Below are 64,608 nucleotides of genomic sequence, written 5' to 3'. Positions count from 1 at the left end.
AATAACTTTACAAAAGAAATAACTGTGTCCTGCAGTATCTTGTGCTATAACAATCCTGTGCTGCAGGGACCAGGGGTGTCATCTGGGTCTCAGAGCCAAGTGGGGCTTCGAGGGCACTTCCCGGCAGAAGAGCCAGTCCCACAGGGTGGATGGGGGTGCAGGAGGACGGGGCCCCCCAATGATGGCCGTGCCTCCTAGCGCATCCCCACAGGGACGTGGGGACACAATGGGGGGGCAGTCCTGTGTGGAACACGCAGCCTCGCCGTGGGGATGGGTGAGTGTGGGGCCAGCTCCCTTCTCTACAGCAGGCCTCCCTCTGGTCTTTCAAAACTCCGCAACGAGCTAGAAATGCAGAGAGAGGGAAACCAGCTGAAAAGTGTCCCCCAGCCCTTTGCTCTCCCCCAGGACAGCCTTGAGCGGCACCGAGGCCACGACCTTCCATCCCGGGGGCCATCCTGGTGGACCCTGACCCACCATTTCTTCTGAAGAGGACCTCACAGAGGACTTGCCCTCCTTCGGGGAGCCCCCCAGGGGGAGACGGGTCCCGGCCCATCCCCATCTCCATCCTAGGAGGCAGGTTTCCCAGCAGGTCCCTCACCATGCTGTAGGGACACATCTTTCAAATGCAAGCTTTGGTACATCCATGGATTGTGAAGTGGATTGAGTAGGTGGGCCAATAGCATTTTTTTTTTAATGAAATAGAACCCCATAGAAGAGAATACCTCAGATGCGATAGCAGATACTATTACAGGGGTGCTTAGTAAATAGACCGGACCAGATGCGCACACATGGCAGCAAGGGAAAATCTCTCCGAATCTTGGTAGCAAAAGCGCGAGGACACACAGGGCAGTGGGAAGGAGAAATGGATGGTTCTAACTACTGAAGTGGCTGGGTCCGCAGATTTAGGGAAGCAGAGAGGAGGAGGCCCAGTTGCCCAGCTGCCAAGACGCACACCAGGAGAGGAGCCCACCCTGAGGCAGGCTGGGGGCCCGGCGCAGAGTGGGGAGCCAAGTGGGGTTGGGGACCTGTTGGTTTGAGGCCAGGAGGCCCATTCAGAGTGGGGGGCTCAGCCGGGGCCACAAGGAGAGCCACGGCCTGGCTGATAGGGTGAGGGCCTGGAGCACGGCCTGGGCCCCAGGAGATGCCCTTTAAAGGAGGGCCTGGGGGGTGGGGGAGCTGCTGGCCGGGGCCCGGGAGTCAGTGGCAGGCAGAGGAGGTGACGTCCAATCGGGCAAGCCCGACCGAGCTGCCCGGCAAGGTCAGGCCCAAGCTGGGCGTGGGGTTCTGCTGTGTCACAGTTATTGTCCCAAGGGGCAGAAGGCAAAGCTGTGCTGGATCCGGCACCTTGGGGAGGTGGGAGGATGGAGAAAGCCAGTGTGGACAAGATGAGGAGGAGAGAAAACAGATACCTGCCGAGGTGGGGGAGAGGGGCTTTTCAGGGGAGAGCGACTTGGGGGCCTTTCGAGGCTGGTGGGATAGAGAAGGGGGATCTGAAGAGAGAGGGCCAGGGAGAGTGGGATCCTAGGGGGCAGGAAGCACCTGTCGTCTGTGTGTCCTTGGTGGGAGCCCATGGGTGAGAGAGGACGGACGGGTGGTGCAGGCAGCCGGCGGGTCAGTCTGGGGCAGCTCGGCCATCTCCCAAGGGGTCCAGAGAGCAGGGAGGTGGGGGTGCCGGGAGTTTGGGCTCAGTGGGAAAGGGGAAGGAAGGTGGAGGACTCCAGACGGCACTGAGGCAGGCACTCTGTACTCCCATCTTGGCTCTGACGCTGTTTTGGTAAATGCAACATATTAGAAATGGACTTTTACAGTTCTTAGTTCTAAGGCCATGAAAACATCCCAATTAAAGCATCAACAGAATGGTCCCTTCTCTGAAGACCGGTTACCAGCGAGCTTGGGCTCCTCTGTCGATAGCAAGGCAGACGGCCACGTCTGCTACTTCTTCTCTCCTGGTTTTGCTGCTTCAGCTTCTGACATCTCCTTCTGGGGCTTTTTCTCTCAACTTCTCTGGTGTTTCTTAGCTTCTCTATGGCTTTTATCCTCTTATAAAGGATTCTAGTAAGTGGATTAAGAACGACGGCAGACAGAGAAACAGGGAGGATGGAACCCAGCAGCCGTGCACCAGCCACGGAGACCTCATGGGGAGCAAGCCAGGAACGGGCGGCAACAACCAGGGCCCGGGCTGGGGAGTGTGTAAAAATGATCAAAGCAACCTTTCCTGGAAACCAGTTTTTAAGGCGGCCAGTATCAACACAGACCACCGAAATCAGGGCCAGCAGGAAATAGCTGGGATTTTGTGAGTTGCAAAGCACTTACCACAACCATTAAAGCACCCCAACCAGGGCTGTATCCGGCCTCGCTCCCCCTGCAGAATCAGATGCTCTCCACATCTCTGGGCAGACTTCACCTACAGGGGGCCAGGGTTCAGCCACGTTTTTGGAACCTCAGAGGTGCAATAACGACATTTTTCAGCCTAGACTCTGAGCAAAACTCTGGAACTTGCGAGAGGATTCCAAGGGGCCCCGGGCTGTCTGCAGAGAGGGGGGTCAGAAGCATCAGCGCTTCGCTTCTGGCTCTGCTTCGCGGTGCAGCTCCAAGTGACTTACACGTCACACCTCGGGACTCACTTTCATCTCTAAGACTCTTCCCAAACTACAAACTCTGACAGTTCTGGTGGGAGCAGTTTGGATCTGTGGAGGCCACTGGGGTTTTGGCCACAGCTGTCTACATCCACTACCCCCGAAACTCACCCTGCATTTGATGAAACATGCACAGGCTTCACAGAAACCTGCTCCGGTAATGCACTCAGGCACTGAAGTGACTCCCGAACAGCCCTTTGCTGTCGTCTTCAGCATGGCCAGGGGTTCCTTCCTCCCAGCTTCAGGGAACAGGGACAAGGCGCAGCCCCCCACGTGCACGGGCTCCCCACCAAAGCTCCCCTGCAGGCAGCACCCGGCATCGGGGACCACGATCGCACCCGTTCTTTCCTATGTGACCCACTGAAGCCCGGGTTTCTGGGCTTGCTGCAATTTGTAGTCACCAACAGTTCCTTCTCCAGGATCAAACACTGCTGTGAACGAACCTCAGCATGCTGACACCCAGGCTTGCCTGCAGTCCCCTCATGATCCATTGTGACCCCCGCCCTCCCCGGGAGTCATGGAAACCCAATAAATAAAACGCATTTTTGAATCATTCTTAAGTGATGAGAATTAGCCCTGAGTGGGGGGTGTTTGGGGCATGCGTTTGTATGCAGCCTCTAACCTTTATAAATTAGCTTCCCGTGGGTCACCTACACCATCTAAGGATTAGTGAGAAGGCTGCAAGTTGTAAAGCGGAAGGGTAAACAACATACTGTTGTAAATCCTAGATCATCAGGGATGTCCACCTGGAACAGGGGTGTTGGAGTCCGACCCCCGCCTGCCCCTGTGGGAACTGCTGCCCAGGTCCATCAGTGCCGGGCAAACAGTCCACAAATGCCACCGGGCATTTCCAATGGGGATACAGACAGCACAACTCACAGAGATTATGGAACTTTGAGCGCTCGTCTGGAATCAGGATTTAGGGCCCACAGGGTCCTGAGACAAGGCAACTGCACAAGCTGAGCGTGGCTGGGGCCATCAGCTGGCGTCACATCAGGGGGCAGCATGGGGGCAGACATGTGCCTTGGTGCCCACCAGTGAGTCACAGAGGCGGGCACCCCTGCCCGGGCAAGAGCACACAGCTGCTGCTCCCAGGACTTCTCGGACACTAGGCGAGCGGGACTCTCTCACGCTGAGCTCGGCAGGCTCGCCTCTCCTGGGGCTCCAGCCTCAGGTTTGTAACTCACCTGCTCACTGGCTCCTCTGCAAGTCTCAGTGGTCCCATAGGGCAGGGGACCCGCTTCTCACCAACACACAGCTCTTCAGGGGTCTCACCAGCTCTACCCTCAAATATAATCTCAAATTGTCCACTTCACCCACACCAGGGCCATGCAAGCAGCTGTCCTCTCACTGGACCACTGGGGTGACCCGCCTCTGCCCCTGCAGCCCACCCTGCTGAGAGCAGCCAGTGGCTGAGACAGGCGTGCCCGGACCCTTGGGGCTCTGGTGACCCAGCCCAATTAACCAGGTCACCTCCCCCGAGTTCTCTCTCCTGGTCTCCGCTTCTCCATGCCGCCACAGCACACAGGCCTCCAGGCTGCAGCTCCACTTGGGAGGGCCCCTGCCACCTCGGAGCACTGGCACTGGCGGCCCCCTGCCCGGCAGTTGCCCAGGGCTGCCCACGGCTCTGCCGCTCAGGCCACAGGGCCCCTGCTCCCGGGTTCCCGCATGCTCTCTGCCCCTTCTCCACGGCACTCACATCCTCTGGCACCCCTACGTCCTGTGAAGCCTTGTCAGAAGGAGGGTGCCGTGGGGAGAGGACCCCGCTGTGTTGTCAGCAGCAACCGCCAGCAGACTCAGGACTCGCGTGTTGTTTCCCTGCTGCACGCACCTGTGCCACGTGCAAGGCTCTACCTGAAACAGTTCCAGGGCACCCGCGAGGGGCCATTAGCCCCGAGACAAGTGGCTCAGTCACTGGTTCACACAGACCTTTATAAATTGCCTTATACATTCCAAACAAATGAAGCTATATTTACAGTTGCTTGGCGGTTTAAAATGTATTGTTTTGAAATGATATGATGTTGACCTAAAAAAGATGCAGAAAGAAACAAATGTTTCATTGGGAAGTCTACATAGTATCCTTGCATCCGCTTGTTGGAAACTGTGTACAAATAGTATCATTTAATGGCATAATTGAATTGCTAAGAGTATCAGAACGTGAGTTCCTGGAGAGCAAAGAATGCATTTTATTTATGTTTCTCATGTAGGGCTTTGTGCAAAGCCTGGACCCTTGTCCAGGCATCAATGATAAAACACAGAAACAGACATACGTGTATTTTTCCCCAAAAATGCTTATATAGAACTGGCACCTGCCATTTTTTTTTTGGGGGGGTGTGTCCTATTAGACAAGGTAATGGGCCAAAGCATTGCCCTGATTTAGAGAATTCAAAAATTTGACAATGTAGCAACCATCCTTTCCCTTGAAAGAAAAGCACATATTCAAACACGAACACAGAACTGGTTTCCAAAGTTTATTAAAAATCAAAGAATAGAAAAACTTTACATAAAAATATGTCAATTTTAGCTTCCACATTGTTGTCCACACAAAAAAAATCAAAACATGATCTCTTTTGTTAAGCCTGTAGCACGTGGCCGCAGTGGCAGCCGGGCCAATTCATTTGGTTCACGGTGACGGACGGACACGGGACAGTCCCCGCGTGAGGACTCGCGCCCTGAACTGTTTCCCGCAGGGGAAGCGCCCGCAGAGGTTTCCTTAAAGGAGGTTTACAGTCAATATTGCTAATGCGTGGAGATTAGTACAGGCCTACGTATCAGTTTTTATAAATATTTATTGATAGGTTCACAATTTAAATATTTTTAAATATTTCTGATAACTTTCGGTCATCAAGAACTGCAGACAAAATATGTGCTACTCTATCGTGGAATGCGTCCTGTAAACCCTGCAGTCGCGGCCGACGGCTCCCGAGGGCCCCGTGGACCAGTTCTGCTCCGCGGGCAGGGGCCTGGCGCATAGAGCTTCCCCTGAGCGGGCGCTCAGCCCATTCAGACACCAACTCTACAAGTCCCCACTTCTGCCCATCAGTTAGAAGTTGTGGGAATAAGCTTTCCATCTCAACCTTCTCCGCTAGTAAACTTCAAACACCAACCTACCTGTAGAGCTCAGAAGGCCCCAAACCCCTTGTTTTACAAACAGGGGGTTGGAGGACCCAGAGATGCAGCCAGCTCCCGGGAAAACCGTGGTGCGCCGAGCACTCAGGGCGAGGGAGGATGGATGTATTCTTGTTCAAAAAAAAAGGGTAACAGAGACAGTGGTTGTCACGGCAGAATACACTTGCATAGTATACCTGTGAGATCTGAAGGCAGCGCCGCGCGGGGCTGTGCTCTCCTGCGGGGAACTCCCCACCCTCCCGCCGCCCCACGTGCACGGAGCAGCTGGGCACTTTTCCTAAGTTTGCTCTTAACAGAACGAACGCACACTGCAATACAGATTCCTGAATGGAATCAACAGAATTCCTTTCTCCACCTTCCTAAAACTGGGCACCATTTTCCGGAATGATATTCACCAGATCCACCATTACAGGTTATGTTGCTAAAAATGACTGAAGCATTTCCAAGTTCACATTTTTTTGTGTTGTTTTAAGATTTTATAATGCGACAACCTTTTCTCCCCTTAGAAAGTTTTACTTCTGGCACTTTAAATGCTGGATTTGTTGTCTAGTTTAAAAGAACCAAAACCAAAAACATTAAAACTCTGTGGTCAGAGCAAGACAGCAGGGTAGGCCAGGGCAGTTTGTCCACAGGCTGTGGAGCAGAGACCCTTCGTAACACCGTAAGGCCAGCTCTGCTCCTTCACCTTGAGCTGAGAAGCCGCACGTCTGACCAAAAGAAAAGACATGGGGGGGAAAAAAACCTTATTATGATGTTTGTAACGATGCTCATCAGACGACCAGCCAACACAATGAACCCAACTTAGAAAATGCAACTTGGGAAAGGACCTAAGGTTGTTTAAAAAAATTCCCTCCTCCTTTAAATATAACTTATTGGAAAATATGAAATTAAATAAAAAATATCTGAGTTATTGCACAAATCATACATTCTCAATATTTACACAGAAAAAACAGTTCTGAAATTTGAAACAAAAATATGAGGGCAGTAAAATAATCATGACCTCCTAACCCTATCTGTCGCGGACAGAAACCACAAAGGGTTCAATCTCCTCTGCTGTGCTGACAAACACAGAACGAAAATACCCAAACCGCCAAGGAACAGACACGGTGACTGCAGCAGCGCACACGCACGCCACGTCCTCGCGGTGCCTGACCCAGAGCTGCTTCGGCACTGAACAGGCCATCCCGGAAGGAAGACGACGACGTCCGCGCTGAGTAAGGCTTCACAGATGAGCACGACGAGCTGTTCTTGAGCATGGACGTGACCACCACCACACACAGAGACATGCAGAGTGATCGTCGCGGGCGCCGGGGCCCCGCGGGCTGGCGGGCTGGGTGCTGGTCTCCGCTTCCTGCGGGGCCCCCGGCCGCTTGGCGTCCGTCAGTGCATGGCTGCAGCAGGCACCCTTATCTGCTGAGACTGACCGGCAGACTGTCCCTGGTGTGTGTGTGTTTTTTCCTCCGCCAGCCGGTGCGGTTGTACTGGTGGTGTCCCCTGTTGCCCGCGGGCGGCCGCACACCACCGCTGCCCACTGAGCTGTAGGTGCCGCCCTGGCTGTGGCCGTGTGAGCCTTTCACGGAGAGTTTCATGCCGTTGTGCTGCTGAAGACAGAAAGAGGGGTGTCAGACACCATTCCTGCCTGATATCTGCATCGCCAGGCTCAAGCAAAGCCCAGTTATAAAGGGAGGGAATTTAAGTGACCACTGGAGGCAAGTCAGAAACGAGAGTCAGAATGTGCAAATGCTGCACCAACCACCGACACACAGCCTTGCCGACACTGCTACGTGAAGTGTCTCAATTGAAGGCGGCCCTCTAATTTAATAGTAACGATTACATTTGAGACCAACACTATCCTTCCCATTCGGTGACTTACAGGTAAGAAATGGGAACCAGTATGCACCTATGGCAAGTCATATCCAAATGCACTTGGGATTTCACTTCTAACCGGCTTCATCTGTCCACTGAAATAAGAAGGCCCTCTTCCTCTGCAGTCAGCCCTGACATGTGCTCTGTCAGCAAAGCCCTGTGGGGGTCTCCAGCTAGCTCTCAGGTCTCAGCACCGGCCAACCTTCAAAAGAGGCTGCATGTGCCCAGGTTGTCCCTAAGGCACTTTCCCTGTCGTGCAAAGTCCTCAGGCAAAGGCAGACCAGGAGCACATGCAAAAAACAGGTTTCAGGAAGGTTCCCAGCAAAACAAACAGCAGAAGAGGGTTGAGAAAGGAAAGCAATGTGTGCTTACTGAAGGCCACTTTTCCCTCTTGCAAAAGGGATCATTTCTTCCTGAGTATTTCTAACTTAGGTCAGCAGGGAACACCTGGCCATGCAATGACAGCTCTTCCAGGGAAGAGGGATATATCCAAGAAGGAATGCTCTACTACTTCATTCTTAAAAAAATAACAGACAATCATTGGGAATTAATGACACAGGTCCCAAGAGCCAACCCTCAGGAAGCCAAGGTTCACTAATAAGAATGCTTAGATGAGCAAAAAGAAGAGCCAACTAGAGTAAGACGTGCACGCTGAGCAACAAGGCAGCAAATATCATCAGAGCCCCAGGGGGAAACCCCTGACCCTCAGGCCTTTCGTTCTGAGTCCTGCCGGAAGACTCTGCACACAATCCTTTCAGACATTCATTTTGAAACTTACTATGCACCTGCTTTCTTATCACACATTTCTAATTTGTTGGCTCTACACCTGGAGAAGCCACAAGGGAAACTGATCCAAGCATGTGCGAGAGCCTCCCTGGAAGCCAGAGAGCAAACCCAGCCAGGGCATTTGTCTGTCCAGGGATGTCCGAAGAATGTGGGGGAGGCAAGAAAACAAGGTGCAGCTACAATATTACACATGAGGTCATGTCAATATTCACTCTTGGTTCTATCTTCTTTTTAAAAATCAAAGAATTCAGCATATAAATTATTTTAATAAATAAATGAAAACAATAGTCTTCACTTTCTATCTTGCTTACTTCATAACTGAGTTTTATACTAACAGGATTAGCAGAAGAATTAAGAGAGATGTTTGTGGAAACAATGTTCTGAACTAATTATTTTTACAATTTCTTAACATTTTAAAGTTTTGTTTACAAGAGAAAGCAAAGAGAAAGCTACATGACCAGAAAACAAATACCTTTTAGGGTGGTGGGCAGAGTCACGGCCTGCGGGTACCCCACAGGCAGAGCCGTACCTTATGATACAGATGAGGACTGGGCAGCGGGTTGGGAGACGCCGAGGGTATGGCCGGGGAGGACATGTGGTGGACGGCTTTCAAAGACGGAGCTCCTTCAAGGCCCACTTGTCTGCAAGGAACAGGGGCAACCCCGAGGGTTGGGGGAGGTATAGTAAACCGGGTCTAGAAATGAAACAACCAGAAACAGCCGATAAGACAACATCAGACAAAATTACAACCACCCATGTTCTAAAGTGAAGTACAGTGAAATCACAAGAGGGGGCATTTCTTTTTTAATTGTCTGTTTGCATACAGGCTCATTAAAGTAGTTTTATTTTAATCTAAGAATATTTTATCTTGGATTAGAAATATATAGGCTCTGAAATAGCAACTACAATGTGAAGTACGCTCAGTGACTCAATTCATAATTTAAAATCCATCAAAGACCAAACAAAGGTTCAAACAAGTCACGGTCTCCGGAACGACCACTTCCCCCGGGGCCTCTGAGGAGAGCCGGGGGGTCAATCTCCCGCCCGAGCCCTGGAACCTGTCCTGTCCATGGCCTCAGGGCACAAGTCCAGAAAGGCCACGGCCTCCCTCCTCGTCTCCCAGCAACGCTGTCAGCAGCTGGGGGGACGGCACTAGCCCCTCTCCTCAGATGGGCACATCTCGAATAGCACCCGTTTACCCCAGTACCTCTGGGGAGGGAATGGGACCTCATGGTGGGGACGGAGCAGGAGCCAGGGTCTTAGCGGCTGGCTCTCACAGCCCAGCACGAGCAGCCAGAGGCCAAAACCCTAACCCAGAGATCCTCACCCAGAGCACGTGGGGGGCCCGGCCAGGCACCCCCGACAGGACATGGGCAGGACCATGCAGCCCAAGGCCCCGCCCCACACCCACCGCCTCAGGAGAGCCTCCCTTGGGGTGTCAGGTGGTCTCCCTGGGGCATGGGTCAGGGCTGGCCGTGAGCCTGGGAGCCATGTGTGGACTGTCCGGGGCCCAGGAAGTGCCCATCCTCACTCCTCGGGCCGTTTCCTTGCCCAGAGAAGGGCATCAAAAAAAACCCCAGCTCCAACCCACCCACTGCACCTCCTCCCCAACCCTGAAACATCACCCCGGGCACGGGCTTTTATCACCTTGTGGACTGCACAGGTGAGACTACACATAGCATGCTCTCAGGTGGGATTTTGCTAGATCTTTTCCATAGCATAGCAAGTGGTTGATTAAATCTGGAAATAAAATGAGAAGGTGGTCTTTGAGCCTTGCCTGCACATATTTAGCCTCCCTACCAGCACTCAGTGAACACTCAAAATTTAAGAGGCATGTTGGGACACAATGCTAACTTTCCCTCATGGATATCCTTGGCAAACCTAACTTGGGGGTGAAGGAAGCTGACAGCAGCCACGCACCATCCCGCTCACACTCGGCAGCCCACCGTGGTGCACGGGGTGGAGGTGGCAGCTGAGCACGCCGCACACTGCGAACACACCGAGCCAGGGGCACCCCCACACGTGGCCCCCCGAAGCCCAGCAGCAAGGGCGACCAGCGGTAGGACTGGTTCCCACAGCGCGAGCAACCGCATGAGTGTGACTTTCACACGCACCATTGGAGGCTGTAGGAGATGCTACGTTTCGGGGCTGTCGTGTTGAACGCCTCCCAGCTGCATGTGATGATAGTGCCTTGCTCTCCAAGACAAAGCCTTCCCCAGAGGAGAGCCACGCGACTCCCAGGATGCAAGTAGAGGACAAAATGTCTGTCTGTGTTTGTACCACTTCATGCTCAGATAATAACCCTTTTTTAGAAATTAGTTTTACTAAGTAAAGTAATGTGTTGGGTTTTATTCTCACACACATACATCCATTCAAGTAATGTATAGTTGGAATATATACACAATATTTAAATAATTATAAAATCTTTTAGACAGAAAACTTAGCAAACATATTCCAAGAGAAAAACCTCTAAAAATAATGACTAATAAATAAAATGGTGAGGGTCAAAGATTACATAAAAACTTTTATAAGTTGAACACTGAGATTAAGAGACGAAAGTGGACAGGAGCGTCCGCTTCTGCCCAGGGAAAGGGTGGGTGGACAGCAGCTGGCTCACCTCTGGCCCAGCCCCGGACAGTGGTCCCAGGTCAGGCACTGGGGTAACTCAGGGATCAAAAGAACCTCTTTTCTAAAAACTGTCCTGCATGGACCTCAAAGACAGTTTTAGAGACTGTCTTTTCTCGAAAAACAGGAATTCCAGTCAAGCGGCAAATAATGAGAGAACTTCCTGTTAACAAGACAGAAGAATCTTCCAAAAGACTTTACTAGATGTTCTTTTCCCAATTCAAAAATGCCAGCAACCTCCTCCAGTGCATTTAGAACCTCGGATGCCATACCTGATTGTTAGTTGTCATTATCAGTGTCCTAGAAGCCGTGGGCTGAGCCTTGCCACTCGGCACGGGCAGCGCAGTGGGCAGGCTGGCCATCAGTGGAGTCGAGGCTTGCAGGCTGAACTGGTAGACGCTGGGCGTTGTGCAGGGTGGCGTGTCCGAGTCCTTTTAGCAGGAAAAATAAACAGGAAGCTGCTCACAAGGGTGCACTGCCCCCCAAAGGCATAAAAGGAAAGGCATAAAAGGAAAGCCATGCCTGCGCCGAGGCTAGCTATGGAAAGTTACTGGAATGAGTCTACGGCTGCTGGGCAATCAACAGCCCAAAAGCTCTCCAAATACCTTCAAGTGATGTGAAAACTGAAAAAGCTTATTAAAGGAAATACAGAAGAGACATCTGAACCGGAACTTTTTATCTCCCAATGGGACTTAAAAAACAAAATTCCAGAAAGCCCACTGTGGTCTGCTACGGGGGGCCGTGTGTCCCTCCGAGGCCCCGGGACCGGGACGCAGTGCTCCGAGCCGACCCTGGGGCAAAGCAGAGCGGGGACCGCTGGGTGCAGGCCTCGGGTCTGCCTCACAAAACCTCTTTTTCTCTAATTTAAAAAGTGACTGAAACTCAGGAGACAGATCTTAGAGTCCACCAGGAAAACAGCCCACCCAACGGAGGCCCAGGGACACTCACGACGTCGCTTCCGGAGAGGGAAGACACGGAGGAAGTGGACGAGCCGGAGGACAGCAGCTGGGGGCTGGGGAGGGACAGCGTCAGGCGCTGGCTGTAGGAGGCCTCGGGGTCTCGGCTCGGGGTCTCCCCATTGCACACAGCAATCCGCTCTTTTATCTTAATCCTGTTGTCTGTGGGGAGAAGACACGCCTTGGTTTCTAACTCACAAGGAGGCGCAGCCGCCAGCCTTGTGTTCTGAGCCCTTGAAACGCTGCTGAGATGAAAAGCGGGACTGAGATTTTAGTTTAATTTTCAAAATATTCAATTCAGTTACTGGAAAACATTTACGTATGTTGGGACAACTTGGGCATATAAACCTCCTAACTATAAATTTTATGAACTCTAACTGCAGCTCAAGTATTTCTAACAAATGTTCAGCAGCCCTCATGAAGATGTACAAAGATCTGGTACCCCAAGGCCTGTAAAACAGCTCAGGGATCATTTCCTATGGGTTGAGATGTTAATGGCTTGCCTGCATTTGGTTGAATAGAACACGTAATTAAAGTTAACTTCACCAGTTTGCTTCTCACACTGTTAACACAGACCCTAGAAACACTACGATCTACAGGACCATGCAGGTCCGCGTCTCAGTGTTTAAATTAACCTCAGGAGAAAAACAAGACAGAGTCTCAGTTTGAATTGTCCACCGTCAGGGGACAAAAAGATACTTCCGCGTTAGTCCTCAAACATCCAGAGCAATGTGCCTGAACAAGTTTTCTTACCAAGAACAGGTGACGGGTTGATCTTGCTGCCCCATTTCTCTTTGATCCACCTTCGGTAGTCAATCACTTCCTGAGTTACTTTGATGATTCTTCCTAAAGTACTGCAACATGATAAGGTTGGCAATAAATACAGAACAATAGATGTCAGGGAAACGATAATGCCTTCAAATCAGCTACTGCATACTCTCGATATGCCACCTTGTTAGGTAGAAGACAATATGAAAAAAAGCTAAAGTAACTTTACAAAATACCCACAGCTTTCAATGTTTAATGCACTCTGAGCTCACAGAAGAGAAAAAACGGGTTTGATTACGTACCAGTCCTTCACCCTACACAGAGCTATAAGAAGAAACATTGTTGATGCAGGATTCCTGACTCAGAGAAGCCCACCCTCCCTGCCCACCACAGCCACAGGGGTCTGCATTCCCGCCCCACTGCCTGGGGGCAAAGGCACAGAGCGTGCCACAGACGCTGCGAGTCCGTGACGGGCCCAGCCATGGCTGACTGCACTGTGAGCAGACCGAGTGGACAGGCCATGAGGGCACAGGGGTCCCTCGGCCAGGCCTCGACATTGATCTGTCCTGGAACATGCATGTGAAGAACGCACGGCCTGTGGCGCCAACAGCGTGCTGGCAACTCGCACAGACGACATGCGTCTCCTTCCACTTCCCAATCTCGCCCCCTCTCTCGACCCTTATCCCACGGCCTCCACAACCACATAATCCGGGTGTCAAATAATTCTGGCTCCCAAAAGAGACAAAGAACAATGTTCCCAGCCAAACGTGTTCCAAAAGGGTGCACAAGGGGCAGGCACACATGAGAGAAGCAGAGAGCTCAGACCCTCACTCACAAGGAAGCTGAAGACCCGCGTTCTAAAGACGACCTGGAGAAAAACGCATCATGTACAGAAGCCTTAAAGGGCAGAAATCCCTTCCCTAAAACAAAATGCCCTGAAGATAATTGTTAACTCCCCAAATAAGAGCACTTTTAACTTTTGGCCACAGAGAATCAACTATGGCCGTTCTGCCCCCGAAACGTCTTCCTCACCAAGAGTTCGAGTTCTACCAGAGTGTGGCGTGCCTGCTAATAAACCTCAGGGACGTTTCCTGGAAGCCAGCGAGCCATGCTCCGGGACCCACAGGCCGGCGGCGCTCACCTTTCGGAATCTCGGTTTGGATAGGACCTGGCCAGCGGGGACACGGCATGGCTGAGCACGATGTAGGCATAGTCGAAAACCTGCTTCACCTGCATGGCCCCGTACGAACTCCGGCCAACGTCATTTCCTGCAACGCAAAGGGAGTGGCAGTCACGGGCCGCTCGTGGAGGTTATCCCGCCTTTCTGGATCTTCTCGGGTTATTCTGAAGGGGTCCTCCCCTCTGAGCCACTGCAGGGCCGGGTCAGCTAACGAGGGCACCGGGGCCATCGCCTGCAGATGTCCTCGGCCACTCAGGCCCGGCTCTGGACGGCGATCAGGGACCAACGGGCACAACACACACCCTCAGCCCTCACGACGAGGGGCCGCACTCAGGCCGAGTCGTTCTCCACGTGGCCAAAAGCAGGCCCGGCAGCAGCCCTCTTCACACTGCCGCCGGCTGAGGGGCGGCACAGGCCTGGCAGCTCCACCTACTCTACAGCTGCAAATGGAGCAGCTGATCAACCCAGAGCAAATCCCAATTCAGGGGGCACTCATGGACCCTTCAAAAAGTACATCCATGAAAACGGAATGCTCCTGAAGGATGCATGTTCTTGCACTGGAATTTTATCTTTTCTAGATTTAATCAAACAGCTCCGTGATAACATGGGTCTCCATTTGGAAATGTCTCCAATTTGCCTGATCTGACAGCACGCTACCAAGAAAATCATCACTCAGAAACCACAGCACAAACCACTTCATTTCAAAATAACAAAAAAAGAAACGTGCAATTTCATTCAAAAGATTTTTAAGAAGGAAGTCCCATGCCCCAGAAGCCATAAAACAAGAACAAAAATCATTAAATTTGAGAATATTTTGTTAAAAAAACATATAGTTGTGGAACAATAAAAATGCCAGATACAAATGAAAAAAAAAAGAGAGGAGATAAGAGTACAACATGAATGACAAAGAAAAGTTTCCCTACCGTGCATAGGATTCTCACAAAATCAGTAAGAAAATAGTCCCAAAGACAAATGGACGAAGCACATGACTTTGCACAAAAAGGCACACAGATGGGCGATGTGCCTGGAGCCGCCACTGCCCACCATTTCTGTCCCCATCTGTGAACGACTTTACCACCAACGCTAAGAGCGGCAGCCAAGAGACGCTCCACGAATGTTCGTGGAATTTGTAAGCAACATCATGCTGACTCCCTCTCATCATGGGAGAACTGTCAACTAAATGAAAATGTCCATCGCGTGGCTTCGTCAGGCTGGAGAAGTCAACAGGCCTGTTGCCAAAGCCACGGGGATGTAAGTGCTCCGGGAATCACAACCGGAGCAGCCGGGATGAGCCGCGCGTGTCAGTGCAGCCCATCCCTGCAGGTGGGAAGAGGGGGTCTTGGTAAAAAAACCAAGCTTCAAGTCCAAACTGCAACCAAAAATAATGTTTTTATAGGAAAAAACCGGAGAAATTCACACCAAAATAGGATGGGATGATAGTGTATTTCACTTTTCTAAGTTACATACCTCTGGAAAGGAAACACTATATGATGAATAAAATTATATTTTTGTAATTGAAAAAAAATTCTTTTTCTTAGTTACTTTCTACCTTTTCTGGCTGATTAAAAGATGTAAATAGTTTTAAAAGACAGTAAGTTAATTTGAAATATTAAATAAGGAATTCTGGAAGTGTCACCATTAACTCAGCACGCCACTGCCCTGCCCCCTCCCCGGCGCGGGGGCGCCCGCTGGCTGCAGGACCCCACACAGCCCCTTACCTGGCAGCAGGGGGTCCTCGATGCACAGCATGGACGGGCGGTACCCGCTTGTCATGGCTTTCATGATCTCCTCTTTGGCGATGTAGGCACCTCCTTCTTTTATCCTAATACCAGTTTTCAAGTAATTAAAATTTCTTCCATATAATTCAAAAAATTCTACAAGAAGCATTCCAAGGTTTTCATCAGCTCGCCGGGCATCAATTCTTGGGTGCAACTGAAAAGGCAACGCGCAGATGTCATCTTCCGAGGAAGCCGGGACGGGGTGGGCTCTGCTGCCCGGCAGTCGTTCCACCCGCCACGGGGCACGCGCTCGCCACCCGGCCCCCGGAGCCGCTCACGGGACTGAGCCGTCAATCAAGTGTTCAAAAGAAAGGAAACCTTCTCACCGGAACTTTCCACTAGACTAATTCTTTGAAATTGGCAATACATACGGCAACTTCCTACCAACACAGATACCTGATTAACCACAAGTTAAAAAATATTGATAAACAAATTGGCCACAGTCAGCCACACTTAGTCATCAAGCCGGTAGAATTCTGCAGATTCTCGACATCTTAATTTTGTAAAAATACGACCAATAGGGGGCAGTATTAGATCGACAGTATCCAAGGATCACATCAAACCAGAATGGGAGATAATTCATTTCAGCTGTGTGTGGGTAATTAGTATTAAATCATAATATTTACAGCAAACCTACATCCCTGCTTCTCATCCAGGTGAGCACATGACTCCGCCGTGCTCCTTTCAGCAGGTAATTAACTTAGCGAGTCTAAGCCTCCGCCGAGTGTCAGTGATTTGGACTCGTGACTCGGCAACAGAGACCTGCACTGCCCATGGCGGCAGCCTCTAGCCGCAGGGGGAACTTAAATAAAATTAACTAAGATAATATGATTAAAAACGAAGGGAAAAGTAAGTCCTGCTGGTCAGTCGCAGTGGCCACAGTGCAGGTGCTCACTGGCCACAGGCTGCCTGGGGCTCGGCGAGGGGCCGTGCAGCTGAAACGCCTCCACCTGCTCGGGGAGCCCCGGGGACAGCACCGATCCAGAACAGGGGAAGTGCGAGTGCCCGCGGAGCCCAGCGACTGACACACTGACAGCACGCGCTGCACCAGGAAACGCCTTCCAAGGCTACAACGGCTTCCCAGAGCCCCTTCCAGGGTGTCGCGGCCGCCTCCCCACCGCTGCCTGGCCGTGGGACGAGCTCGGGCTGCCTGAGCTGTGACCGTGCGGCCTGAGGGCAGCAGGCTCAGGGGGTGCAGATGGGACCAGCAGCTTCCAGAGGTCCTGGGACGGCCACAAAGGGCGGCGGGAAGCCCCAAGCACAGCACCCGCATGAGCTCAGTGCCCATTAAGAGGGAGCAGACTCCCATCGTTATCACGAGGCTACTGAACTAGCTCGCCTCAGGGACAACTGAAGAAACCAGGGAGGACCTGAATGAAGGCTGTCTTTAGATCAAAATGTCAGAACACCAGAAAGAAGGGCTGTAAGGGGAGCATACGGAGGTGGTGTAAACAGTCAGAGAACGGGTGTGGAGTACCAGTCTCACCGTTTTTTAAAGCATCCGTACAAGACGTGACTGAAGAGGAAAGCACGATAATTAAAAGTGGTGTCGCCAGTACCGCTACTGTGCATCAGCAATACTACTGATGGAAAAGTCCCAAATTCTGGACATTAAACACTCCCTAAGCACAACCACAAACACAAAATTAATACTAGGCAGGGAGGACTAAGGTTGTGTAGCCAAGAAAGGCAGGCCTGTAAAGAAAAGGGAATTCTTCATTAAAGCAAATGTAAATGGAATTAAGGTTTCAATAAACTTACTCAACAAAATACAGATGATCTAAAATTTAAGACAAAACATTGATGTTTCATCAAGCTGAGAAGAAAGCCTCTCATTTTCACACTTGTTGCCCGACTTTTCTCTAGGACAAATTTTTCATATAAATTACAGCCAAGCACACACACACACACACAAAAAGAGATCTCTACATTCTATCAAGTATGAAGTCTTAAACATACAAAGGGCTCTTCCCCGGATCTGGATCAACTGTATCTGACTTACGAGGGCCAGGAAAGCCCTCCCTGCTCTGATGGTGAGAGCAGCGAAGCCGTAAGGAAGCTCTACACAGGAGCAGCCGACAAGGGGTACCCACCTGTTAATCACCCCCTGGCATGAACCAAAACACAGATCGAAGCACACGTTGATGGAATCCACGAAACCATGGGTCAGGGCACCACACGAGGCTCTGCTCTTACGGAAATCCCAGGTAAATGTTTCCCAGGAGAGAACACATACGCACCTGTAGAAAACTGATGGCCATTAAAATTAGGCTGTACGAGCTGATTCCACCTGTAAAAACCTCGTTCAGGTCCCTCTGCAGGAGGAACTGCTTTAATACTAAAATCAAGTAAGGCAGCAAGGAATATTTCTGTAAATTAGAAAAGGGGGGGGACAAAATATTTACTAATTAATTCATATGCTTTTAAGAAATTTCACATGGCAAATTTCACATGGTAGGATAGAAAGTTTAATCCCCTCCACTGCCACCTGAAGGGGCTTGCTCTACCATTCTCAAACGTGAGGGGCTCCCTGAACCCAGTGGGACCCCCCAAGGCCGTGGCTCAGCAGGGCCCATTTCTGAGTCATGGCCGGTGCCCGTCCCTCCCCTCCCCAACCAGCAACCTGCCTAATGGACTATGGGGCTGTGTGGGCAGAGGCCCTGAAACCCCAAACCCAGGGACCCAGAAGGAAAGCAGGCAAGGGGGAGCAGGAAGGGGCAGCTGGTGAAGCTGGGCCAGCACGAGGCGGCGGCGCCCAGAGTACGGTGAGGGGCGGGTCCTCCCAAGGTGGGGAGCAAAGCTTTGTGCAAAGAGTGACGAGATGCAGAGTGACCCGAGAAGGATTAGGGGGTGGGGGTGGGAGCATTAGCTGAGGTCTGTCCCTTCCTGGGGAGGGGCTATCGGTGGGGGTCTGTGTCCTCCTGGGGGTGGGCTCGCTCTCAAGAGGAGGGTACAGACACAGAGGAAGGGGACTGAGTGAGGGCACGAGGCCCTGGAGGCCGTGAGAAGAGTCAGGGTCCACATCACGAGGGCAGATGTGCTCTGTGCAAGGAATCCCCTCCTGCCAGAGAGAAGGGCGGACGCATTGGGTCTCTGGCTGCGCCTGGGCCAGCTCCAGACGTCAGCTTGAGGAACCTGCTCTGGAACTTGCTCCATTCTATCAAAGTATGAAGTTTTAAATATACTGACGCCACAAGAGCCCTTTCTGAGCAACAACTTGGAAACAAACCTGACATAACAGTCAACTCCTAAAATGTCTTATCCTAGAAGGCAAATCTGAGCAACAGCCACATAACTGTAAAGTAACTAGAAACAGTGTGTAGGGTGGATAAATTAACTGCACGGTTTCTACTACTAAAGGCTACGAAGCCACAACCAGTGTAATGACTCAAGCCCCTTATTTTCCACGGGGCTGAAGTGCCAATGGTGGGTACCTTCATGTAGTTCTTGATGAACTCGGCTGCCCGCACGCCCGTCTCCATGTTGAAACTGATGTCCACTTTCACTTCGGTCTCCTGGTCGGTGAGCTTTATTATAGGGACCTGCGGAGACGTCGTTCTAAGGCTTGTACTCTGACACACATTTTCCATGGTAGGCATCAAAATGTTCCCAAGGAAACAAAACAAAAGGGGACTAGGGACCGTTCACCCCTGGATTTTAAAGACGAGAGAAAGGAGGCTTGGCTGGGCACCCACTCCCCCAGTCGCCGGGCAGCCGAGCGCCCCCGGCCAGCCCCTCAACTGGCTCATGCCGCGCGCACAGCCCTCCCGGGCCCTGCTGCATGATGCAGACGTAGGGCTGGGGTCCAAAGGTCCCCGTGGCCACCATGGGCTTCTGCCAGAGAGAACGGGGGTGGGGTGCAGGGGAGTGAGGCGCAGGGGAACGGGAAGGGGAGGCGAGATGAGGACAGCCAGGCGGAGAGCACAGGGTTCCCAGTGCTCATCTGCCACGATTTCTGGAAATGTTCCAACTAACCTCAAAGCCATTCAGTCTCTAGACAGTATAACCAAATTTTTTTTTTAATTTTTGTTTTTAAAATCAGAGAATAAAAGGCTATTTTGGAAGTATCTCATCAAAAAGGATTACCTCCAAAAGGCACTAAAACCAACCTCATGAAAGCTGCCCAGGCTGCCACTCACTCAGGCCACAGCAACCCCACACACCCCCCCCAATGTGTTCTTTAAGAAGGAAAGGCAATGTTTTGTTTCCTCCAGCCTATAATGAATAAAAATTGATGCTCCCTTCACCAGAAGAACCAAGGACTAGTTAAAGGTTTTAAAAACCCATGTGGAAAGTCTAGTATTAAACCCCGATTCCTGTGGCACCCACCTGAATCAGGGTTTAAAACATAAACCTGGCCCCACCCTAACCAAGACGGCGGAGTGAGACTCTTCAGGGCTCCATTCCCTGATAGAAACTTTGCAGAACCCACAAGAACTGGCAGAAACCTCTTTCTCAAAGCTCCAGGAAACAGTAAAAGGGCTGCAGCAACAAGGCGGGTGCTGGATCAAGGAAATGGACACACAAAAGTGGAAGGATTTTGCGGGGCACCCCTCAGCAGCGCAGCACTGATCCCTGTCCTGGATCCAGAGGGCACAGAGCGGCCTGTGAGTGTGAGCTCAGAGCATGGACACCGGCGGGTCTGACCGGTGGTGGCTGCGGGACTTGCCCAGAACGCGCCCTGTAGGCTGGACAGGCTCACTCAGCCTCCAGTGCCCGGGACAGGAGGAAACTGCTCCCCAGGGAAGAGCGGACAGGCAGAGCCACATCAACAGGGTGTCCCAGCGCTACGTGCACATGTCCGAGACAGGAACCCCCCCACCAGGACCAGGAGGCCCCCACGCTTTGGCCTGGAGCTGTTCTACACACTCATCGTACACGTGAGCCCTGAAGGAGAGCGCTCACCCAGGCCAACACGCCATACCTCAAAAGGCGCTTTCTCCTTTTTTTCTGTGGTTTGTTCCTGGCATTCAAGGAAAACCATGTCATGACACGAGCTGGATACAAGTCAGAGTCTAAACTCCAAAGATAACACATTACAACGCAAAACATTCAGGTCTCAACAAAAATTTACAGAACATACAGGAGAAAACACACACACACACACACACACACACACACACACACGAGAAGCAAAGGCCCGAAGGAGAAGATTAACGCATCAGAAACCATCCCTGAGGAAGACAAAACCTGGGATGTTCCAAAGACTTTTAAAAAAATGGTTCAAAATAGGCTCAAAGAGCTAAAGGAAAACATGGACAAAGAACTAGAGGAAATCAGGCAAGCAAGAGATGAACACACAGAGAGAAAATCAATAGAGAGGTGGAAATTATGAAAAGGAACAAAACAAAGCTGAAGAACCCCTAGAGGGCAAAGAAAACAACTGAAACAATTAAGTCTGCTCCACAGAAAGCAGCAAGAATCCAGAAAAGTGAGCCTGAAGAATCCGTGGGACATCATAAAGGTTACCAACAGCATTACAGGAGTCCCAGAAGGAGAAGAGAGAATATTCAGGAAGTAATGGCCGAAAACTTCCCAAATTTAACAAAATACATGAATATACGCATCCAACATGCTCAGAGAACTCCAAACAGGATAAACACACACAGACCATGCCATGGCACATTCTAATCAAGCTGTCAAATGCCAAAGATAAAGTGAGAATTCTGAATGTCACAAGAGAAACAATGTGTCACACACAAGGGAGCCTCAGGAAGATTAAGCACCGATTTCTCATTGGAAATCATGGAGACGAGAAGGCAGTGGATGACATATTTAAGGTTCCAAAAGCAAAAAAGTGCCAACCGAGAATTCTACATCTGGCAAAACTGTCCATCAAAAGTGAGGGAGAGACTAAGATGCTCCCAGTCAAACAAAAGCTGAGGACGCTCATCACCACCAGACCAGCCTGACAAGGACCGTGGATGACAGACGGAACCCGCATGAAGAAATAACCATCTCCAGTGAGGGCAACGTCATGGGTAAATACACATGCCAGTGCTACTATATTTTTGGTGTGTAACTCCACTTTCTACTTCCTTCAGGATCTAAAAGGCAAAGGTGTAAAATGTAATTTGAGACAAGAACTACATAAACGTGAGAGTGGGGGGCAGAGGAGCATAAGAACATAGTATATATTGAAGTTAAGATGGTATCAAAACAAATGAGATTGTTACCAATTTGGGAAGTTAAATTTAGGACACATGGTAACTACAAAGAAAATACTCAGAGAACAGGTAAGCTCATAGAGATAGAAATTAGCGTTCGGGTTCCAGGGGCAGGAATGAGGGAAACTGGGAGTTAGTGCATAATGGGTGGAGAGTTTCTGTTTTGGGAGATGGGACATTTCACCAATGGAAGGTGGTGAGGGCACTGCAACATCGTGAATGTGATTAATCCCTTTCAATGGCATCTGGGAAGTGGGTGAGATGGGAAGGTTTATGTTGTATATATGGCTCCACAATTAAAAAAAGAAAAATGAAAAAGAAGAGCGACTAAAGAGACAAAGACAATTAAATGCAATACATGATCCTGGATGGGATCTAGCAAGAGAGGAGAAAAGGATCAGGGGACATTATTGGGACCTATGAGAAAATTGGAATATAGACTAATAAGTTTGACATCAATGTTAAATGTCCTGAACTCGACAACTGCACTTAAGGTGGTTACAAAAGTGAAATATCCTTGTTCTTAGGAAACATACGGCAGTATGGAGTGTTTCAGGAACAGGACGAAATGCAATTTACATTCCAGTTTTTCAGAAAATGGACTGATAACTAGGCAGTACACAAACAGGAGGAGACAGGTGAACGGAGCAGCGAATGGAGCAGGCTAAGATCGACGGGGGTACGTGGGGCTCCCTGTGTGGGTCTCCATTAGAGAGGGGCCGACCAGCCCACACCGACCACGACCACCTGAAATCACGGAGTCGGCAAGGCGAGGGAAATGAGGGTGAGACATTCCAGGAACCCAGCGAAGTATCACATTTTCCACAATGATTCATCAAAAACTGTTTCAAAAGCAGCCTGAGGCTCGATGCCCACGCTCAGTGACGTAATAAAGTCGTCCTTCAGCGGACCTCCACACGCCCCATCCCACTGGGCATCGGCAGCACCTTCTTCCCATACTCCTGGGCTACTTCTTTCCCAAAATCACTGCTGGCACTCACCTGCCTTACACACACATGCACACACACACACACACACACTCACAGGGTGGATCCCCAAATACAGAAAACTAATAAAATTCAAAAACACTTATTTTTTGGTTGTCATTCAGCTTCAGCGGCCCTCGCCCCTGGCTCCCAGACCCGCGCTGATACTACCCTGAGTGAGAGTGCTGCCAGGCAATGGCTGCGTTCACTCAAAAGAGCAATGGTGGACAAGCAAGAGTTTGCCCTGCACAGCCTACCTGACCCTCCAGCAGCAGAGGAAAAGGTTCCCGACGCCTGCTGGGGACTGAATCACGCCCCCCACGAAAGGCACGTTCAGACCCCAATCTGTTCCTGGGGGTGTGAGCCCAGTGGGTAGTGGGACCTTTGAAGACATTATTAGTTAAGGTGCCCAAACTGAACAAAAGTAGGCCTTAATCCAGTGTGGCCGAGTCCTTACAAGCAAAGGAAACTGGACACAGAGAGAGAAGCCACGGGAGCAGCTGGAAGTCAAGGGAAACCAGAAGAGAATGGAGAAGATGCCGCCACATGCATTACCATGCGACAGGAAAGACAAGGACCCCTAAAGACTGCAGGTCAGCAAGAAGATACCAACCCCAGGAAGAGGCCAGCCTTCCAGGCTACGAAACCAGGAGCCAATTAATTCCTGTTGTGAAGCCACCCCCGTACGGTATTTTAGCAGCTGGAAAACTATACCCGTTTTGGGTTCAGGAAAGAGGGGTGCTGCTGCTGCAAATACCTAAAAACGTGGAAATGGCTTTGGAATTGGGTAGAGGGAGGAAGAATTGAGGGCCCAACAATGAGAGCTGTAGAGAAAGTCTGTTACCATTCTAAAGAATACATCATTCATCCTGAACAGGACGTCGGTAGAAATACGGACATTAAAGGTGCTTCTGGGGAGGCCTCAGAAGGAAATGATGAGGGAGGATCCAAAGCGGCAGATTAGGAGAGACACAGGAAAACTCTCCTCCATGAAAAACACTAGAGAAAAGGCAGAAAGTGCTCCAGAATTCTGTTCCAGGGTCCCACCGGCTGGGTAAGGATTTATAAATAGTACTGACTGAGCAACTGGAGAAGCCAAGAGCCTGCACTGGGAATTGTGTAAGTCTTTGATCCGGAGAGCAGCTGAGAAAGGCAAACAGACTCGCGCTGCGGTTGCAGGCAGGTTGGAGTGGGACCCAGGGAGTGGCCAGGGAGATGGCAGCGGGAGCAGCAGTCGAGCGTGGTGAGGAGTGTCTTCCACGCCCAGGCACCCACCTCGGTAACTGGTGTGAGTGACAGTCCTTTGCACACCCGCAGCTGAAGGTCCCAAGTCTGGAACACGCCGCTGCAGCAAGCAGATGACTGTGGAAGTGGGTTATTTTCCAAGCCCCATGCAACCATCTTTGGAGATGGCTGGGAAACACCTCTTCACAGCACTGCGGCCGAGAGTTCAAGGGAACTCAGGATATGGCTGGCTTGTGGCAGTGCAATTCCTTCTCTGCAGAAGCCCGCAGGGTACACAGCCAAGGGGGACGGGAGCCACACAGAGTGACAGGAGCTCTGCACCAAGCCCAGGGACTTGTTGGTCCATAGCACAGAGGGACTGAGGGGAGTCTGAGCTGAAGGGGTGGATGCCTGCCACAGCCCCAGGGTATCACAGCCACAACCCAGGAACGGCTGGGAGTACTGGGTCTTAAAGCCCTCTTTCCTGCCAAACTGCACAGGCACAACCCCCAGCCACAGGGTGGGAGGTCCCCCATTGCACTCAGAAAACTGGTGCACTGATTGGACATCCACATGGTTTGGACCCCCACTCACTGTATAAATGACGTTGGGGAGAACTGGATTGAGGATAAGAGGTGGCTCGGGAGCACCATCTGCTGGGCTGGTAGGTCAGGGAAAGTGCACTGCATCAAGCTGTAGCGCTGTCAAATTACAGATAATTGTTCAAATAAGCCTGCATATCCTAGAAGAACACTATCAAGATAAACAAATGCCAAGAGGCCAAAAACAACAGAAAATGATAAAGCATATGAAGAAACCAGAAGATATGGATAACCAAAACACCCAAAGTAAAAACTCTGAGAAGATATAGAACTTGGAGCATTTAATGAAAGAAGTAATCACAAACAACAATACCATGGCTCAGGATATAAAGGACATCAAGAAGACCCTAGAGGAGCATAAAGAAGAATTTGCAAGAGCAAATAAAAAATAGATGATCTTATGGAAATAAAAGAAATTGTTGATCAAATTTGAAAGATTCTTGATACACACAGTACTAGATTAGAGGAAGCTGAGGAAAGAATGAGCAAGTTGGAAGAGCACAGGTTGGAAAGTGAAAGCACAAAAGAAAGAATGGAGAAAAAATAAAAAAATTCAAAATGGATATCAGGAATATGATGGACAACATGAAGCACACAAATGTAAGAATCATTGGTGTTCCAGAAGGGGAAGAGAAGGGTAAAGGATAGGAAGAGTATTGTTGGAGAGACCTTCCCAACCCTTCTAAATGACATAGATACACAAATCATAGACAACCAACACATCCCAAATAGAAAAAATCCAAATAAACCCACTCCAAGACATATTGCGATCAGATTGTCAAATACTAAAGAGAAGGAGCAATTCCAAAAGCAGCAAGGGAGGAGCAATTCACCACATACAAAGGAAACAACATAAGACTAAGTACTAACTACTCAGCGAGCACCATGGAGGCAAGAACGCAGGAGTATAACATATTTAAAATTCCAAAAGAGAGAAATAGCCAACCAAGATTTTTTTGTGCAGCAAAGATCTCCTTCAAATTTGAGGGAGAGTTTAAAATCTTCACAAACAATTCTGAAAGAATGCACTAACAAGAGACCTGCCCTATAAGAAATACTAAAGAGAGCCCTACCAGCTGAGAAAAAAGAAAAGAGAGAGAGGTATGGAGAAGAGCACAGAACTAAAGAGTTTTAGTAAGGATATGCTAAAGGAAATAGAGAGAGAAGGGGAAAAACTATATCTGACAAATAAAAACCAAAGGATATGACAGAGGATTCAAGAACTGCCTTCAGAGTAGTAACACCGAATGTGAATGGATTAAACTCCCCAATTAAAAGATATGATTGGCAGAATGGATTCAAAAATATGAACCAACAATATGTTGCTTACAAGAAACTCATCTTAGACCCAGAAACACAAAGAAACTGAAAATGAAAAGATGGAAAAAAATTTTCCATTCAAGCTACAGCCAAAAGAAAGAAGGGGTAGCAATATTAATCTCAGATAAATTAATTTTAAATGTAAGGATGTCATAAAAGACAAAGAAAGAAGGACACTACATACTAATCAACAAGAAGAAATAACAATCATAAATGTCTATGCAACCAATCAAGGTGCCCAAAGCACATGAGACAAACATTAGCAAAACTGAAGGAAGCAATAGATGTTTCCACAATAATTGTGGGAGACCTCAGTACATCACTCTCTCCTATAGATAGATCAACCAAAGAGAGGACCAATAAGGAAACTGAAAACCTAAACAATGTAATAAATGAATCTGAATTAACAGACACATATAGAGCATTACATCCCAAACCACCAGGATATACATTCTTCTCTAGTGCCCACAGAACTTTCTCCAGAATAGATCATATGCTGGGCCACAAAACAAGCCTCAGTAAATTTGAAAAGATAGAAATTATTCAAACCACATTCCCTGATCACAATAGAATACAAATAAAAGTCAACAACCGTCAAAGATTTAGAATATTCACAAATATCTGGAGGTTAAACAACACACTCCTAAACAATCAGTGGGTTAAAGAAGAAATAGCAAGAGAAATTGTTAAATATCTAGAGATAAATGAAAACAAGAGCATAACATATCAAAACTTATGGGATGCAGCAAAGGCAGTACTGAGGGGGAAATTTATAGCTCTAAATGCAAACATTAAAAAAGAAGAGCTAAAATCAAAGAACAAATGGAACTGAAGAAGCTAGAAAATGAACAGCAAACTAATCCTGAATCAAGCAGAAGAAAAGAAATAACCAGGATTAAGGAAGAAATAAATGACATAGAGAACAAAAAAGAGAGAGAGAATAAATAACACCAAAAATTGGTTCTTTAAGAAGAGCAGTAAGACTGAAAAGCCCTTAGCTAGACTGACAAAATCAAAAAGAGAGAAGATCCATATAAACAAAATAATAAATGAGAGAAGTGATATTACTGCTGATCCCCAAGAAATTAAAAAAATCAGAAGCGGATACTGTGAACAACTGTACGCCAACAAACAAGATAATACCGAGGAAACGGACAATTTCTTGGAAACACATGAACAACCTAGACTGTCCAGAGAAGACATAGAAGAACTCAACCAACCAGTCACAAACAGATCGAATCAGTCATCAAAAGGGCTTCCACAAATAGATGTCCAGAGCCAGACGACTTCACAGGGGAATTCTACCAAACTTTCCAAAAAGAACTGACACCAATCTTATTTAAACTCTTCCAAAAAATTGAAGAAAATGGAACACTACTGAACTCATTTTATGACGCTAACACTCTAATTCCAAAACCAGGTAAAGATGCTACAAGAAAGGAAAACTACAGGTCAATCTCCCTCATAAATATAGATGCAAAAATTCTAAACAAAATGCTTGCAAATTAAATCCAAAGACACATGAAAAAAATCATACACTATGACCAAGTGGGGTTCATTCCAGTCATACAAGGATGATTCAATGTAAGAAAATCAATCAATGTGATACAACACATTAACAAATCAAAAGGGAAAAATCAAGTGATCATCTCAATAGATGTTCAAAAGGCATTCGACAAAATCCAACATCCTTTTTTGATAAAAAACACTTCAAAAGGTAGGAAGAGAAGGAAACTTCCTCAATATGATAAATGGAATATTTGAAAAACCACAGCCAGCAGAGTACTCAATGGCAACAGACTGAAAGCCTTTCCTCTAAGATCAGGAATGAGACAACGATGCCCGCTGTCACCACTATTATTCAATATTGTGCTAGGAGTGCTAGCCAGAGCAATCCGGCAAAAGAAAGAAATAAAAAGCATCCAAATTAGAAAGGAGGAAGTAAAACTGTCATTATTTGCAGATGATATGATCTTATATTTGGAAAACCCTGAGAAATCAACAACACAGCTACTTCAGCTAATAAACAAATTTAGCAAAGTAGTGGGATACAAAATTAATGCACTTAAGTCAGTAATGTTCCTATACACTAGAAATGAAGAGACACTCAAGAAAAAGATTTCACTCTCAATAGCAACTAAAAAAATCAAGTACCCAGGAGTAAACTTAACCAAAGATGTAAAAGACCTATATACAGGAAATTACATAACTTTACTAAAAGAAATAGAAGGGGACTTAAAAAGATGGAAAAATATTCCGTGTTCATGGACAGGAAGGCTAAATGTCATTAAGATGTGAATTCTACCCAAACTTATCTATAGATTCACTATGCAATTCCAATCAAAATTCCAACAACCTATTTTGCAGACTTGGAAAAGCTGCTTATCAAATTTATTTGGAAGGGAAAGATGCCTCAAATTACTAAGAACATTCTAAAAAAGAAAAACGAAGCAGGAGGACTTAACACTTCCTGACTTTGAAGCTTACTATAAAGCCACAGTAGTCAAAACAGCATGGTACTGGCACAAAGATAAGACATACTGATCAATGGAATCAAACCAAGAATTTGGAGATACACCCCCAGATTTATGGTCGACTGGTCTCTGATATGGCCCTCAAAACCACTGATCTGGGACAAAACAGTCTCTTCAACAAATGGGGCTAGGAGAATTGGATAGCCATATCCAAAAGAATGAAAGAAGACCCCTACCTCACATCCTATACAAAAATTAACTCAAAGTGGATTAAAGACCTCAATATAAGAGACAGCATCATAAAACTCCTAGAAGATAATATAGGGAATCATCTTCAAGATCTTGTATTAAGAGGTCACTTCTTAGACCTTATATCCAAAGCAAAAGCAATGAAAGAAAAAATAGATAAATGGGAACTCCTCAAAATTAAAAGCTTTTGTATCTCAAAGAATTGGTCAAAAAAGTGAAGAGGCGGCTAACTCAATGGGAAAAATATTTGGAAACCATGTATCTGACAAAAGACTGATATCTTGCATATATAAAGAAATCTACAACTCAACAACAATAGTACAAACATCCCAATTTTCAAATGGGTAAAAGATACGAAAAGACATTTCACTGTAGAGGAAATAAAAATGGCTAAAAAACATATGAAAAAATGTTTATCTTTACTAGTTATTAGGGAGATGCAAATTAAGACCACAATGAGATATCACCTCACACCAATTAGAACAGCTGCCATTAAACAAACAGGAAACTACAAATGCTGGAGGGTATGTGGAGAAATTGGAACTCTTATTCATTGTTGGTAGGACTGTATAATGCATAGCCACTCTGGAAGTCAGTCTGGCAGTTCCTTAGAAAACTATATATTGAGTTAACCTTCGATCCAGCATTTTCACCTCTCAGTATATACCTGGAAGATCTGAAAGCAGTGACACAAACAGATATTTGCACACTGATGTTCATAGTGCCATTATTCACAATTGTCAAAAAATGGAAACAATCCAAATGCCCTTCAACTGATGGGTGGATAAACATGATGGAAAACTATGTGGCAGTAAGAAGGAACAAGGTCGTGAAACATATGACAACATGGATGAACCCTGAAGACGTAATGCTGAGTGAAATAAGCCAGGCACAAAAAGAGATATTGTATGTTACACTAATGTGAACTCTGTGAAATATGTAAAATAAATATTTTTATATCATAGAATGCAGGGGACATAGAGATAAACAGCAACTAGTGAAGGGGGAACCACAGTCTAATAAGAACAGATAAACTATTGAGGGTAATCTCAAGGCTATGGGAATGCTCAGGCATGACTAGGGTTTGCAGACTTTCTTGGGTATGGTGGGCCCACGTTGGAAGCAGTGTAGTTATTTTAGGTGATTTGTTTTTCTTATTGCTTTGTTTTGTTAGGGTTTGCTAACTCTGTTGGGGTATGGCAGGGACATGTTGGATGCAATACAGTTATTTTAGGTTATTTGTTTTTCTTATTTTTTGTTTTGTTGTGTTTGAATTTTTAATTTTTTTGATCGAGTAAAAAAAGCTATTGCATTAAAAAAATTAGCTTCAATGTAGTTATTTCAGATTATTTGGTCTATCTTATACCTTTGATTATGGTTTGTTAATTTTCTTGGGGTATGGTAGGAACATGCTGGAAGCATATAGTTACTTTAGATTATTTGTTTTTTCTTATTCCTTTGTTTGAATATGGTTTATTAATTTTGGCGGGTATGGTAAGAACATGTTAGAAGCAAAGTAGTTTATTTAGGTTATTTGTTTTTCTTAATCCTTTGTTTTGTTGGAAATGTTGCATTTTTTGTGTGTGTGTTTTAATTTTTCAATAAAGTTAAATTAATTAGCAACTCAGATGAACGCAGAAATGACCACTCCCATCTCCTATCTCCAAGGTAAACACCACAGTGTAGCCTTCCTAAGGAATGAGCTATGCTTGTTTTGCTTTGCTTTTGCTGCCCAGAGTTATGTTCAGCACAAGAACAGAACAGCACCTGGCACCTGCCCCTTGGCCTCTGCTCAGTGTGTATCTGCTTAATAAATGAACATGTATCTGCTTCCTTCAAAAAAAAAAAAAAAAAAAGGAAATGATAAACGTGTTATTGGACATCGGAAGGAAGGTGATCCTTATTATGAAGTGGCATGAGATGGCAAAATGGGGTTCTGATGTTGGATGGTAGGCAGAACTTGCAAGGAATGAACTTGGCTATTTAGTTGAGGAGGTTTCCAAGCTAAGTGTGGGAGGTGCAGCCTGGTTTCTCCTTGAAGCCTATAGTCAAACGAGAGAGAAGAGAGATACACTGAAAATGCAACTCTAATTACAAAGAAACCAGAACTAGATGGTTTGAAAAATTCGAAGCCTATACCAGGACTGGCAGCGGCTGTCAGGGACCTCCCTCAATTCTGGGCAGTGAGTCCCCGGGCAGCAGGTCTCCACGAAGGTTTAACTCAACAACCCTTTGTGAAGGGGGCGCGGCTGGACATGGATCCAGTCCAGAGGTCAGGAACGGAAATGCAGTGATACAGGCAGGCTCTGTGGGAAGGGTCTTTTGTCTGATGGTTTGGACCCCCTGGAACTGCAAGCAACGCTGACAAGGTTTTGCAAAATTTGCATGAACAGAAGCACTGCCTGAAAGAGACACAGGAGGGAGAAACTGAAGGAAGAATGATTTCAAGGACAGAATCACGGAAGCTGAGGTCTGGGCCAGACAGAGCTCCTTGGGCCACGAGAGCGGCCCACCCACATCTGTGGAAAGCAAAGGGCAGGCCATCTGCTCCGAGGGCCAGAGGGGGTGGGGAGCTACCACCCTGGATGCTCAGAGATGGTGGGGGCTACACCCCAGTGTTCGTGGAGAGCATGGCCACTGCACAAGCACTGGAAAGGGGTGGGGTGGCTGCTCCATCAGGACCAGAGGACAAAACATGGATCCACAGGTGACTCTTGGACCCTGAAATCTAACAGAGTCTTGCCCTGCAACCTGCGGCCCGTTTCCCTTCTAATCTCTCTCTTCTGGAATGAAAATGTTTCTCCCATGCCCGTCCCACCACTGTATTTTATAAGCGGATAGAGCTTATTTTCCAGGTTTCAAATTCTACAGACCGAGAAAAATTTTGCCCCAAGATGGACCACACCCATAACTGATTTTGACTTTCTACTTTATATTGTTAGTGAAATGACTCAAGGCTTTCAGATTTTGTGATGGAACGAATGTATCCTGCATGTGGGGTCCAGAGGGCAGACTGTTGGGATTGCATCACGCCCCCCACGAAAGGCACATTCAGGCCCCAACCCCTGGTCCTGGGGGTGTGAGCCCAGTGGTGAGAAGGACCTTTGAAGATGTGATTAGTTAAGGTGCCCAAACCCAATGAAGTAGGGCCTTAACCCAGCATGGCTGAGTCCTTATAAGCAAAGGAAATCAGACACAGAGAGAAGTCACAGGGAGCAGCCAGAAGCTGGAAGTCAAAGGGGCCCAGAGGATAAAGGAGAAGCTGCCGTCATGTAATGGAAAAGCCAAGGAACCCGAAGATTGCCAGTCAGGCCGGGAGGAAGCAAGCCTTCTGGCCTCTGAAACCGTGACCCAATAAGTTCTGTTGAAAGGCAACCTGTGGTGTGGTGTTTGTTTACCAGCCGGAAAACTAAAACAGAACCTAATATGCTAAGGTTATGAGCCCACATGACTAAGCAGTTATAGTAACAACTGCTAAATCATTTTGTCCGTCCTCCAGAATTTCTTGGACCCCACGTGGGTTGGTGATGAAGCAGCTTATACCAGAAAGAAGCAGAGAAACCTTCAAACTGCAACCGAGAAATGCTGGCATGCACAGGCTGAATCAAAAGGCCTGCTGGTGCCCGACAGGGCCTCCTGCAGCCAAGGCCGGGGGGCTCAGAGCCACCCACACTTACTGTCGCCTTGTCGAGGACTTTGATGGAACACGGCTCGGCCACGTTGTGCTTCCGCAGGGCTTGTTCCAGCAGCTGTAGAGGAGGGCGCTCCCACTTTCCAAAGACCACTAAATCTATGTCACTGGACAGAAGGTAAAGGGCTCGTCAGTCCCTGCTGCCCTCGCTGCAGGGCCAGACCCCCCCCCCCAGCACAGCACCCCATTAAGAGGGCAATAAATGCAACTTATGAGCTATTTGATAGGAAGGTGAAAAGCAGAAAGGTTACAAGATTCCGCCCACATCGCTAGGCGGTTCAGGGGAGCTCAGGGAGAACGCCTGCCCCCGCAGAGCACCCTGAGGTGCCGTCCCCAGTGCTCCGTCGCTGCCAGCCTCTGCCGGTGCAGCGATCCCTGGACACCTGTGCCTTTCCCCACCCGTCCCCCAGCGCCAACCCATGAATGCCGAGACTGTAGCCCTCTTTAGACTCCGGACGCTCACTGGGTCAAAAGGAAAGATAGCTTTTAAATGAAACAACACACAAAATTTAATTGGACATGAAGAGTTCTTAATGTGGAAAAACTGGAAAAGAAATTTAGAAGGACAAAAACCTACTTGACACTTTTCTATCAAATACAACTCTTTATAAAATGATGTTTAAATAGGAGCGTGCCTGCATTTTCATTAAAACAAAGCTAAGACCAATTTTCAAATCCTTGTCCAAGATTATCAGCAGAAAACAATGGTTCCTCTCGTGGGTTATCTTTATGATTCTGGTGCCCAGTATTTTTGTGCCTTGTTGAATCAAGTGCAAGGGGAAAATGCAAAGCAACCAGGACATTGTAACACTGAGCTACAGTTTATTTTCTGCCAGTTTCCCCTCTGTGTGCCCCAGCCTTTTCCTTTAGCATTCCCACCCTTCGCTGTGAGCCAAGGCACCAGCCCGCAGGCTCACACACGGGCTACACTCCCTCCCAGCCAAGGGCCCCAAGCGCGGATCCAGAGTGGGGTCAGGCACTCACCTGGTTGGAAGATAGAGGCCTGTGCTGAAGCTGCCGAATATCTGAACCTGAAGGAAAGACAAGCTGTCCTAAAATACTGATGCAAGTCACATCACATTTCCATTATTCTGACCAGGAGGAAGGCCTCACTCCTGCACTAGGGTAAAACAACTATCGTGCAAGCTGGCGGAGGTGAGGGGAGGCACAAACAATCCAAAAATCAACTAAAATATCCCCGTAACCCTTCAAGGCCTGCCCCCAAAAGGAATTTTTTAAAACTTAAAACAAAGAGATGAAACAATTACTGGCCTCCCCCGCACCCACAAAAAGCCCACAGGCCTTCAACGACTTGGTGAACAGCAACTAAAGCACAGGGGCGGCTCCGTCCCAGGGCACCACGGTTTAAAGTGAAAATGCTGGATGTCATCTTCACAGATGAGGGAGCTGAAATGCTGCCCGTCAGTGGCCTGGAGACCCCCAGCCCCTTCCCCAGGTGGGCCAGGAACGGGATGGAGGAGAACAGGGGGCCACGGGGGTGTGCGCGTGGTCGCAGGGTGGGCGCTGCCTGTTCCAGTGTCCCCAAATGCCCGAGCACCCCGAGGGCGCGCTGGAGGCGGGGGCTGGGGTGGGGCCCGGGGGCTGCACTCCCAACAGCTTCCGGGTGTGGCCAACTTTGGGAACCCACCGAGGGCCAATGACAGACGACACAGCACCATCACGAGGTGTCTAAACACACCAGCACATGACACAGAAACACAAAACGATATACCCACATCAGCTGCTGGCCAAAGATCTTTAATAACAGTTTCAATCCGCTTAACCACTTCTCTCCTCATAGCTGCTTCTTCAGGACAAGGGGACATGAAGTTATAAAAGTCAATTATTTCCTCATGAAGTCTAATGAATGAAAGAGAAAACATATTAGTTACAATTAAACATAACCAGACTTTTCATCCTCATCATTACAACAGTATGACGCTGAAATTTGTATCTGGCCACTTAAAATCCAGTTTCTTTTCTCCTCTTAAATATAATGAAATGAAACCCTGGTGAGTGGAATGACACCATGTGGTTTATTCCACAGGTGAGTATGTGTGAACTGTGTCAGTACCAAATATCAACAAGCTTCCAAAGGCATTTAAAGACTTATCCGAAAGAACCACTGTGCTGACTTTACATTAACAAGATGACAGGATTCCAAGAGAACAGAAAGGTGACTTCAAGTTACTGCAGCTCAGTAGAGCACGACCACGGCGGCTGTGAACCGCCCCCCACCCCCACCCCGGCTCTGGAGAGGCAGCTGTGGGCCCCCAGCTCTCGAGCAGCCTCAGTGCCCCTCGTGCCACGGAACATCAACAGACCTGAACAGGAGGCTAAGGCACAGGGAAGGGGCGTGGAGACCAGAAAACAATGTGCAGGTCCTCGGGGACACTGCAAAGCCTCGAGAGTCCCAGCAGCTGGGGTTTGCCCCACAAGCCACTGACGGTTCCCCAAACCCAGTACCCAGAGAAACGGAGAGCGCCTGGAGCTAGAAGGGCTCAGTCTCCAACACCCCAAGAGTTTCTCCTACAGACTCCCACGGGCGGCTCTTTCTGAACAAAGCACTCGAGTGGGTTTCCAGGGGCTGTGAGGTCCCAGGCGAGCCCCCGGCCCTCCCTGGAAGTCACCCCTCGCTGCACCATGGGCCAGTCCTGAGGCTGGGGGCAGCAGCCCAGGGAGCCACGGGGGGAAGCTCGGGTCATCCTCTTCCAAGAGCTGAAGGAAAGATGGAAAGGCCAAATCACTCAGTCCTTGGGAATCACCACTCGTCTACCTCGCCTGCTTCCAATCTAAGTTTGAACAATTAAGCAAAGAGTAAAACACAAAATGAAACGGGGCTGACTGCACGGCCAGCAGAACAGCCCACGCAGGGCAGCACAGACCTTCTGCCCGGCCCAGGAGAGCAGCTAGAGAAGGAAGGAACACTCTCCTCTTCTGCCCCTGCTGCAGGGTGACTGCAACACCACCTCGCCCAACATGGGCTTCCCGCCGCCCCCCACCCAGAGCACACGGAATAACCACTCCAGACGCTCAGCAGGAGCTCTGAAGGCAAGGCTGTGGGACTCCAGGAGCAGGAAACAAGCACGACATGCTCTCGTTCAAGTCACCCTCCCCGCAAATCAGTCAGGCCATCGCGGGACCTAATGTTACGGTATTTAATAAAAAAGAAAAACCAAAATATCAAATGCAAGAAAACCTTCCCAAGCATGGTTTCAATTTAGACAACCACAGTCCATTTTTTTTTTAGTAGATCCAAAAATGTAAAAATAATGCAACATTAGAAGACAATTTTTCCAAAATATCTACCAAACTCCGAGATTTCTGGAGGAAAGCTTCTCTCTGTCCAGGAACGACCGAACACCACCACCTACATCCAGGCATTCAACCTTCCCTCTTCCATCGGATGAACAGGCCGATTTAGAGTACACAATTTAGCACCGTTTCACACTGCTGCTAGCCAGAGCAGGCCTGTCAGGTCAGCAGGCTGACGTCCACGCCGAGGCCAGCAGACAGGGCCTCCTCGGGGCTCACGGTTACCGCCAAGACCGTGCCAGCTCTTCACAAAGCAGCAGGTAGGCTGGACTAGCCACCTGCCTTTTAGGGGAAAGTCAGTCCCCCAAAAACAAGGAGAGCACACGCTCTCCTACACTCCTGGCACCATTGTAAGGATAACAATGAGTGTATAGAAACTTAGAGTTACAACCTTCAGGTACTGCTTGGAATAATTAAACGCTGGCCCAATGTTATGGAATAAGAATACCCACAGCTAGTGCATTAAAATTCTAGCCAGATCCCACAAATAAACACATTAAACATCCTGTAAACAGGGCATTCCAACTTGCCAAAATGCATTACTACAGCTTCCACGGCAGGGTAGAACACGTTGCTAACTTCCAGTCCAGCATATCTGGAGTAATAACCTAAAGCCCCTCTCCAGCAGGGTCCCCGTTCAGCTGTCAGGGCCCCTCTCACAACAGAAGGCCCTCAACAGGCAGGGAAGGAGCCATGGGCAGAGGCACGGGCAGGGCCGTGGGCAGGGGCTGGCAGGCAGAGCTGGGGGTTGAGTTGCAGGCAGAGCTGCAGGCAGGAGCCACAGGCAGAGCCACGGGCAGGGGCTGGCGGTCAGAGCTGTGGGCAGTGGGCAGAGCCACGGGCAGAGCTGCGGGCAGGGGCTGGCAGGCAGGAACCAGTGGGCAGGGGCCGGCAGGCAGGAGCCGGCGGGCAGAGCCGCAGGCAGGCAGGGCAGCCCCTGCTGCCAGTCTGCCACAGACACGCCACACCTGGAAAGGCGCGAGGTCTGTTCGCCTGCTCGTGAGCAACAACGGGCCACGCATTACTCCCGGGCCTCAGAGAGACAGAAACCCGACCCAGAGGCCCCTCATCTCAGGGCCGTCCCATCTGACATAGGTAAAGGCTGGAACTCAAACTCTGCAACTTCCGTAACAAAGACCAGAGAACACGGGTCACAGACACCACTGCCGAGCCCCAGGAGGGTGGCAGGGAGCTGCTGGCAACGGGGCCGGCAGTGTCCCCGGAAGGAGCCCTACCCTCCCTCGCGGTGGCCGGGAAGGGAAAGCTCCTAGGAGGTGGAGGACTGGAGGCCTCGTCACTCGGGTGGTGACGGCCACTGGGGTGGGAAGACACGGGCGTCCCGGCACCACCGCCATGCAGGCCAGCTCGGCTCCACGGAAGACCCCACAGCTGCGGCCTGGCTCTCGGTGGAAGCCCCCGTCAGGGCAGAGCGCTGGGGGCTGCGGAGGTGGGTGAGGCTGGGGCTGGCCAGGGGAGAGAAAGGGCCACGTGAACGGGGGCCAGGGAGCAGCTCGGCACGTGCACCCCAGTCCCTCACCCTCGCCGACAGCGCTCTGCGTTTCTGCCCATCAGCCCATGGCAGCGAGCCTTCCCGGGAAGGGCGTGGGTCCTGCAAACGTCTGCTTGTGCCCTCTGCTGACCTTCCTGACACGCTCCCCATGAAGTGCAGTCAAAACCTGACATTCTGACAAATAATATCTTACTCCAGTACTGGGCTATTTGTTAGCAGAAAACACTTAAATGGCCAACTATCCTTTTAGAAAAACTAAACGGTGCTAAGCAACAAAGCATCCCGGGGTGTTTTAGTCAACGCCAACATTACACGTTGTCTTCACCAACTCAAGAAACCGCGTCTTGATTATGACGACATAACCACAGACCCAGGTGCCACCCACCAGTGACGGCTAAACACACGTGGTTTCATCTTTCCAGAACTTCAAAGGCCAGCTCTGCCCCCTGTTCAATTTTCCAAAAGCTTTTCATAGAATTATCGCAGTGAAGAAAAGTTTTGACCCTTTCTGCTACAAATGAAGATGAGGAAGTAAATTTATCCTCCTCAGAACTTTGAAGGCATTTTCTGGCTCAGTCGTGTGTGTGGAAACCACAGCGAGGCCCCTCACTGCCATCTCTGGAGGCGCGTGGCCGTCACAGGTGACCCTCCTCGCTGGGTCCCGGCCGGCGAGCTTGCCCACCCTGCCCCTCCCTGAGGCCACGGCGAGGCCACTCCTGGGCACGAGCACACGGCCCTCCTCCTGCCCCGTCCTCCTTCCCGGGGCTGCCCTGGGTCCTTCCCCCGAGGACAGCAGCGGGGCGAGAGGGTGGCACAGACCCCACGTGTCCAGTCCTCTGTTGCTTTTGTTATCTGTAGCCAAATTGAATCCTGATACATTAACTTTAAAAGAAAATGAAGTTCGATTCCTCCCTTACTCTATATTCCAAAACACCATACAAATGCAGGAGAGGGCGATTTCTAAAATGTTTGAAAAACTGCAAGAACTAAGTAAAACACAGAGAACCATTAGCTATCCCAGCATTAATGGGGGCCTTTCGAAACTCTGAAACAAAAACAACAGTAAAAATTGCGAAACAAAGAATGCACAAAATAGAAAGAAATTCTACCATACAACATGCTGAGTATCAACGAATTAAAACACAACCAGCAAATGCACGTGGCGACAGTGTGAAGGCACAGCAGTGCAGAGACCGGTTTCTCATGAACAGTGGGGGCCACGCTGCCGAGCTCTCCGAGAAGCTGACCAGGTGGCCGGTGTCTCTCCGGGCCCAGCCGTCCGGTCTCCGGAACTGGGAACCCACGCAGAGGCCCCTGTGCGGCCAGTCGCCACCCAAGCCAGCGAGCAGGCTGCCCACGCCCAGGGCTACAGCCCCCGCACGGGTCAGAAAGACGCACGAGGGAGCCCGAGGCAACATGGCAGGAGGATGGCACGGTCCTGTCCACATGCGTTTCACACACACATCAGAGCCGAGAGAGCGCTTGACGGCCACACACCAAACCCTGCGGCGGTTTCCCACGCAGGAGAGTGCGAGAGATGATAAACGAAGACCTGCTTTCCACGCCAGAGACTTTTATGGCATCTGAATTTTTTTTATATCACACATGCAATTCAGAAAGTGAAGAGGGAAGAAAATAATTATAATTTTTAGAAGAAAAACTATAACCAAGATGAACAGCTCACCCTTGAGGATGCCCAGGCCAACATGTGGAAACAACAAAATGTTAAACACGACATTTTAAAAAGTCTACTATATTTCAGGTGGCAAGACCACTTGTGGTTTTAGTATTCTTTTGGCTTATGTTTATTTTCTGATCTTAACAATGAACACAGGGTTATTAAACAAAAAAAAACGCCCGTCAGTCAGGCCTCTCCACCCTGCCGCCATGTCCCGCCCCACCTCCCACCCGTGACGAGGCCACGGTCCACAACTGCTTTACGTGACCGTGGATGACGGTGCCGGGCCTGGAAAACAGCACGAGTAGCAACCCTGAGCCAAAAGAGCTGCCCAAAAGGGACAGCAGAGCACTGCTCAGCAGGACTCCACAAAGGTGGACGCCTTCCAAAACCTGCCACCCCGACCGACCCGGTGGCCACAGGTGGCTCCGGGGCACAGCACATGTGGCTAGTGCCACTGAGGAGCTGAACTTCAACTTTTACTTAATTTACATCTAAAAGCCACATGTGGCCAGTGCAGCTCTGCCGCTTCTCCCTCACCTCCTATGACCACTGGGCATGAAGACGACACGAGGGCCCCTGGACTCAAAGCCAGCATGGGCACAAAGCTGACACAGACGCTCCTGGGCACAAAGCCAACGCGGGCAGCACCCCCGGAACAGCCTCTCGAGGTCTTCCAGGAGTGGGGGGTGGGTACCCCACCTCCTCTCCCCCACCCTCCCTCCCTTCCTGGGAGCCACCTCGGCTTGGCAAACATGGGGTGGCCATGCCCAGGCAGCCAGACAGACCAGGGACAGCACGTCCAGTGACAAGAAACAGCTCTCAGGTCCTGGGGCTTTGGGCACCAGCTCGTTCTAAGGTAACATTCTAGAATCACATGGCTAAATTTGGGCAATGTATTGTCAAAACTATGCATTATGGTTCTGGATGTAAGTAAACACATACCAGTACATTTACAAAACCCAGGGTTTAATAATTTGAGAAGTTGCCAATAGCAATGCTACCCTTATAGTTATGTGTCTTTTTTCAAATGTCACAATGCCCGGTTCGGCACTTTCTGCAGTAGCTGATGGAATTGCAGAATTGAGCAGAGCTAAGGCTATATATTCTCCATCATCTCTAAAATGCACTTTTCCTAATGCTGTAACATCTCTGAAACTGGCAGTTTAAAATTAAACACTTTCCTCTTTCTGAATGGGACATCCAACAATGGCCTCCTCGGGCTGGGTAACCTACAAGTTGACTTAGTGGAGTTTACTTTTCTGACCCACAGAAACGCCAGTTCCAAACGCGTCGGCCTACACCCTCAGTGGTGCCTGTGACGCCACGCGATGTGGGGTGACACGGTGCTGCAAGTCCCCTTGGGGAGGCCGACATAACCGCGAGGTCCCCTGGACTCTACGGCCGCAGGCTGAGAGTGAACTCTGGAAACCTCTGCACAGTGCAGACCTCATCCAAGTCTGCAAACCACGTGGAGCCAGGGGGACCTGGGGAGGAGTCCACCGAGCACTGAGCCACGACGGCCTCAGGGGCCTTGTCTGCAGCTCTGTCATCCGAGTGGGCGCCCACGGGGGAGAGTGCCTGCCGCCCTGGGTGCATGAACAGTGGGCTGCACCAACGTAGCTCTGCCGCTCGTCTCTGCTGAAGGCGGCCTGGGGCCCCTGGCCACGGCCGCTGGAGGGTCAGGTACAGTTTCAAGGGTCCACATGGAGGATACCCAAATTCACACGACATGGAAGCAGATACACACGATTCCTTTTCTGGCTGCTTTATGAGAGATGGAAATGGCGAGACCAGAGCTTTGGGGGCATCATGAAAGTGCTGGAGAACAGAATGCTGAAGCATTACCTTCTAGTGTGTTTTTTAACTAAGAATGTGAACTTACAGCTTGCTGCACAGGAGACACAGGAAATGGGGAGAGCACAGTGGGGAGCACAGGGTGGGAGCGCTGGATGAGGCCCAGTCCCTGGATTTGAAATCTGGGGACTTCTAATGAAAGCGAGAGTCAAAGCTCAAATCTCCACTATTTCCTCCAGGGGAAAGAAAGGTCCAAAGAATGAACGCATGCGCCCTCCTGATTTGGTGGCCGGGCTTTCCACTCCTGAGCCCACCAGGTGTGCACCTGCAAGCTCACACTGGCAGCTGCCACAAGTGCTGGCATCCCAGACCTCTCCATCGCATGCTGCACAGTGCGGCTCACCTTTACACACCCCTCCTGAGCTGCATCAACCCCAGGTGCTCGGGAAAAGCGATTTTACAAATACAAGTCATTTCCATCCCCGGCATTTCCACTACACTGTAAAATACAATGGAAAATACCGGAAACTGTCAAACAGATTATTCTCTCCCTCTCCCCTTCCCTCCCACTCTTCTAAAAACCTTCACAGCCTTAAAAGCAGTGGTTTCTCAGACATCAGTGCTTCCTCACTTCCACTCCAGTGTGCACGGTCTGCATTTTTGCCAAAAATAACATCTTGGTGAAAATACTTGGAGTTAGTGACAGGGTTTTATTGTAGATTTTAAAACATGATTTGACGTAATCACAGCAAAACAATCGATTCAGACTCCACCACTCTGGGGGAGGGGAGATGACCCTTCTCAAAGCACCCATTTACTGATGCACTAATGAGCTAATGGCAAATCATTTTTGTTTTCAATTACATCACAAGGCAATTAATATCTGTACAAATTAATTAGAAAACCTTGAATCGGGCCACCAAAGGTGCAGCTTTTTCTTTTTCACCCTAAACTTGAAAGAAGCGGAAGGAAACTAACTGGAGCAGTAAGTTAGCAAACTTTTGTGATTCCAGAGTTCCTTTTAACACTGCCAATGAGCGGCTGGCTGCAAAGCTTTTAGAGTCTGCACCCAGCTACTCCCCAGGCCCACAGGGACTAGCTCTCCATGCGGAGGTGCTGAGGGCATTGATGGCAGGGCGAGGCCGCTGGGAGAAGCAGCAAGAAGCCAGGGGTCCCAGGAAGGGCCTGGGGGCTGGCGGGGGCTGGGCTGGGAGGGCACAGCATGCTCCATGGCACAGGCCAAGGCACCCCTGGGGGGCAGGTAAGACCAGCCAGTGCTCAGCAAACGCCCAGGACAGAAGGCGCTGCCTCTGGGCAACCCACAAGGTGGGCGCACTGATCCCTGCTAACTCAGGACAGGCCCCTGCAAAGGTGGGTCTCCCAATCCTTCTTGCCCCACCGCGTTTCCTGGGGAAGTCGTAGCAGCCCCTGGAGCCGGAGGCAGTCCCGGGGCCTTTTGGAACCTGACCCCAAGGTGAGCCGAGCACGCCTCCATCCTGGCAGAGCACGTCCAAGCAAGCACAACAAAAAGGCCAAGGCAAGGCCCCGGGGCCACATGAAGGAGGTGAGAACAAGAACCTTCTCCTCCCCTGCATACTCAGCACGAGAGTTTAGACAACGGAAGCCTGTAATCATTAAGACATGGCAAAAGCATTTCACGTGCTTGAGAGCGTGCACTTCTTCTAAACCTGCCGCCTGGAGAAGAGAGCACTGGCTGAAATAGCTCATACGGCAAGAGCTCCGGGAGGTCACCCAGAAAACAGTTTCCCACAGACCAGGACGCTGCCGCGCCCAGCAGTCACTGGCCAGTGGACAGACCTCCAGCAGTGGGGTTAGAACCACTCAGAGCCAACAATACATCACGCCGCAGTGCAGCCCAAGACCCACACCCTCGCCCCAGTCGCAGGCCGGAGCAAGCAGGCACATCCGCAACCCCTATCAGGGCAAAAACACTAAGGGGCTGCCATCGCCGCCACGCGTGCCTGGGAGCGGGGGACGTCCTGGGACCTCACGCCCCGAGCTTGGCTGAGCCACGTGCCCAGCTCCCTCGGCCTCTGGCCCCGGCACAGACCCCCGCAGGCCCTCGGGGCTGCGAGAGGCAGACCCCGCCGTGGAACTGCAGGGCCACATCCGACAGCCGGGGCGGCCCCCCGAGCCTTCCGCTCTTCCAAGCAACTGGGTCATCTGTGAGACGGACTTTTCCAGAGGTCCTTCCACTCGCTGGGAAGGTAAACCAGGATCATCTTTCAGGAAAGCAACACCTAAAAAGAACCAAGGCTCTTAAAACAGTGATGTCCCATGACAGGATGCAATAATACCCGTAATGTCCATACACCAGCACACTCGTCAGATCCTGCCAACAGTCTCTGAAACCCATTCTATCTTCTCCATTTCACAGATGAGAAAACCGAGTATTCACTCAACAGACAGTAACTTGCCCAAGGTCCCTGGAAGTGCTGAAACCCAGAGCCACGGGCTCGTCAACCAGCTCCTGGCCAGGGAGCCGGACACGCTGCCCAGGCACGGCGGGTAGAAGGGAGCCTGGACAGTGACCGTGGCCCTTCTGTGATATGCACAAGCCGAAAACACAACTCCCCAGTTATTCAGGAGACAATGTGTGTCCGTACAATACTTAAAAATTGTTTGAAAGAGCTTTTCAATGATGAGGAAATGCCTGTCTAGAATTAGATTTAAACAACTAGATACAAAATGATAGAGGAGCTACATATTTAAAGCAACATTAAAACAGAAAGAAAACCCGCTCACATGTTAACAGTGGCAAAACTACCGGTGACTTCTGTTTTCCAAATTTTGGACAATAAGAACATTATTGCCTTTATAATCAGAACAAAGCCAATGTGTTATCACTGATACAGACCTTCTCCCCGAAGGTCAGACAGACTTCACTGCTTCAAGAATCTTCCTTAAGCCTGGTCCCCTGGCCGTGGCCTCACAGACAAGCCAGCAGGTGCTTTCCACGCAGTAGCCTCGTCCTCAGCCCCTGGGCAGCCCTCCCAGCCCCTGCTGACGATCCTGGGAGCTACCCTGGCACTGTGTGCTCGGCACAGCTCAAAGGCCCCTGCAGCTCTGAGTTCTGCTCTGAGGCCACCCCACATCAGTGGCTGGGGGTAGATCAGGATGGCTGAGATAAGACGCACCCCATAAAGGCAGGACCCCGGAGAACCCGTCCCATGAGACCAGATAAATGTCCAAGGAGCCGAAGTCAGAGCCAGTGCAGACCTAGGAGGAGGGGGACATTCTCCCAAGAAACCACCCTCGCAGGCTGTGGGGGTCTGCAGCAGGCTCCGCTACCAGGCCCAGTGGACCTGCGGCTCTAATCCAAGGCCCCGCTGCCAGGGACGCCATGTCAAGGAGCACGCAGGGGGCTGAACCTGGACACAGCAGGCTGCTGCTCTGGGCCACGTGTGGTACCACCCAGAGGTGCTGCTGTCCCTAGCACACATGTGCAGACCGCGTGCCGTGTCCGGGCGCAGTGCAAAACACCGCTTGGCCTCACCTCCATAAACACCACCTTAAGCTGTGCTGCAGAGGGCTCGGAGAGCTCCAGTAGCCTCCAGTGGCACACACCTGGCTTCCCTTGCTCTGCTCGCGGCCACAGAGCCCTTCCCCAGGACTCTTGCTCCCAGGCCCTGAGGAACTGCTGGGCCGTCTGGCATGCCACCCCCACACCTGAGCCGGCCCCCGCCCTGGCCACCCTCCCAGCCTCAAACACTCAGCCACTCCCACGAGTCCCTACCCCGGCAGGCCGAGTCATCCCAAAGCCCTCGGTGTAGGGAAGCCCCAGAGGATGCCCCTGACACAGGGGCTCAGGTTAACCCTCTTTCTCCCCACTCGACGTAAAAGCACTCACCAACCCGGAAGGCGCCCACTTCCCCACGGCCTGCGAGCACCCAACCTGCGGGGGCCCCCAGCACCGGTAGGGTGGCAGGTCACGGGAGACATGGGGACCCCACTCCACAGGGCCCCCCAGCAGGTCCACCCCGTCCACTGATGGGACAAGACAAGGGCCTCGTTCTCACTGCGTTTGAGGTGGGGGGAGAATATGTGCATGCAGAGGAGGACATGAGGAAATAACCAGAAAGCCAAATATGAGATTTGAAAGGTGGCCTGTGGCCAGTCACGTGGCTCCCGTGTGGTGTGACAGGGCCGGACTCCCCGGGAGCAGGTGTGTGGGCTGTGACGGGGCAGGCAGGAGCCAGACCCGCAAGGACGAGAGGAAGGAGCACGGGACAAGGCACGCAAGGGGGACGAGCCCGGGGGCTGGGGGAACTGAAAGGAACCAGCACAGCCAAGGGACCGGCAGACAGCACCACCCACCCCAAAGCACAAAGAAAACAGGGCCCCACACGCGAGGAGACCCCGGGCCTCAGAGGACAGAAGCACCGGGCCCTGAGGAAGCCGAGGACAGCCGACAGGGTCCAGGCCCAGCAGAGGGGGCCACGGGCAGACTGGTAGGTCACACGGGGTCAGAAGCCAAAGAACACCATCCGTCGTGCTCCGCGGGCCGTGGGCCCTGCAAGGCTGACCACAGCCCATAAAGGCAACACGGAGACAGGGCCTGGGCCCGCGAGTGATGCCTGCGAACAGAAAACCTCGTGCAACCCCCAGGAACACGAGCCACAAAAAAAGCTTCAGAATCGGAAGCAGCCCTGGGCAAGGTGCTGGCAGTGAGCACATCAGTTTGAACACAGAGCCAGGACAGCAAACTGTGGTTCCCCATCCGGAGGCGGGTCACGGGGTCCCAGGAGCCCGCTGCCTGCGCTCAGCTCCTGCCCGGCTACTCTCCAGCCATGAGACCTTGCAGGACCCTCGGGTCTGTGAGCCTTGGCAATTCGTGCAGAGCGAGGGGGACGTGATGGTGCCCACATTATGTGGCTGCAAGGATTTCATCAATTCAGCAAAGCACCTGGGACCGGGCCTCATACCCTGGAAGGGCTCAATGAGAGGCAGCAATTAGGATTCCAGAGCAAAACACAAATGTGTGACTCCTGGTGACACAGGAACAGCCAAATGCAATCAGGAGGTGGGAAGATAAAGAGAAGTGCCCACTTGCCAGCCACCCAAGCAGCAAGCAAATCAACAGTCTTTCATCTAAACTTTTACTACAATTTTTTGCAACAATGACTCCAGGCATTTAAGGTTTTCTTAATTCTTTTTATTTTCTTGGTCTTAGCAGCATCTCTTTGAGACCAGTCTTTCCAGTCAATGTTGAACATCACCTTCACTTTTAAACAAAATTAAATTGTGCTTAACTTTAGAGAAGGTGCTATAACCACACGACTCTCCCCTGGGCTGGGCCACTGTCCCCATCTCTGCCAGCTCAGGCTCTGGCTTCTGCTCCGCTGCCTCCCAGGAGGCACTAGCTGAGCACACGGGCTTTCGAGTCAGGAGGCCCAGGTTGGGCCTGGTTCTCAGCTCCTTTATTCCCTACACACACCATGGGCAATGTGCACACCTTCCTGAGGTCAAAGGGGTCTCCCCCATGACAAGTAACTGTCAAGGACGGGCAGCACACGGGGGGCATGGTCTCAGGTCCAAGGGCCAGCAAGCCAAGAGCTCACCGAGGCTCTGCATTTTGTAGAATGCAACTTTTAAGAATAATCAGAACAGGCCCAGGCGGGAGCAGCTCTGGACCCAAGGGAAAGCACCAAAAAGCAACGGCAGCTCAAGCGACACACTTTGATCTGGTTTGCAGGGCAGCTGCCGAGTCTCACCCACCATGGGCCTGGGATCCCCCAGGCTCTGCTCAGGGACGATGCTCCTGAGGGCAGCCCCTGTGCCAGGCCAGGCGAGCCTGTCCAGGCCTCCGTTTTCTTCTCCTGCTCCCACATGTTAAGTCTGAGTGCCACAAAACCCTGTGTGCCCAGAGCCATGGCTGTGGCCGCTGGTGGCTGAGGATGGTGTCCAATTAGTTAAGGCTGTGCAGGAAAATGCCAGACAAATCCTCTGCATGTCAGACCAGGGCCATTCTGAGCTTTCACGGCCGTTGCCTGCTATGCTCGGCTAGGGACCCTCTGATTGTATGCTTCATGTGTCATTAAAACAGCAGTGTTTTGAAAAGAATTTTACGAGAAACTCAGCAGTATACTTCTAGAGCTTTCCAGCTGTACCTTACTGCCTAGATTTATTTAGGCAATAGTTACTGAATCAAACACTGTGTTTCAAATAGAGTCTAAAGTTACTCCAGTTCAGTGCTATCCAAACATGTAGCTTTTTAAATTTTAATTAAAATTTAATAAAATTAAAATTCAGTTCCTCAGCCGCACTAATCACATTTCAAGGGCTCAACCACACGGGTGCCCAGCAGCTACCAATGCAAAACAGGGCAAAACTAGAATGTGTGTGTCACCACAGGAAGCTCTAGTGGACAGTGCTGCTCTAGCTCCATTTGTGGAGCATTCCCTGCCCCTTAACTTCATTCTGCTCCACTATACACAGAACAATATATGAGATGCCACAAACACTGCAGAGAAAGGACACATTATCCACTACTGCACCAGAAAAAACCAGGAGCAACTTTAAACAAGTACATTTACAAGACGTGCATTAAACACAGCGGCATGCACCCACATCTCTGGGAAGAGGGAATTCTTATTAAACTGGAGAACAGGACTTTTCTAAACACTGTTTCAATTTTAAAAACAGAAGGCATTTTCCCCTCTACTTCCACAGCATCATGTCACCTCAGCTTCCAGCCTGCAGGACTGAGAACCGCAGTCTTTAGCAGTTTCTCTAAGAGCAAGGCTGTAGCCTGAGGGGAAAGCATTTTCAAAAACCAAGCAGGAGGCACTTCCTGCCCAGCTGGCAACAAGAACAATCTAATTTTTGGTTTCAATTTCCTTCAAGGAGAGGAAAAAAGGGAAGGAGTGGCCTTTCCAACACCACATTTTTGGCAGTTTCACGCCTCACGTGACAATTCACAAGGCACTTCCAACTTTTCCTTGATTAACATGTGTGCCGACCCCAAAAGGCAAAGCATCGCTTCACAAGTGGGGAAACCAAGGCACGGGAGTTGGAACCCCCAGTGAAACCAACCCAAACCAGCCACACGACTCAGGTAAAGCTATTGCAAGACGTGGGCACCACTAAGGAAGCTCGAGGACAGGCCCAGGCCCCACCTGAGAAGATGTGCTTCAGCCAAAGGGTGTCAAGCAAAAAAGTAGAAATAACTTGATCTTTCATGTCCCTTAAACCACTGCACTGTAGCCATTCCTTCAGATCCACAGATCCCAGAAATTTTACCATGATTTGCAATCTTGTTCAAACATGGAAGGATATCAACGACCTACACCCACATGTTATCACTTGGGAAATTAACTCCAACCTTAAACCACCAGAGAGCCCTAAATGCTTGTACACTGCAGCTGATTTGGGAAAGAAAAAGAAAATGTGTGGCTGATCATCAAAGATCACCCATGCGGGAAACCCTGGAGCCATCCCACCCTGCCAACTCAGAGATGGACAAACCTCTGCAGGGGTCTACTCTGGCCAGAGGCACTTCAGTGCCATCTCCTCCGCAGCTCCACACCCAGGACCCCAAGGGAGCAGGTGCCAGTGGCAATCCCCATGGCCAGGTTATGAGTCATTTCTCATTGAGCTCTTCTGAGTTTATAAATTTTTAATGACTAGGTATTAACTTTATAATAATTCTTAAAAAGGATAGTTAGAACTAAAATGCAGTTGTCTTTCAAATACAGTACAAAATTTTTTAAAGGTTTCCTGCTTTTGTATTCTATGTATTTCGAGGCATAAAACAGGTTTAATTCCATACTTTAGGGAGGGAGGCAAATAAACTAAAATGGACTTTAACTGTTCTGCATTTAAATAACTTCAGAGTTGACAAACAAATCTCCAGAAATTCTAAGACAAAGCTACCTTTTGTATCTGGTAGACAAATGCCATGTGGACTTGCTACCCCACCTGCCCATCTAAGCTGACGGGTCCTTGTTCCTTCTTTCACTCCAGGACACTTACTTGCAGCTGGCGTGTGCCCAGCCCAGTCCGAGGGCTGAGGAGAGCAGTGCTGGGCTCTAGAAGGAAGTGGGGAAGACCTCAAGAGGGAGAAACTCAGATGGGGGCTCATGAAGGGGCAGGGCCAAGCAGCCCCTGGGAGCCACTTTGCAGGTCGCCCTGAAGGAGGTACAGCACCCTGCCCCCCTAGTGGGGGCCCGGGCAAGCCCCCGTCTCCTAGCCTGGGCTTGCAGGAGTAGTGTTGTGGGGTCTCCTGTAGGGAAAGACATGCTGCTGTGTACCTAGAACTGGATTCTAATGGGGCCAGCAGCCCCACCTGCCAGGAGCGACACCTTCCCTATGCCAGCCTACATAGCACACTCATGGACAGGATTCTGTAAGTCTCTGTTCTCATATATGTGCAAGGCTGTAACATTTTCCTAACTGGAACAGTTCTAAGGATAGCCCATACGAGAGAGAACAGGGGCTCGCAGCTCTGGTTCCCCTGGCTGCCCGAGAGTCGAGCAGTGACAAGCCAGATTAGAGGACCAGTCTGCAAGAGTCACTGTGATGGGCTGGAGTCCAGCCGAGGAAAGAAATGACGGGAGAGAAAACCGCAGCCTCCACATCAATCGTTCGCACGAGGTCAGGAGGCCTAGCTAGAGGAGAGCACGCTGGCGGGGGTAGGCAGGGCCCGCGCGCAGACCCCGCCTCGGGCCTGGCACCTGCGAGTCCGACGTGCTCTCCACTGCCACAGTTATGTTATCGACTCATACCACCCAAAGACAGGTGGCTGGCCCACTCACAGGAGCCCGTCATGGCCACGTGCTTGCATCAGCAGGTGGCCTAAGAAGTCAGAGAGACCTGGAGGAATCTCATCTGCAGATCCTCATTTGAGGATGGAGAAGCCACAAGCCAAGGAACACAGGTGGCCTTCAGGAGCTGAGACAGGCCCCCCGCCAACGGCCATAAAGGAAACGGGGCCTGAGCTGTACAACCACAGGGAATGGAATTTTGCCAATAACAGGAAGGCACCTGGGAGAGGACCCGGAGCACAGCCGAGCAGGAGCCAGCTGATCTCTGGGCTGTGGCAGTGAGGCCCTGCCGGGCAGCCACGCCTTCCCGACTACTGACCCCCGGAAACTGTGGGATCATAGGTGGGCGAGCTTGCAGTCATTTGTTACACAGCAACAGAAAACGCACGGCACGAAGTCTCAAGGAGTATAAGAAGTCTGTCCAGAACTGCCAAGGGGAGACGAGGCACCCCGCTGGGGACAGGTGCTCAGGCTGTCAGTACCCACGAAGACCACTGCCTGTCCTCCCTGTGATGCCACGTGTGCTTGGCGACCTCCTGAGAGGACGTGGCTGCCCAGACTCTTCTGAGAAACCACTGGCGGCTGACCTGGTGCTCTCTAACAGGCCTCTCCACAGCAACCCGGCCCGGCAGCAATTTCCAGAGCAAGACTGTGGTTTGCACAATCTCCTGTGTGTTTCGCTGGCACAATTCAGTCACCTCACACCCATCCTACCACCCCCAGCCTGAGTTCTGGTTGCATCATCAAAGTCATATTCTGAACTTGGAAATCAATTTCTGTTTTGTTTGGCTTTTACAACAACCCTCCTTTTTCACTCCACAACTTAAAAATCAGATCCTAAACCACGATGACCTAACCAAAAGCACAAAAAGTCCTCGTTTTCCAATATATGACTGCTGCTCCCTTCCCCCTCCCCCGTGGGCCAGTTACACGAATCTATGTAAAGAGGGAGGCAATTTCACATGGAACAGTGACCAAAGACAGGTCAGGGATTCTACCTTGAAATTATGTTTTAATCTTAAAATTGTTACATTATAGTGTTTATATTACTCTTAAGAAACAAAAAGCACTGTAACCACGTGCTCTTTCCCAGAAGCAAACGGAGGGCCAGGCTCTGCCTCCCCAGCCCGGGGCTCCGGACAGCATCCCAGCATCCCAGTAACCCGCTGCCTTCACTTCTGACTTCCAGAGCGTGATCATTAAAAAGACCATTATTTTTTTGCAAAAACACCTGTGGCCTTCCATTCTCCCCCACGACCATCTCGGTCTGTTTAACACACAACCCTCCTTTTCAGAAGCGTCTGAGCCTCGCCCTTGGCAGGGCCTCCTTTGGCTGTTCACCCCTGCCAGTGCTCACTGACCAGCGACTCCACACGGGGCTGGAGCACGTCTCCCTGCTCTGCAACTTCCCAGCAGCCGGCATCTTTCACTAGCCCTTGCGTTCCACTGACCCAGACGGCCACGGTGCCAGGGCCGGGAGTGCAAACACCACCACTAAGGCAGGCGGGGTGCCTGAGGGGAGCTCATTTGGTAAGGGGCCAGTCCAAGGCTCCTTCCATGGCACAGCAATCTCTGCAGCCCTCCATATGCCTTTGGGGTCTCAGAGGATGAAATCCAGAACCCGAGGCCCATCCTGCCCCCTGGAAGCAAAGGTGCCACCCCGTGTCGCACAGTGGGCTCTCAACCCGGCTCCCCCATCTGTCCCTCTAAGCGCCGTCAGGGGTGGGTTCCATCCGCCCTAGCTGACCTCGTGCAGAGATGGGCATTGGGCGGGGAGGGAGCCCGGCTCTGCCTCACGTCACAGGGACAGGTGAAGAGGACATGAAGAGAGAGAGAAGCCACTGGTCATGTGGTGGCCCAGGGGCATGCTGACCACACCTGACGTAAGTCAAACTTTGTCAGGTTTTCACAAACTTCAGGCTAAGAAGGGAATTTTCTTTGGGGAAATAGAGACTCTAGAAAATAACATTAAATGTGGTCAAGAGACCTCAGAGAGGATGCTGGCTGGAACCACTGAATGCTGCAGGGACGCCCGCAATGGGATGGTCTCCACGAGGCACAGCTCTGAAGGGCAGCCCGGGCAGGAGCACCGGCCTGCAGGTGTCCGCGAGGGCCTGCAGGTTCAGCCACACGCTTCTGTGATGCTGCCGCCACCAGTCACCCACGCTCAGATCCCTGAGGTCCACCCTCAATCACACAGGACCACGCTGTGTCTCTGGGCAGCAGGAACCCCAGCCCCAGGCCCTGCCAGGGCAGGAGGGAGGAGCCTGTGCAAGGCGCGGCAGCCCAGGGCCAGCGCCAGGGCCGTGAGATGGCCCACAGCCCTGGCCACGTCACGGGGTCAGGAGCACAGGGAGAGGGCATGGCCCACCTGTCCATGCTGGGCTCAGAACAGGAGTGTGCGAGTTCCAGCAAAACCATCAAGAAAGAGAGAGACTGAACGGCTGCTCCAAGGTGAACGTTTCACCTTTCCGCTCCTCAGCTCCAGCACCAGGGCCTCTACTCTCCCACCTGCTTTCTCTTCATCCTGCTCAAGACTGATTCTCCACAGAGCACAACATCCAAAGGCAGAAAGGTCACAGACAGAAAAGAGCAAAGCGGGCAGGACAAACACCCAGGTGGGCGACGGCGCCTCAAACTCCCACGCGTCACGCAACTCATCCTTCCTGGAGGACTGCAGATGCAGCTTTCCGGAAAAGCATGTCCCAGGACCGCAGAAGAACTCTGAGCTGCTTTTCACCAGCAAAGTCCTTTCCTATCAGCCAGGCCAGCTGCTACCTCACCTCCGTTCTTTCTCTTTGCATGCCACAGGGGACGGAGACTTTTCGGTGGCCTTTTCCATCACCCCGGCAAGCCTGGTGGCCAGGGACAAGTTCCAGGTAGAAGCCGTCTTCTGATACCACAGGTGGGTTCACGTCAGGCAGGCTGGCTACACGGTACCCACCGTCCCCTCTCCCCCAGGCACAGCCCTGCCCCCCCTCAGAGTTCACTGCTTGCTCCCCTCTGCCCGTACTCCAGGCTGCAACCAGGGCCAGCTCAAGACCAGGACAGGACAGTAAGGAGCGGGTACAGGAGGGCCTGGAAGGCACCTGCATCCCTCGGGGCAGACAAGGAAGGGTCACCAGCAACAGGGGAAGGAACAGCAGCCTATGTATCACCGCGTCTCCAATTTTGGTGGGTTCGCACGGAGACATCCTGACTCCAGAGCCCGTTCATAACCCCTACACCGTGCCACCCTTAAACTGAGGCCCAAGTGGGCAGGGAGTGGGGGACTGACAGAGACGGGGAGCAGGCAGAGCCCTGGAGGCTTCTGTCTGTGGCCTAACAAGAAGGGGGACTGTCAAAGGGCTCCATAGTGTGGGGGAACCTGCTGGCAGAGCCCACCTATGGGAAGTGCTGGAAGGAAGGGGAGGGCTGCAAGGTCTCCGTAAGAGGTGACAACAGCCTGGGCGAGGGTGGGCAGGATGGAGGAGGAGAGACCAAGGGGGCCAAAGGTGCGGGAGCCGGTGGGTCACTGGACGTGGGGACAACTGGACAGATGTGTCTGTGTGCTGGGCAGGAGCTCTTGACAAGGGGACAACAGCAGCCTTGTTTGCTGGGGGCTGCCGACGGGGAGACTCAAGGCTTCCAGGGCAGATGGTGGCACCGCCAGGGCCCGCAAAGGAAGGAGGGGCTCAGGACTGCGCGGGGCAGCCCAGGAGGACATGGGTCCTCTTACTTTTTCTAACGATAATAGACATGGAGTCAATTCCAGCAAACTGGTAACCCGCCAGTCCTCCCAAAACAACCTTCAGGAATACTGTCCTACTTCAAAAGGAACCAGCTCCTCACTGCCTCTTCTCAGAAAGTTCTACAAGCAGGAACTGCAGAGAGAGAAAGGAAGAGGCAGGCTAGTGGAGACCCAGCCCCTACTGGAGCTTGAAGTACAAGCTCAGGAGTCAGGGGGTTTAGGAAGTAACACTCCAGCCCAACACAGGTGAGACAAGTTAGAGATCCCGAGGTTACTGCAATCTATCACTCACCCTCCAAAGTAGTATCCATTTAAATGTTTCCCTCGTACTTCAAATGAAACATAAGCTGACCCATGAGGAAAAAAGCTGACTTTGACAAGTACCCCCCAATACCCAGCAACCGTGAGCATTCGTAGGGTGCTGATGTTACCAAAAACCCCAGCATTCAGGGAAATCCTTTCATGCCTTTTACGTCAGCATGAAATCACACAAGGAGAATTTATGATTCAAGTCTTGAAATACCGGCATAAATCCTATTCACGAATGGTTTGTTTCTAGAGCCTCCCTCAGAAAAGCAGGGAAAGGCAAAGGCGCTGGACAGCAGCATCACACCTGAGCACACCTCATCTGGGACACGACCAAACCACACACAGGCACTACATTTTTCACATTGCTTGCCGTCTGTAACTAGGCTAGGTTAAACAGAATGTCTAATGGAGCTGAGATGAAAATATTTAAAATAAAAATGGCATCCTTCAACAGAGTGCTACTTCCAAAAGGAGTTTTAAAACTGCACGTGAGGCTTTTAAAACTAATTTCACACAAAATTAACTTATATAACAGCCCTCCCCCAACAATAAAAACATTACTAAATTCATTTTTGGTAAAGTGCACCACTACAAAAAAAAAATTCTTTTAAAAGGACCTCAAAATGCATATATGCATATATGTATGTGTGTGTATACATACATACATATGTATACCTTCGACTTGCTTCCAGTTTCTGGCAATATTACCATATTCAGTAACTTATGTAAAATTCTATACCTACCGGCAATCCATTTTGACAAAGGGTCTTTCGGGAGGGGGGAAAAGGGGAAAGAGAGAAGGAGAAGAAATCTATTTCCTTTTCCAGACTCGAAAAAAGAAAACGAAAACATGTGCATATAATCTTTCTTGCACCGTTAGTTCTAAGATATGGGTCATTATTCGTTTGTACGCAATTAAAAATTACCAATTTAAAAAAAAAAAAAAACTTTTAACACACAGGCTGACCTTGGCCTTACATTCAAAATGCATCCTGCAAATAAAACGGGACCGAGACAGGGACCTCGTCCCAGAGCCGGCGGGTGGCGCTGCCCGGGAGTTGGGGGGGGCGGGGGGGGGGAAGGCGGGGAACCACCCGTGTGTGCGGACTCCGGGTCCCCCGTCTCCCTCCCCTGACAACACTCCCTCGTTCCCCCACCCAGGGAACGACCCTCAGCCCACCCCGCTTGGGGGGTCCGCACCCGTGGGTGCAAGGCCCCGGACCCCAGCCTCTCCATCCCGACAATGCCCCACCCGCCCCCAACCTGTCACTGCCTGGGCCCACCTCCCGGGTTCCCCTCCGCCCCCGGCCCGGCCCGCGCGCACTCACCCCTGGATGCCCGGGCTGTACGCGCGGCTCTTCCACGGCGTGCCGGGCCGCGGCGCCTGGGACTCGGGGCCGCCCCCTTCGCCCAGCGCGGCCGCGCGGCTGCCCGACAGCAGGTAGTTGAGGCCGTACGTGCTGGCCTTGTTCTCGCGTTTCCGGCGGCCCGGGTGGAACTGGTGCTGCGGCGGGGAGCCGGCGGGCGCGGGGCCGCGCGGCGCGGAGTGCCCGTTGGCGGCGCCGGGGGCGGCGGCCGGGCCGTCGGCGAAGGAGAAGAAGGCGCCGCCGCGGCCCCCGCCGCCCGCCCGGCTGAGCGAGGCGCTGCTGGAGGACGACGACGAGAAGCCGGGGCTCTCGGCGCCCGACTCGGCGTTGGACGAGGACGACGACGAGGACGACAGCGAGGGCGACTTGTGCAGGCGCCGGCCGCCCTCGGCCGCGGGGCCCAGGGCCGCGAGCAGCGCGGGGGGCAGCGCGGGGGCGGCCCGGCCGGGCCCGGGACCCGGCGGCGGGGGCGAGGCGGCCGGGGGCCGCGCGGGGCCCGCCAGGCCGCCCAGGCCGGCCGCGGCCGCGGGGTCCAGCGCCGGCGAGTTGAGGCAGAAGTAGGACGCGTAGCCCGAGCCGCCGCGGCCCACGCCCTGGGAGGTCTCCCAGATCTGCATCCACAGGGCATTGGCGGGCCCCTTCTGCTCGGGCTGGATCCAGGCCACGCGCGGATCCATCCACGCGCCGCCCCCGCGGGGCCCGCGCGCCCGGCCCCGCCCCCGCCGCGCCCCGAGGCCCGGCCGCGGCGCGCGCGGGCGCACGGACGGACCGAGGGACGGACGGACGCGGGCCGCGGGCGCGGTCAGCCCCGCCGCTCGGGTTCGCCCGCGGGCTGGCTCGCGCGCCGGGCGGCGGCGGCGGCCGTCGGGTCCCGGGCAGGCTGCGGCGCGGGGCGCTCAGGCCTCGGCACGTCCCTGCGGCGGCGCGGGCCTCACGCGGCGCGGGGCGGGCGCGGGGACCGCGGCGGCGGCGCTGCTCTGGGGCCGGGCGGGTAGGCCATGGAGCGCGGCCGGGCGGGGCGCCGAGGGGGCGGGCCCAGCCGCCGAGCCGCCGGGGACTGGGGGCGCCCGCGGGCGGCCGCGGCCCGTACGCCGGGCGGTCGGTCACGCTCGAGCCGCTCGGCCCTCGCTCCTGCAGCGGCGGCGGCGGAAAGACACGCTGGGCAGACGGCGGGACGCGGGGGGAGGGGGTCCGCCGCCGCCGCCTCCGCTCCAATGAGGGGCGGGGGCGGGCGAAGGGGCGGGGGCCGGCGGAGGGAGCGCGGCCCCCTCGCGGGGCCGGGCGCCGGTGCGCACGCGCGGCCGATTTCAAATCCTCCCTGGACAGCGCCGCCTTGGTTACCGCGCCTGCGCACGGAGGCGCCGCGGCGGCGGGGCGGGGCCCGCGGGGTCGACCGGATGCGCGGCCGGGCGGGGCGGCGGCGCGGACCCTTCAGACTAGACTGGGCTGGGGCGGGAGCGGGGAGCGGCCGAGCCGCCGGCCCCTCCCTGCCGCCGCGCGCAGGCCGAGAAGCGCGACATGCGCGCTGGGGGCCGGCCTTCCCCTCCCGGCCACCTCCCGGGCCTGGCTGCGCGTGCGCTGGGCGCGAGGCCGCCGCCGCGGGTGGAAGTTTTCGCGTGGCGGGCGGGGCCCGCGGATGCCGCCTCGGGGTTGTGTCTGCCTCGGGCCCGCCCGCGGGGCGACAGCGCCGGAACGCCGGCTGCCCCAGCGCGCGGGGCGGGGGGAAGACGGAGAGGCCCCAGGGCGCCCCGACTCCGGCAGCGTCTGAGGGGCCGGGCGCAGCCGCTCGTGCTCCGCGCACCCGGGTCCGCGCCCCGCGCGATCCTCTTCTTGTGGGGCCTCCCTGCCGGCGCGGCTGTCGCTTTTACGAAGCTGGAACTGGTGACGGGGTTCATTGGAAAGATTTCCCGAAGCTGGCCGTGGCTTTACTCGTCCCCCCGCGGTCTGCTGGCAGGGCGCCCCCCTCGCCCGGCTGCGACGCAGGCGTGATTAGACGGTGATCGTTTGTGGTGCCACGTTACCCGCACGTCCCGTTATGTCCGAAGTCCGCCGGGGTCAGGATTTGCGTTTGCCTGTGCCACGCGAACGTTGCCTGACACCCCGGCCAGCGCCCGGCGGGACTCCTAGGAGCCCGCGCGCCTTTCCGGGACGCCGGGCCCTGAAACCCTCTGCCTTGGTCCAAGAGCGCCTCGGCTGTGTTCTTTGGAAGCACGACCTAGAAATTCTTAAGCGCTCGTTTTAAATGCTCTCCGCCTCCTGTCGTCGATGAACAGACGTTACAGCGCGTGACACTTAAGTACTGTACCAGCGCGAAGGTCGGCGTATTGCGTGCTAAGCTGGGCAAACATGGTACTTAATAAAATTGAATATTTCGGTTTAGACTGGAAATTATGACCAAGAATTAGAACATGGACATTAAACTGCAGAAAATCACACTGTAACCAGTCAAACAGTGGTGGTTCTAGAACTCGTTGCTTCCAGTGGCTCTGGCCAAAATCCTTGAAGTCATCCTGCCGCCTCTCTCTCCACAACCGGCACATCCTTTAGGCCCTCCCTGCAAGAAACATCCCAAACCCTAATGCTAGCCGCCCTCCCACACACACACACACTCCTGCCTACCCACCCACCTCTTTCAGCTACCGGCATCTCTGGCCTATTTTAAAACAGTGCTTCCTAATGGATTTCCCACTTTCCATTCTTGCCCCTTTCGGCATTTTTTCCACACAATTGCTTAAACCATCCTTATTTTTAAAAACAAGCTTTCCTTTTTTATTAAAACATCAGATCATGTAACACCTCTTGATCAGAAGCCCCCAGTGACTTTCTCTGGCACCCAGAGCAAAACTGCAAGTCCCTGCATTGTCTGGTCCTTCTCCCTCCCACCTCATTTCCCTGCCTTGCCCTAACCGGCCCTTTTGCTGCAAGCGCAGCAGGCACACTCCTGCCCCTGGGCTTTGGCTGGCCTTTCCGGCTCCTGGGATGTGCCTCCCCAGATAGCCACGAGGCTCCGCCCTCTCCAGAGCGCTTCTCCATGGCTCTGTTTAAGCTGCAAACCTATCCCATCACTCCCTATCCCCCTTCCCTGCTTTATTTTTCCCTTAGCACTTATTTCCGTCTGTTGTATCTTTTATTATCTTGTTTATTGTCTTTGTCCCCTCCCCCCATTAAAATGTCAACTCCATGGGCTCAAGAACTGTGTGTCTCTCACATAGGTCTTCAGTGGACGTTTGTGGAATGCCCAGGGGCTGACCCAATGGGAATGAATGGGAGCAGTTGCCCATGACTCATGTCCAGGATCCATTACACAGATTGCCACGGTTTACTTCTTTTCAGCATTTTAAGGCTTTTTTCTCACTGCCTCATACACTGTCTTAGCGGTTTGCCTCTAGCTAATCCCCCTTAATTTGCTTCATCAGCTATCAGTCAACTTCTTGTAATTACAGCTGAGGTTTTGTTATTTATGCATTTGATCATAAATCTCTTTACATAAATTAGAAGCAATATATTTCTCCACATTAGTCAAGAAACATGACTGCAAGTGAAATGCGGCCCTAAGACTCTGGGCAGGGGGGGTCTTTCCCTTTGCTTATCAGTTTCCAGAGATGAGCCTAGAACTTTCCCTGGTTGTCTCTTTTAGCCAAAACCTACTTCTCTCTCTCCCAGTATTGGGGAGAGGGTAGCGTTAGAGATTACACTGTGGTTGTAGTGGTTTGTTCTCATGAGAGATGGTTTCCAAAGTGTGGTCCAAAGACTACCTGTGTCAGAATCAGCAATGATGCTGGTTAAAATGTAGATTCCTGGGGCTCACACACCCCAAGCTATTGAATCAAACTTTAGGAGTGAGGCCCAGGAATCTGTACCTTAAATAGATTCCTTAGGCAATTCATAGGCACAGTGAAGTCTGAAAATCTCTGCCTCAACCAGGATTTCCAAATTCAGATGCTCACAGGGGCTGAAAAGGCAAGTAACTGAAAAAGGCAGAGGGTGTATATCATTCAGCTTTGCTGAGTAACTAACCAGCCCCAAACTCAGTGGCTTAAACCAATAAGCACTTACCATTGCTTTCGTGTCTGCAGATTAGTTGTGTGGTTCTTTTGATCTGGGTTGGACACATCTGACCTTGGCTAGGCTCACTTTTATGTCTGCAGTCACTGAAAGGAAGCTGGCGGGTCTGGAGTGGCCACACTCACACTGCTGGCAGTTGGCTGGCTGACAACTGGGCCACATGTTTCAAGATCCAGCAAGCTAGCTGGGCTTGCGCTCATAGCGGCTGAGCGGGGTTCCCAGAAGGCAAGCAGACATGCACAAGGCCCCATTCAGTGAGCCACAGCAGGTGACAGGCCTTGATAAGGTCCAAGCGGTGGGCAAGTAGCCTCCACGTCTTGGTGGCAGGATCTATAGTCACCGGGCAAGGGGTGTGAGACACTGAGAGGAAGCCACTGGAATCACAGTGATTCATTCATAGACCAGGAAACCGTGGGGTCCTGGGGAGCATTCGCCTGGGGTCAGGAGCCAAAGCCACTTATCTCCAGGCCACAGGAATGCAGGACTCACCCTCAGTGCCTTCCTTTCAGGTAAGAAGCAGGACTTGCAGAATTGAACTTGAAATGTCCCGTTGGGAGATATGGACCTCCAGGCAGATACCCCAGGGCTTGCTTGCTCCCCCACATCCTTTGGCCCGGCTGCCCCTTCTGCTCTCCTTGCAGCTGAGCCCCAGTGCTGCCCATTATACATAAAGAAGCCACCGTCCTCAGACCAGAGGGTAAACCCCAAGTAGCCTAAGTCACCTGCGGGGCCAGGTTACCTCCCTGCCAGCACCAGGCTAAGCCCAGCACCTAACTGTTCTCAGCAAGACCTGCGTGACAGGCTGCTGGGACCTCCTGGGAAAAGTTCTCCAGGGGAGTAAGAGGACACAGGCGAGAGGAAATGCCCTTATTCTCCCCTGGGTGTTGTGTCTCCCTAGGATGCCTCGAACTGCTGCGGCCATTCTGAGGCCAGAAGGGAGGCGTCACCCCCGAGAGAAGGGGCGATGTCCTCGACCCATCCCCGGGCGGCAGAACCAGCCGGCACTGGAGCCCTGTCTCCAGACCCCTTGTGATCCGAGGTGACAATCCCCCTTACTAGTTTTGGTGTTTCCTGGATGGGTCACCCTCTCACGTGCTGCGGAACGCACCTGGATACAGCAGCTAATCTAGAAACTTGCTCATGTACCATGAGGGCCAGACGGAAACAGTCAAGGAGTTGCGGTTTGCCTTTGGCTAATCTCTGGTCACTGCAAAGCAATTAATATGATGAAAGGAGAGAGAGGGGGAGAGAGAGAGAGAGCGAGAGCGAGCTTCATCCTTGTCATGCCCTAGTGATCCTGTATCCACGAAGAGACGTTTCCTCCACTCATAGGAGTTCTGTTCCTGCAGAGGTGGATGCTAAACATTTTTAAACCACAGAAGGCATTCTTAAAGAGGATCTTGGACTGAGTTTGCCCCAGAGGTCGAGGGTGAGCATTCACCTCGATGCTCCGGAAGAGTTTTGCCACCCCAGGCCCCAAAAAGGGTGGAGCACATTCCCAGGGAACTGGAGAGAGCCTGGCTGCCACCCCACTGTTCTGAAGGGGTTGAGCGTGTGCCCCGGAGATGGAAGGGAATCCGGAAGCTGCCCCGATGTTTCAGGAGGGTGGGGCCAAGAAGGTGGTCTCCCCAATGTGTGGATATGTTGGAGCACTCACCCCAGCGTTTGGAGAGGAAAGGGCTGCCACAAAGGCCCTTAGGAAGGGTTAGACTCCGGCTCTCTCAAGCCCCAAGGATACAACATCATTCTGTAAATGACGCTCAGACTTTGAAATCTAATGGAGTTTGCCCTGAGGGTTTCAGGAACTGTTTTGGACCTGTTAACCCTGTTTTCCTTACTCTTTCTCCTTACAACAATGGGAATGTTCATCCTATGAATGTCCCTCCTTTGTGTATTGGAAGCACATAAGTTGTTCTAAGTCCACAGATCCACAGCTAAAGGAAAATTATGCCTTAGGACTGACCACGCCTATAATTGATTTTGATGGAATTTTGTACTTAGCTATTGTTACTGAAATGATTCAAGTTTCTGTGATATTGTGGGATGAATGTATTTTGTATATGGAAAGATAATGTCATTTTGGGGTCCAGGGGGTGGAATGTGCCAGTTTGAATATATTCTGTCCCCCAAATGCCATTATCTTTGATGTAATCTTGTGTGGGCAGATGTAATCAGTGTTGATTAGATTGTAATTCTTTTGAGTGTGTCTTTGGAATGCGCCCCACCCAGCTGTGGGTGATGACTCTGATTGGATAATTTCCATGGAGGTGTGGCCCCACCCATTCAGGGTGGGTCTAAGTTGAGTCACTGGAGCCATATAAATGAGCTGATGGACAGAGAGTGCATTGCAGCTGTGAGTGACATTTTGAAAAGGAGATATAGGCAAGAGGGACATTTTGAAGAAAGCACAGGAGCTGCAGATGAAAGACATTTTGATGATGGCCGTTGAAAGCAGACTCTTGCTCCAGAGAAGCTGAGAGAGGACAAATACCCCAAGTGCAACTAAGAGTGACATTCTTGAGGAACTGCAGCCTAGAGAGGAATGTCCTGGGAGAAAGCCATTTTGAAACCAGAACTTTGGAGCAGATGCCAGCCACGTGCCTTCCCAGCTAACAGAGGTTTTCCAGACACCACTGGCCATCCTCCAGTGAAGGTACCCAATTGCTGATGTGTTACTTTGGACACTTTATGGCCTTAAGACTGTAACTGTGTAACCAAATAAACCCCCTTTTATAAAAGCCAATCTTTCTCTGGTGTTTTGCATTCCGGTAGCATTAACAACCTAGAACAGTCATTTACTATGGAAATTTTCAGGCTTATACACAGAGAGTCAAAGCATCATTTGGGGTGGTGGGCTCCCTGCTAACAGATTCCCTGCGGACCATTTCCCCAGTCTGCTGCATTTTCCTTCCACAGGCATGACGAGATGAGTTCATTTTATTATAGGATCGAGTTAATAGGCTGGGTTTGCTGAGACCCCCACTCTAGTCATCTTGATTGGGCTTGGGTGGTTCATATGGTAGCAGGAAAGTCACAGATAAAATCTCACTCAAAGAGCATTTCATGCTCTCACTCAAAGAGCAAGAGAGAGAATATATCGTGAACCCAATGTGCCTATTCATTACTCAGCTGCAAGAGTTCTCTGCCCCTGGCCAATCTCCCCCTCACCCCAATTATTTTCAAGCAGATCCCAGATATTACTTCATCTGCAAGCATTTCAGTTTATCTTTCTAGAAGAGAAAGATTCTTGCTTTAAAACACAAGTATAAATATCAAATGGCTGATCTGGGTTAAAATGTCTTTTATTATCTTACAAAATGTGTAATTCTTCATTCAAACTAAGATTCAGCAGGTCTGTACCTTGCAGTGGTTGATTTGTACCTTGTAAGGCTGTCAGTCAATGTCTTCTTCCTCCACCTTTCTATTTCCAGTCTGTTGTTAAAGAACGTGTTTCCCAGAGTCTGGGTTTTTCCAAGTATACCTCCCTGTGGTATCATTCAACACATTCCCCTCTCCTCGGTATTCTCTATAAATTGGTTCTTGGATCTAGAGCCTTGATTAAAGCCAGGTTCATTTGTTGTTCGTGCTACGACCAATGGAAGGGGCCGTGGGTGTCCACCAGGAGCCTCGTGGTGTCGGCAGCTCTCTTGCCAGGATGTTGGCGCTGCTGACGAGCTCTGCTTATCACCCCAGGTCTGTTGCTTCATCAGGACTGAGTTGTCATTTTTAATCAGCACAGTGATCCCAACACTTTTCCCTCCCACATGATATGAGGTGCAGAAAGGGAGCTGCAGGTCATCAAGTCTAACTCCTTAACTCCTTACTTTCCAGAGGAGGAAACTGAGGCCCCAAAAGGTCCTGAGAATTGTCCAATGACCAAAAAAAAAAAAAAAAAAAAAAAAACCACAGACTTTACTGAGGCCCCCACCCTTTGTGCTTTCATTATCACAAGCTCCCTCTTAAAGTGTGTGTACTCAGGTTTTTCACGCCATGATATGCTCTTTGAGTGAGGTTTTATCTGTGACTTTCCTACAACCATATGAACCACCCAAGCCCAATCAAGATGACTAGAGTGGGGGTCTCAGCAAACCCAGCCTATTAACTCGATCCTATAATAAAATGAACTCATCTCGTCATGCCTGTGGAAGGAAAATGCAGCAGACTGGGGAAATGGTCCGCAGGGAATCTGTTAGCAGGGAGCCCACCACCCCAAATGATGCTTTGACTCTCTGTGTCTGACACCCCACCCTGACCCCGGTGGGCACAGAGTCCATCAGAGGCCTTGTCCTCTGCAGGAGGATGGGGATACTCGAAAGGCTCTACCCAGGCCTGAAAGAGTAACTTTCATTTGTCTCCAAAAAGCCTTCCAAGTGGCTTCTCTTTTCCCTCATCCTCAAAGGAGGGCCCTGGAAATATAAGAAATATAAGGTGGCCTTGGGTTCCTATCTCACGTATCCATTAAGAATGGTTTCACCTTTTAGTAACTTCACTAATGGGGCTTAACACGAACAGAGAGTTCTTTTTCTCCCAGAATGAGAAACGTGTCAAGAGAGGGCCACCGTGTGGTGGTCCGGCCACCCTCGGTCTCCTCTGAGTTTGGTTCATACGCACCTGCTTCTGACCAAGCCCAGCATTCAGGCCAAACCTTGACCAGGGCAGGCATCGCCAAGATACTGTGCTCTATGAATTCCTTCAGGGTTACCAGAAGGCCTCTTCACCCAGCTGGCTGGAGAGCAGGGGACCTACCCTGAGGGCGATTTTGTCTTCCAGGGGACAGCTGGCAATGCCTGGGGACATCTTTGACTGTCTCCCTGGGGGGTAGTTGCTGTGTCCTGCTGTGTGTCCAGCCCTGCACACCCAGACAACCACTGCAGTCTCTCCCAGAGGCACTGTCAACATACAAGAGGTGGTAAGGGGCGGCTGTCTGTGCATACGTGTGCATGGGTTACTGGGGCCGTAGAGAGGAAGGGAGGCTGGGGGAGCACTGACAGAACCCATCCTCGGAGAGGCAGAAGGATGGCAAGAGGGGCGGCCCTGAGGATGGAAAAGCCCGGTGTTCCCCATATCCCGGGCCTGGGGGTGGCAGCCGGAAGCAGGGAAATCTCCTAAACAGCTGGTGCTGCAGGCCAAGGCCAGGCATTGCAGCACTTGGAGGGCACCATGCAAAGATGCAAGCTGAGGAGAGGTCTGATTTGGGTTATAAGAAGCTCAGTCTGCCTTAGCAGATGGAATTTGTGAGGGATTAGGTTGAGGGTGGGGATAAAGGCTGGGGGGAGATGGCCCGTTGAAAAGTCAAAAGTCAGCCACAGACTAAATCTGCTTATAATTGTGCCTAAGAGTCTCCCCCTGAGTGCCTCTTTGTTGCTCAGATGTGGCCTCTCTCTCTCTCTCTAGCTGAGCCAACTTGGCGGGTGAACTCACTGCCCTCCCCACTACGTGGGACATAACTCCCAGGGGTGTAAATCTCCCTGGCAACACAGGATATGACTGCCGAGGATGAATCTAGACCCAATATCCTGGGATTGAGAACATCTTCTTGACCAAAAGGGGGATGCAAAATGAAAAGAAATTAAGTTTCAGTGGCTGAGAGATTCCAAAGGGAGCCTAGAGGTCA

At 51.3% G+C, this 64,608-nt stretch overlaps 1 protein-coding gene across 4 annotated transcripts; it reads right to left on the bottom strand.

Annotated features, from left to right (window-relative positions):
* Window positions 1–5,094: 5,094 nt before the first annotated feature.
* TENT4A (terminal nucleotidyltransferase 4A) lies at window positions 5,095–55,752 on the bottom strand. Of its 4 annotated transcripts, none has more exons than XM_037798909.1 (13): window positions 54,891–55,752; window positions 34,174–34,297; window positions 33,422–33,468; window positions 32,424–32,544; window positions 19,159–19,266; window positions 17,965–18,093; window positions 15,665–15,878; window positions 13,908–14,034; window positions 12,752–12,852; window positions 11,991–12,160; window positions 11,315–11,473; window positions 8,947–9,111; window positions 5,095–7,366 (listed from the first exon to the last, which is right to left on the bottom strand). In XM_037798909.1, the coding sequence occupies exons 1-13, from the start codon at window positions 55,604–55,606 to the stop codon at window positions 7,172–7,174; spliced, it is 2,376 nt and encodes a 791-aa protein (XP_037654837.1). In that variant the 5' UTR covers window positions 55,607–55,752; the 3' UTR covers window positions 5,095–7,171. The 4 variants fall into 4 exon arrangements, 3 of the variants coding, with proteins under 3 accessions (XP_037654837.1, XP_037654838.1, XP_037654839.1); XM_037798910.1 differs by having other exon boundaries at window positions 5,095–7,363; XM_037798911.1 differs by having other exon boundaries at window positions 34,174–34,244; window positions 54,891–55,689.
* Between the last annotated feature and the right edge of the window lie 8,856 nt (window positions 55,753–64,608).

Source organism: Choloepus didactylus, chromosome 11, assembly GCF_015220235.1.
Source record: "Choloepus didactylus isolate mChoDid1 chromosome 11, mChoDid1.pri, whole genome shotgun sequence".
Classification (NCBI taxonomy): domain Eukaryota; kingdom Metazoa; phylum Chordata; class Mammalia; order Pilosa; family Megalonychidae; genus Choloepus; species Choloepus didactylus.
Note: the sequence above shows the minus strand (reverse complement) of the source record. Positions and strands in the feature narration are given on the sequence as shown.

Bases quoted from the DNA above. Each gene is read 5' to 3' on its own strand.
- TENT4A (XM_037798909.1), bottom strand. From the start codon at position 55,606: ATGGATCCGCGCGTGGCCTGGATCCAGCCCGAGCAGAAGGGGCCCGCC. The intron at 32,545-33,421 runs GTGAGTGCCTGA...CCTTCTGTCCAG, and splicing joins GGCCTCTATCTTCCAACCAG to TGACATAGATTTAGTGGTCT. The intron at 14,035-15,664 runs GTAAGGGGCTGT...TTTGCGTTGCAG, and splicing joins CGAGGACCCCCTGCTGCCAG to GAAATGACGTTGGCCGGAGT.